General features: G+C 47.1%; 2 protein-coding genes across 2 annotated transcripts; both read left to right on the forward strand.

The window, feature by feature from the left end:
* The first annotated feature begins 4,806 nt into the window (after positions 1 to 4,806).
* LOC148506357 (uncharacterized) lies at positions 4,807 to 31,213 on the forward strand. Its single transcript, XM_088446847.1, has 4 exons — positions 4,807 to 4,884; positions 29,587 to 29,728; positions 30,930 to 30,975; positions 31,138 to 31,213. Exons 1-4 carry the CDS (start codon positions 4,807 to 4,809, stop codon positions 31,205 to 31,207), a joined length of 336 nt encoding a protein of 111 aa, XP_088302973.1. The 3' UTR covers positions 31,208 to 31,213.
* A 2,936-nt stretch (positions 31,214 to 34,149) lies between these two features.
* Positions 34,150 to 44,023, forward strand: LOC148506358 (arylamine N-acetyltransferase, pineal gland isozyme NAT-10-like). The gene is made up of 2 exons (XM_088446901.1): positions 34,150 to 34,200; positions 43,155 to 44,023. Exon 2 carries the CDS (start codon positions 43,168 to 43,170, stop codon positions 43,996 to 43,998), a length of 831 nt encoding a protein of 276 aa, XP_088303027.1. The 5' UTR covers positions 34,150 to 34,200; positions 43,155 to 43,167; the 3' UTR covers positions 43,999 to 44,023.
* Positions 44,024 to 72,089: the final 28,066 nt, after the last annotated feature.

Below are 72,089 nucleotides of genomic sequence, written 5' to 3' on the forward strand. Positions count from 1 at the left end.
CACTGACATCGCTCGTGAGGGCAGTGGTGAGCTTCCGGCTCTACTAGAGCCGAAAGCTCACTGGGGCTTGCTACAGACGAGACCCTACCACAAGCATCTCGTCGCGATGGTCTCGATCCTTGCGACAATCAACCTGGCCGCTCGCTAAAGCTGTGGGTGGTCACCCACAGGTTAGCGAGCGGCCAGGACGCTGGCTCATTTTACAGACGCGGCCGCCCTCATTCAGAGCGAGCGCTCGCATTTTGCGAGCGGCGCTGAGTGAGGTCCAGAGTGTAATACTTAGAGGGGTATTCAATATGAAAGGTTAACTTCCTTGGCGAAGTTAACGTTTCATATCGGAGTTTTTTTTCTGCGTAAAGGTATGGTGCGCGCTCCCATTTATCCCCGTATTCAATATCAAATTAACGAAAACGGGAAACTCCGAAGTTGGATTTGCGTAAAGTTACGAATTTTTCCTTAAAATAATTGTAAGACCCCCCTAAAGTTGTAAAAACATGGGGGAACACTATGGGTACCCCCGTTTTAGCCTTTAATTGAAAGTCGGGGATTTAAATAGCCGCAGCAGGTGTTTTTTTCCCGACATTGAAGAAGTGATGCAGAAGAGCACTTAGGTTATTTTTTTCGTTTTTTTAAGTGGTCCCATCAAATTTGGGGTACATGAAAATGGGTACTAGCATATTTTTATGTCCCTAAAGTAAGTTTTTAAAAATTCTGCATTTGTGCACCTGCCGCTATAAATCTATTCTAGAAAACATCTGCCGCTAATAATATATTCTAGAAAACACCTGCGCTAATAATCTATTCTAGAAAACACCTGCCGCTAATAATCTATTCTAGAATACACCTGCCGCTAATAATCTATTCTAGAATACACCTGCCGCTAATAATCTATTCTAGAAAACACCTGCCGCTAATAATCTATTCTAGAATACACCTGCCGCTAATAATCTATTCTAGAATACACCTGCCGCTAATAATCTATTCTAGAATACACCTGCCGCTAATAATCTATTCTAGAATACACCTGCCGCTAATAATCTATTCTAGAATACACCTGCCGCTAATAATCTATTCTAGAATACACCTGCCGCTAATAGCCTATTCTAGAATACACCTGCCGCTAATAATCTATTCTAGAATACACCTGCCGCTAATAATCTATTCTAGAATACACCTGCCGCAAATAATCTATTCTAGAATACACCTGCCGCTAATAATCTATTCTAGAATACACCTGCCGCTAATAATCTATTCTAGAATACACCTGCCGCTAATAATCTATTCTAGAATACACCTGCCGCTAATAATCTATTCTAGAATACACCTGCCGCTAATAATCTATTCTAGAATACACCTGCCGCAAATAATCTATTCTAGAATACACCTGCTGCTAATAATCTATTCTAGAATACACCTGCCGCAAATAATCTATTCTAGAATACACCTGCTGCTAATAATCTATTCTAGAATACACCTGCTGCTAATAATCTATTCTAGAATACACCTGCTGCTAATAGCCTATTCTAGAATACACCTGCCGCTAATAATCTATTCTAGAATACACCTGCTGCTAATAATCTATTCTAGAATACACCTGCTGCTAATAGCCTATTCTAGAAAACACCTGCCGCATCCTTGCAGAATAGCCCTGAACCTATTTCCCTATTGTTATACAATTTTTTCCATTTTTTTTTTTGCACCCCAATTTTTTAATTAATTTGTTGGGGTGTCCCTATATTTTTTTAAAACTTTTTTTTGACACAGTTCTTTTTTAAATGTCAATCTCAGGGGTGCAGGCTATTTTTTTTAAGCCTGCACCCCTAAACCCCAATTCTGCACTTTTTTTCGACACCTATTCAATGGTAAAGAAATAAATGTACCACCGCGCTCTGATGTTGTCAGCAGCTCAATTAAAAATAGCAAGAGAAATAAAATAAATACTGAGCGCTATGTATGTTATAACTTATAGTAATGTGAAAATAAAAATTGGTTAAAACAATTTTGTTTATAGCTCCTTTTGGAGATTTTTGGTGGATTCCTTCGTGGAGTGGACTGGCACTTCCGCCCGCAAAAGTAGATGTAAGCTGTCTCTCCCTACCTTACCCTTCCTGAGACCAACCGCTCCGTCTGGAATGTAGATTGTTGTCTTTTACATAGATTTCTAGGTCTAAGAATATTGGGCCTGATTCAGAGCCGTTCGCTATTTGCGGTCGTTCGTTCAAAAACAAGGGGTGGCTATTCAAATGATCCGTTCGCACATTGCAGTCTGTTCCCACCTCTAAGTCTGAACGAGTGAGCAAAACATACGCTCGTTTATTTGATAAAAACGCCCCCTGGCCGCACGCACCATACGTCATGTCCGCTATTTATTAGATTAATCGAGTACATCGTACAGCGTATGAACTGCTCGCTATTCTTGTGGTTGGTGTTTTCAACCGCTATTTTGCGAGCAGTTCTGAGTTAAAAAAAACCAAGTGACGTGGTCAATGACGCTGCTGTATTAATTATGCACTCCCTTAAAACGCCCGTTTTGACCTTTAAGCACGCCTGCGTTCGGATCTCCACTCCCCGTTTTCAAGCACCTTCCCCTGTTACCACCCACATACGCCTCATTCTGTCACTCAAACTAGCAGGCCCTCGCTATATTGCGTACCAACGATTTTCGGCCGCACTGACTGGTTCGCGCATGCGTACTAAAAACCGTACGCATGCGCAGATGTGCGAACATCGCTCGGAACGAGCGTACTGCCGCTAGCGAGTGGCTCTGAATGAGGGCCATTATCTTCTCTTTACTTATTGTAGTCGTAAACTCCAAATTGATGCTGTTTTCATTAATATAGTTGATAAAACCATCTAGGTCTTCTTCTGAACCCTCCCATATGAAGAAAACGTCATCTATGAATCGTTTCCAGCAAACTAAGTTGTTTCTGTATTGATTGTTGTCCCAGATGCATTCATTTTCCCATTTGGATACGAACAAATTCGCATATATTTATCCTTAATTTTACACATCACCTTTATAAATTTTATACACTTTTATATGTGGCACCTTAATTACTTTTCCATCCTGAAATATGGAGGAGAAGCACATGGCTACCGCCTTTTTCCTGGAGGAAGTTCCGGTTTTTAAATAAAGTTTTTTTGCTATTTAAACCACCACTGGTGGATTACACACCATCCTTGAAAAAGTGCGCACAAAACGCGTTGGAGGTAACTGGTGGCGATCGTGGACTTTCCTTGGACTATCTCATTTACAGTCAGCTGCACACGCCGCCCGTCCCGTCCCGAGTGACGTCATCTCCAGCGGCCGATCGCGGCCAGACGCCACGGAACTACAGAGAGCTACAGCCAAGGCCAGGCTTCAACTCTCTGACCCCCTAACCATCACCATATCCGGAACCACTGCAATTGGAGGAGACGGAGCGGTTGGTCTCAGGAAGGGTAAGGTAGGGAGAGACAGCTTACATCTACTTTTGCGGGCGGAAGTGCCAGTCTACTCCACGAAGGAATCCACCAAAAATCTCCAAAAGGAGCTATAAACAAAATTGTTTTAACCAATTTTTATTTTCACAGGTGCCACATTACTATAAGTTATAACATACATAGCGCTCAGTATTTAACCTATTCAATGGTGAAAAGTTATCACTGTTTTTTATCAAAGACTTTTCAAAACTGCGATAAGTCTTTGAAATTGAATAGGGTGTAAAAGTAAAACAAGTGATATTAACGCAAAAAACGATGTTATCGCACCCATATTGAATACCCCTATATGTATCTGTCCTTATCATGTATGTATGTACAGCTGCACAGTATGACTTCTCCTGCTATGTGTACAGGGTGTAGTGCTTGGTATCTGTTCTTATCTTGTACAGCTGCACAGTATCACTTCTGCTGTGTATAAGGTGTAATGCTCAGTTTATACCTTTATCCTGTCTGTATGTACAGCTGCACATTATCACTTCTCCTGCTCTGTATACAGGGTGTAATTCTCAGTATCTGTCCTTATCCCATGTATGTATGTACAGCTGCACAGTATCCCTTCCCCTGCTCTGTATACAGGGTGTATCTTGTATCGAATCTTGTACAGCTGCACAGTATCACTTCTGCTGTGTATAAGGTGTAATGCTCAGTTTATATCTTTATTCTGTCTGTATTTGCAGCTGCACAGTATCACTTCTCCTGCTCTGTATACAGGGTGTAATACTCAGTATTTGTTCTTATCCCGTGTATGTATGTATGTACAGCTGCGCCTGTACAGTATCAGTTATCCTGCTCTGAATACAGGGTGTAATGCTAAGCGTCTTCCTTTATGTATGTACAGTACAGCTGCACAGTATCAGTACTCCCTTTCTGTGTGATAGATGTGTGTGTGGTCTGTACCACTTCTCCTTGTCTCCTGACGTCTGTCCGGGGGGTGTGGTTGGAGCTGCACAATTTGGAAATGTCCCCAGTCTCACATGTAGGGGGTGTTGGGTACCTGTGTGATTGCAGTTGGAGCAGAGGATGGAAGGATGTGTGTAGGGGGTGTTAGGTACCTGTGTGATTCCATGTGGAGCAGAGGATGGAAGGATGTGTGTAGGGGGTGTTAGGTACCTGTGTGATTGCAGTTGGAGCAGAGGATGGAAGGATGTGTGTGCTCCGCAGATAGCAGTAATCAGGGACATGCAGGTCCTCTTATCTCCCTCTGACCAGGCACAGGACAATGCGGCTAGTGATTGACCGCAGGGATAACATCAACTACAACAGGACGTCAGGGGGCAGAGGGGCTATAAATATGGGGGGTCCATGTGGGAGAGATGAGACAAGATGAGGAGACGGAGGGGACAGGCTGGGACCAGGACAGAGGCAGCGAGGAGCGGACACAAGGGGTGGTCTCGGTGGGAGGTGAGGCGATGTTTATATGTCTCCCTGTTACTATTGTAGTCAACATTTCCGTATGATGACAGACGTGGCAGCGTCCTCACAGCTTCTAAAGATGGTTATTCTGATATATATATATATATATATATATATCTCTGTCTGTCTGTAATTAGCCCGTCTTGCTCTATTACTGTTTGTTCCCTGTACAGTGCTACGGAATACACTGGTCCTATATAAGTAACTGGTAATAATAATATACCTCAGGGGAGGCGGCCGGCACTCTCTGGTCTTTATTTATATCTAAAGTTCCTTACTACACATTGCCTTATTTTTGTGGAGGTTCAGCTCATGTAAAGTCACTGACTAGGATCAATGGACACAGGGCCTGATTCAGAGCCGCTCGTAAGCGGCAGTACGCTCGTTCCGAGCGATGTTCGCACATCTGCGCATGCGTACGGTTTATAATACGCATGCGCGAACCAGTCAGTGCGGCCGAAAATCGTTTGTTCGCTAAATAGCGAGTGCCTGCTACTTTGAGTGACAGAATGAGGCGTATGTGGGTGGTAACAGGGGAAGGTGCTTGAAAACGGAGTGGAATTCAGAACGCAGGCGTGCTTAAAGGTCAAAACGGGCGTTTTATGGGTGTGCATAATTAATACAGCAGCGTCATTGACCACGTCACCTGGTTGTTTTATAGTCAGAACTGCTCGCAAGATAGCGGTAGGAAAAACCAACCACAAGAATAGCGAGCAGTTCATACGCTGTTCGATGTACTTGATTAATCTAATAAATAGCGGACATGACGTACGATGCGAGCGGCCGCAAGTTTTGTTCGCTGGTTCAGTCTGTTCAGGCGTGAACAGACCACAATGAGCGAACGGTTCATTTGAATAGCCACCTTTTTTTTTAGAACGAACGACCGCAAATAGCGTCCGGCTCTGAATCAGGGCTACAATGCTCTTTAGAGTTTTTCTAATTTCACTCCCTCTGACATGATACGGTGCATACATTACTCAGAGTGTGCTCACAATGGCGCTGTTACGATTGAGGCGCACGGTATGAGAAATGTAGTGGAAATGTTCCTGGGCGTTCCCGGGAGGTGGCTATACAGAGATGGTCCGCCGTACGTGTATTACAGTGTGCGCGGACGCTGACAGCGGATGCCTCAGTCCTGGCACAAACACCACGGATTTACCCCTAATGCTTTGTAGCGGCATTAGCAGACAGTCGCAGACGGGTAACCGACAAAAGGCGCTGCGTCTGCAGCCATCTCTGCGTCAGTCCCAGTAGCTTTATTTTACATGCTGAGAACGCCTGATTGCTGTCTTTATAGTGGTGGTCACCTATATATTGTGTTCTTGTGTATATAGAAGCTTGGTTAGCTGAGGCGCAGCGCAGATCCCTATGTCCTGGCTCCGTGCCTTTATCGCAGCAGACGAGCCTAAATTCTGTAATCGGTTCCTGAAGGGCAGGAGGAGCAGGATTTGGTGTTTATCTCTGTGGCAGCTCCTGTGCACCTACCATTGCTGATGTCAGTGCATACAGTGCTAGGCTTTCATAGATTGCCAGCTCTGATGAACAAGCCCTCTTTGCCTTGTGTTCTGTGTGTACATGAATGTATAGTCACAGGGCTGGGAGCCACCCTCTCACACCGGAGGGTCTCATTAAACCTTCTATCGGATGAGGTGTTGTCATGTGTGCAAACCACTTATCATACTAACATAAAATAAAGACACTGAGACGTGGATTTGGCAGATAACTTGATGGCGATTTATTGGAGCAATAATAATTATTATTTATTTAAGGATGTATGGTGGCAAAGAAAGGACGGCCAGAAATCAGCCAGATCTGCTATGCCCACACACAAACAACAAAAGGCATAGCAGGCGTAGATCGCCCAGAGTGCATACACATAACCATGTAACTCATATCATCAACAAAAGGTAACGCTCACCCCCATCTTGACTTCCCACCCGTTTAGGTGGTGATACTGCCCCCCGTTAGGTTGGTACAGCCAACTACCAGTCAACGAAGGGAGCGCCCTTAAATCATAATTGCACCCGGACTGGCGACCTGCCGTTCTTTCCCGCCACCCAAAACCAAACCCACAACATACCAAAATTTATAGGGGAGGGAGGGTGGGGAATCTGGAACAAAGAGGCTTTGGCCCACACTTTTATCCCACTATATAATGTTCCTGTTACAAACCCGCCCCTGCTTGCCATAGGCTAACTCCCACAAGTAATTTGCATACATGCCTGCCCCCATCCTAGAGGTTTAAAACACCTCTTTTCTTATGCAATCTTTCGGTTTCTCTAAACCTTCTATCGGATGAGGTGTTGTCATGTGTGCAAACCACTTATCATACTAACATAAAATAAAGACACTGAGACGTGGATTTGGCAGATAACTTGATGGCGATTTATTGGAGCAATAATAATTATTATTTATTTAAGGATGTATGGTGGCAAAGAAAGGACGGCCAGAAATCAGCCAGATCTGCTATGCCCACACACAAACAACAAAAGGCATAGCAGGCGTAGATCGCCCAGAGTGCATACACATAACCATGTAACTCATATCATCAACAAAAGGTAACGCTCACCCCCATCTTGACTTCCCACCCGTTTAGGTGGTGATACTGCCCCCCGTTAGGTTGGTACAGCCAACTACCAGTCAACGAAGGGAGCGCCCTTAAATCATAATTGCACCCGGACTGGCGACCTGCCGTTCTTTCCCGCCACAGCAAGGTTCAGCTTATAGAACCGCCGCACCGCCACCATACCAAGTACTACCCCAATAACGCCAACTCCTCAAAAAGATCCCCAATAAACAATGACACACCCTCCTCTGTTAAATGAACTCCATCAGGTCTATACATATAACTAAATCGAAATTGAATGTTATTATGGTAAATGAAACGGCCATAATTGGCCATCACAAATTTGGCAACTGCGAAATTAAGTTTCTTCCTAGCTTCGTCATTAGCAGGAAAACTCCTAACCCCATGCCAGACCTGTCGAGGTACAATGCAAGACCAAATTAATTTACACAAGGGCCAGGCCGATAGCACCCTCGCCAAATCGTTGACAATATCAACTCGTAATTCTACAGTGGACCTCTGCCCTAAGTCGTTGCCTCCTAAATAAGCCACCAAAATACGTGGCCTACCAAAAAGCCTTGCATACTCTAACAGTTTAGGACAAAAGGAATGCCATCTCATACCTCTGGAACCTATCCAACGGACCCTAGCTGAATATTCAAAAATTGGAGCTTGATCTGAACTCAAACCTAGCAGCCCAGAAAATATATGAGTGGCCTATAACCCAAATGTCCTGCGTGTCAAAGAGCAATCCTAAAGGTGGAGGAAAGCAGTAAATAAAAAATTAGTAATTGTCATAAAACAATAAAATTTTATGGTGTATTAGTGGGATCTGATAGAACATAAGTGAGTATCTGCCAAAAAGAAAAATTTTCTATTGGTCGCCGACTTTACTATTTGAAGTGGCTGAGACAAACAGAAGACACAAAGGGGAAGAATGGGTGGGGGGGAATTGGGAAAAAACAGGTGAACTCGGCAAGAGGTAAAATAAAAACCTGCTGAGGGATGGACTATGGCCTAATTAAATGATTGAGAATAGCCGAATTGAATCCGTCAGTTCAGGTAAAAATTGTAAAATCCCTCAAGACTCCCATTGCCAGCAATGGCGAGTAGCTAATCCCGAGTAGGACGGACAGGGGTAACAGACAAGACAGGACAGTACATGAGACAAGACAAAAACCAGGCAAGCATAAAATATAAACGTAACCGGAACAGACTGTGAAATGACTTTAAACAAAGGGCCTTCATGCCTAGGTCGAATGTAACCTTTATAACTATCCGATTTCCAATGTCCTAGGGCCTTAATTTCTGATGCCAAGAAACCCGCAGCTGCCGCCGAAGTTGCGGCTCCGATCAGAAACGAGTGTGTACCAAAATCTTGAGGCGGGAGGCCTAAAACTGATACACACCTCTTCAAAAACCAACCAAACTGGTATTTGGTAAGCGGAGTCCTGTCCATATGCATGAGTCATGAACCAGGAACATCCGGCTGCAATAACTCATACCGCATAGCTAGTGCCACGGGGCAGATCTGTTCGTCCCTAGATGGACCCAACGAGATCCACCTACCCCTACCAGTCTGGTCGGTCTTCGACTGCCGAATCCTACAGAGAACAGACCTCTCACTGACCAGGATATCCGAGAGGAGCATGGCGGCATCAACCCATTTGGATGATGCCACCAGCTCCGATACCCTCAAGGTGCCGTGAAAAGCCTCCGAAAACACCACTTGAATCAGGACCGCCTCATACGCAGTAAGAGCCACTCCGAGAACCGCCCCTAATACTGCCGGAAGCAGATGAGCGTCCACAGGTCTCCTACGGTCAGCTACTGGCCGGGAGACCCGTGCCAAACCCTTTAAAGCCTTCACTATCAGAAAACTTTTAGTAAAGTCAGGTTGGCCCTTCAATTTACAATAAAATGCAATGCCCCCCAAAGAGCGCGCAACAGAAGCCCTGGATCTGCCAGCCAAACGGAGACTCCAAATAAAAGAAAGCATCGAACGATGCTGACTCTTACCTGCCTGTTTGCTGCTACGGGAATAATCTTCCCATTCATTCCATGCCTGCCGATATGCTCGCAACGTGGAGGGGGCTAAAGACTGTTCTGCTTAGCCCTCCATGCCGGCTCGATCACCTGCCAAACATAAGAGGGGCAAAGCACAACGTCAGCACCAGGGGCCACAGATCGGGACCTAGCCCACTGGAAACGTGATAACGCATCGTCTATCTCATTCTCCACCCCAGGAATGTGTCTTGCCTTAAACATGATGTTACAGCGCAAACATGTGAGCACAGCTGCGCTAGCAAGCGCAAAACCAGCAGGGAAGCCGCATGTTGCTGATTGTATCGCATGGACCATGCCCAGGTTGTCACACCTGATAATGATGCTGCGATTGCGTAACCATTCCCCCCAGATTTCCAAGGAAACCATTATGGGAAAGAGTTTGAGAAGGAGTAAGTCCTTAGTCAAACCCTTTCCCACCCATTCTTCCAGCCAACGGCCAACGCACCAGGAGCCATCAAGGTAACATCCGAACCCCGTGGTGCCTGCTGCGTCGGTGAACAGCTGCAGCTGCAAATTGTCAGCGGCTGGAGACATCCACAACCGAACGCCATTAAAATCCCGAAGAAACGAGACCCAGACAGAGAGGTCCTGCTTAATCTCTGAGGATAAACGTAGCAAATGTCTCGGTTAGTGACACCAGCCGTGGCCCTTTCCAATTTACGTGAAAAAGCTCTGCCCATTGGAATTACTTTACAGGCCCAGGAGGGATTGCGCCTGCCGCAGGGTAATTCTACTGGAAGCCGTGCATTCCGCTATGGCATTACTTGACAGGCTTATCGAGAGGAATGCGACAAGAACCCACCGAGGTACAGATCTCGATACCCAGGAATGACAAGGGGAAGGGCCCTCCGTTTTGTCCACAGCAACGGGAACTCCAAATGAAAAAACAGCGCTCGTAAAGAAAACAAAAGATAACTGCATCTGCCTGAACCGGAAGGGCCGACACACAGAAAGTCATCGAGATAGTGGGCTATTCCATGACTACCGCAAGAATTAAATAAATAAATTCCGCGCACCAGTGTAGGAAGGTGCTAAAATGCTCGAAAAACGCACAGGACACAGAACACCCCATAGGCAAGCATTTGTCTATGCAATATCCGTTGTCCAAGCTAAAAACCCATAAACTGGAATGACTCTGGGTGCAAAGGAAGTAGACGAAAAGCTGACTCAACATCTATCTTAGCCATCAGTGCGCCCGGACCATAACACCTAATGACGTCCAAAGCATCGTCAAAAGACTGGTACACCACCGAGGAAACCTCAACTGGTATGGCATAATTTACTGACGAGCCTGGCGGATAAGACAGATGTTGCATGAGCCCTTATTTTCCTGGAATTTTCTTGGGAACCACTCCCACCGGGGAATTCACAAGATCCCTAATGGGGGTTCTGCAAAAGGCCCAGCAATGCGCCTGCGCTAACCTCGCCAGCCACTTTTTCCCTAAGAATGTGAGGCAATTCAAAGGCAGACTTCAAATTTCTAGGCGGATATGTGTCGACATCCCTGCAAATAGGTAAACGAAAACCAAAACTGAAGCCTTTTAACGAAAATTCTGCGTCCTGCAGAACCGGGTACCAACTCAACCATTTTGCTATCGCTGTGACACGGACAGGGGATGGAACTTTACTTAGCACTTGTGCCTTTTACTGGCTGTGCAGGCTGCTGCTGGGCACCCCCCTTGAAACACTTGGCAACTGGGTGATTGCCACCACATCGCAAGCAGAGGTGACGAAAACGACATTTTAATGTGGAATTATTAAAGGCGAAGCATTTTCCCCAGACGCCTGCTGTTAGCCCTGACGAACTGAACTAGCTGCTTTGCACGCGTTGTACCCCTCATAGGCAGGACGCGAAGGCTGCGTGACCTCCAGCAATGTATATTTGTCGAAGTAGGAGCATAGCTGAGAATGGAGCTTCCCGGTGATAGCTGCTTGGGGCAGTGATTGCAATAATAAGCTGTGCACCCTGTAGAAATTCACTGTAGCACATGTATTCTGTCTATTTTGTAAGTTAAATGCTCAGAATACAGTATATAATACAATCTCCTCTATTGGCTGATAATAATGATTCAAAGGAGATAAAAGCTAGATCTTAGGTGCTATAGATAAATAAAGCAGTGTCAAAGCCATTACCCCTTACTGTCATATAACGCATCACTAAAGCATTCTATTCCCCCAATGATACCTCAATGCCCAGCATAATACTGACACTGTTTGCTGCAACTGTTTTCTACCATTAAGAGGCATAATCAGCACTTAGACCATCTATAAAATACATCATACGAATGTACTGAATGATATAATTCTGGCATATACAGGACCAGCAAACACAGTAAGTAATTATATGTAGAAGTAGAGCCATCCTGTCTGAGCTGAATCTTTTTATTTCATGTGCCGGCTCCTTTACAGATCATATGAGCAAGTTGGGGAATCTGGGAGAGGGCAGAAAAAGAAACCATGCACTGTCCTGGACACAGATGCACAGATTGGTCCCGTTATGTACTGGATGGTGTATTATCCAGTATTAATAATTGATCCAATAGGTGATCCATATCAGTGCACCCCGTACAGTGCATGTTTTCCAGATCTAGTTGGTGCACAACAATATTCATTACTGGCTTTTTAACTTTTTCTACTGGCTGACACATTTAAAAGATCAACAGGGACTGTAGTGCTAGTTATTTCATTTGTGACACTGAGGGGATCCTAAAAAACATGCAACTTTAGTATTATATGCTATTTCTATTGTAGTCATCATGGTGTGGGCTGAGGGGGGGTTCAGGCAAGGCACTCATAAACCCCTCCTGCATTTGCCTATGGTGCTGGCCATTGCAGCCACAAAGATAATATTGACCAGGGGCATTAAGGACTAAAGGGAAGCACCCCTCCCCCGCACTGGCACACCTTCCACAAAGCTGCTGCAGCCTGAGGGGGGATTGAACTATCAATAGGGGAACCACCCCTGCAGCCCCTAATAACATGGGGACACTGTGGAGCCAGGGACCAGGGTCTGGGGAGGCTCATTACTAGGCAGGACATAGCTACACCCACCCCCAGCAGAACAAGAAATCAGAAAAGACAGTGATTGAGGACAGAAAGGAAAAGTAAAAGCAATGATATGAAGTAAATGAAAAGAGACTAAATACAATAAGGAAAAGGAGGAGAGAAGAAGAGAAGAAGGAGAAGCACTAAGAGAGTTTTATTAAGGAAAATGACAACTGACAAAATGCACTTCCCTGTCCTGGAGGAATCTGAAACAAAGAGGCTTTGGCCCACACTTTTATCCCACTATATAATGTTCCTGTTACAAACCCGCCCCTGCTTGCCATAGGCTAACTCCCACAAGTAATTTGCATACATGCCGGCCCCCATCCTAGAGGTTTAAAACACCTCTTTTCTTATGCAATCTTTCGGTTTCTCTTCTCTGAATGGGAAGTATGGTTTAGGAGCCACACGTTCATCTTCAGAGTGTTCCCGACAAGAGAATGAGATTCTAAACCGTAAATTAACACCAATTAATCTGAACTATCATTTAGTCATTTTCACCCCCCTTTGGGTAATACTGACAGCTAGTAGGTGTGCTGCACGGATGGCGTAGTGGTTAGCATAACTGCCTCTGAGGATATCATAAGTTAAATTCCCAGTCATGGCTCATATGTTTGTATGCACTTCATACAATTGTGTGGGTTTCTTCTAGGTCCTCTGGTTTCTTCCCACACTCCAAAATCATACTGGTATGTTACTCGCCTCCTGACACAAAATGAAACCTAGGGGTACGTTTATTAAGAATCGTGTCTGACTTCTAAACAAAATCGCTGGACATCGACGGAATGTTTTATGATCAAAAACCCAAATTTACTAATCAGTGTATTTTACTATTTACATCTGATGAGATTCTGGGCCTGATTCAGAGCCGGACGCTATTTGCGCTCGCTCGTTCAGAAAAAGGGGCCGCATATATTTAAATTGAGCGCTCGCTCTTTGCGGTCTGTTGACGCCTCTATGTCTGAACGAGCGAACGAAACATGCGCTCGCTTTTTTGAAAAAAAAAAACCCCCCTGGCCGCTCGCATCACACGTCATCTCCACTATTTATTAGATTAATCGAGTACATCGAAAGGCGTATGAACTGCTCGCTATTCTTGTGGTAGCATTTTCCTACAGCAATCATGCGAGCAGTTCAGGCTAAAAGACAACCAAGTGACGTGGTCGATGATGCTGCTTTGTTAATTATGCACACCCTTAAAACGCCCGTTTTGACCGTTTGGCATGCCTGCGTTCTGATCTCCACTCCCCGTTTTCAAGCACCTTCCCCTGTTACCACCCACATACGCCTCATTCTGTCACTCAAATTAGCAGGCATTCCCTATTTTGCGAGCACACGATTTCCGACCGCACTGACTGGTTGGCGCATGCGTATTACAACCCATACACATGCGCAGTTGTGCGAACATAGCTCGGAGCGAACGAGCGGCCGCTTACGAGCGGCTCTGAATCAGGCCCACTGTCTCAATGATTTCTGGGCCTCATTCAGCTTAGGATGGAATTGCAAAGCTGCATAGAAGTACACTAGCACACTGTACACTAGCACACAGTACACTAGCACACAGTACACTAGCACAGAAGTACACTAGCACAGAAGTACACTAGCACACAGTACACTAGCACACAGTACACTAGCACAGAAGTACACTAGCACACAGTACACTAGCACAGAAGTACACTAGCACACAGTACACTAGCACACAGTACACTAGCACAGAAGTACACTAGCACGCAAGTACACTAGCACACAGTACACTAGCACAGAAGTACACTAGCACACAGTACACTAGCACACAGTACACTAGCACAGAAGTACACTAGAACGCAAGCACACTAGAACACTAGCACACTAGAACACTAGCATGCAAGCACACTAGAACACTAGCACACAAGCACACAAGTACACTAGCACACAAGTACACTAGCACGCAAGCACACTAGAACACTAGCACACAAGTACACTAGCACACAAGTACACTAGCACGCAAGCACACTAGCACACAGTACACTAGCACAGAAGTACACTAGCACAGAAGTACACTAGCACACAGTACACTAGCACACAGTACACTAGCACAGAAGTACACTAGCACGCAAGCACACTAGAACGCAAGCACACTAGAACACTAGCACACTAGAACACTAGCATGCAAGCACACTAGAACACTAGCACACAAGCACACAAGTACACTAGCACACAAGTACACTAGCACGCAAGCACACTAGAACACTAGCACACAAGTACACTAGCACACAAGTACACTAGCACGCAAGCACACTAGCACACAAGCACACAAGTACACTAGCACACAGTACACTAGCACACAAGTACACTAGCACACAGTACCCTAGCACACAGTACACTAGCACAGAAGTACACTAGCACACAGTACACTAGCACACAGTACACTAGCACAGAAGTACACTAGCACACAGTACACTAGCACGCAAGCACAGAAGTACACTAGCACACTAGAACACTAGCACACAAGTACACTAGCACACAAGTACACTAGCACGCAAGCACACTAGAACACTAGCACACAAGTACACTAGCACACAAGTACACTAGCACGCAAGCACACTAGAACACTAGCACACAAGTACACTAGCACAGAAGTACACTAGCACACAGTACCCTAGCACACAGTACCCTAGCACAGAAGTACACTAGCACACAGTACACTAGCACAGAAGTACACTAGCACACAGTACACTAGCACAGAAGTACACTAGCACAGAAGTACACTAGCACACAGTACACTAGCACACAGTACACTAGCACAGAAGTACACTAGCACACAGTACACTAGCACAGAAGTACACTAGCACACAGTACACTAGCACACAGTACACTAGCACACAGTACACTAGCACAGAAGTACACTAGCACACAGTACACTAGCACAGAAGTACACTAGCACACAGTACACTAGCACACAGTACACTAGCACAGAAGTACACTAGCACACAGTACCCTAGCACACAGTACACTACCACAGAAGTACACTAGCACACAGTACACTAGCACACAGTACACTAGCACACAGTACACTAGCACAGAAGTACACTAGCACGCAAGTACACTAGCACACAAGTACACTAGCACACAGTACACTAGCACAGAAGTACACTAGCACACAGTACACTAGCACACAGTACACTAGCACAGAAGTACACTAGCACACAGTACACTAGCACGCAAGCACACTAGAACACTAGCACACTAGCACACTAGAACACTAGCACACTAGAACACTAGCACACAAGCACACAAGTACACTAGCACACAAGTACACTAGCACACAAGTACACTAGCACGCAAGCACACTAGAACACTAGCACGCAAGTACACTAGCACACAGTACACTAGCATGCAAGCAGCTTTGCAGTTCCGTCCTTGCAATTATTGTAATGCAGCAGGTTGCATCACGCCCCCTGAATGCATTACTTATCCGAGCTGCGTTGTACATCGCAGTATCAGATAATCTGCGAGAACATCGGACGGCTAAATGACCCATGAGGTCACGCAAGCCGGCCGCGGCAGATGAGAGAAAGAGGCCAGGAAATCTCCGTCAGCCGGCGGAGATCCTGGCCTCTTCCCTCCCCCCCAACGGCGGCGATACACCTCCTTTTTGGGAAACAAAGACTGTCGTCGCCCCCTCCTGTCCACAAACAGCAGACTGTCAATCAATGACAGTCTACTGCCGATCTGTGCACAATCACAGAGGACCCGTGCTGCACATGCGCAGAACGGGTCAGGTGTCTGCGCAGATTCCCGACCATCATGTCCTCTGTCGTGTGCGAGATCAATCGATTTGCCCCATTTACAATAGGCTGACAAATGAAAGCATGTCAGTCTGCGGCGGATTCAAACACTGCACAGATCAGTATGATTTCTACTAGTATGATCTGTGCAGGCTTTGGTGTATAAAGGATTAAATAAAAAATAAAGTGTGTGGTGTCCCTAACCCCAAAAAGCATAACCAGCCGCAGACCTCTGAGCCTGATCTGGTACTGGAAAATCGTGGGTAAAACCGGCATGATGACTAGCCGCCAATCAGCGGATGGTGCCATAGTTGTCCAACTCTTGGTCGATCAGCGTCCACCATTGTCTAGTGCAGTGACCCACGTGGGAACTGTTAGATGTCAGGTAGTACTGTACAGGTGGATCCTCAGGGGTGACCCCATTTTATTTTTGGGGTCCCCACTTCCCATGAAATTCTAGCCCTGGCTGACCAGTTTGGAGCTGGGTTTCTGCCATGTGTCTCCCTGCTATAGTGTAAGCCCCCCGGTTGTTTCAGCCCGGTGCTGGTTACTGGAAAATGGTGGGGCCCCATGCCAGGTTTCCAGTACCAAAAAGGGCACTGAGGTCCGGGGCTGGTTATGCTTTTGGGGAAGGGGGACCTTTATTTAATCCTTTAACCACCAAAGCCTGCACATACAAACACGCCGCTCACAGTCTATTGCTTTTGTGCATTGTGCTGTGACTTTGATCGATTTGACAAACAGGAGTCTTAGTAAATCCGTGATTTGTATTTGTGTCCATGTAAATGATACAATGTTTGATCCGATGGTGTAAGTGCCGAATTGGGGTGTAAAGTTACGTTTCACCTGCAATTTGCCGTCAAACTGCCCTTTAGTAAATCTCCGGTGATCTGCAGGAACCTTAGGGAGTGGCTCAGCCAGAGCTTACAAATTGCAATTCGCATTGACTCGCCTCAATTCATCATGGCACCTCCCCCCCTGCGTGCGGTACAGTGACAGGAATTACTGGGCCGTGCCTCCCCGGATCTCAGACACGATGGCCCCCTTTATATGGCTTCCACATCTGTACAAGATCCTACTTTATTACATGTATGATGTACAGTGTGTGGTTCGCTGTACATGTCAGTGTGGTGACTGCAGAGTCCCTGCTATTAGTTCATTATTAATACTTATTGTACATGCAGTAACGCTTCACTAGGCATCTGCCTATCATACCAGGTATTGTTCATCATTTATGCAGCTACTGTTTGATATGTTCTTGTACAGCCTCCATTATTTTTTGTACGGTATGGCACCTTGGGCCTGATTTTGTGCACACTTCAGGTCACCACTCAGGACCGCCCATGGTTTTGCCTTGCCATTACTAATGCCAGTGATCCTGTACCAAACAGCGTACACTCAGTGGAATGCAAGCTCTGCAGGGTATACTTCCCGACCTTTTGGCTGCCTCCTCCGGGAGGCAGCATTTCTGTAATATTGTGTAATGTTATGTTTCTGTTGAACTGTATAATGTTTTGAATTTGTAATACTGTGTAATGTACTGTTTCTGTAATACTGTATAATGGGGTTGGGTTCGGGATGCCAGAGCTCGGATCCCAGCAGTCAGAATCCCAACCAGGTTAGAACGCCGATGACCCCCAGGTAAGTACTCCTAACCCTTCCTCCCCGCACCCTAAACCTAACCTCTCCCCCGCACCCTAACCCTCCCGCTAGTGCCTAACCCTAACCCTCCCGCTAGTGCCTAACCCTAACCCTCCCCCTAGTGTCTAACCCTCCCCCTAGTGCCTAACCCTATCCTTCCCCCTTGTGCCTAACCCTACCGCTACTGCCTAACCCTAGCCCTCCCCCTAGTGCCTAACCCTTCGCCTAGTGCCTAACCCTCCCGATATTGCCTAACCCTAAAGCTCCCGCCACTGCCTAAACCAAACCCTCCCCCTAGTGCCTAACGCTAACCTCCCCCTAGTGCCTAGCCCTAACTCTCCCGCTAGTGCCTAACCCTAACCGTCCCCCTAGTGTCTAACCCTCCCGCTGGTGCCTAACCCTCCCACTAGTGCCTAACCCTATCCTTCCCCCTTGTGCCTAACCCTAACTCTCCCGCTAGTGCCTAACCCTAACCCTCCCCCTAGTGTCTAACCCTCCCCCTAGTGTCTAACCCTCCCACTAGTGCCTAACCCTAACCCTCCTGCTAGTGCCTAACCCTAGCCCTCCCCCTAGTACCTAACCCTGCCCCCCTAGTGCCTAACCATAACCCTCCCGCTAGTGCCTAACCCTAACCCTCCCCCCTAGTGCCTAACCCTCCCCTTAGTGCCTAATCCTCCCCCTAGTGTCTAACCCTCCACCTAGTGCCTAACCCCTAACCCTCCCCCTAGTGCCTAACCCTAAAGCTCCCGCTACTGCCTGACCCAAACCCTCCCCCTAGTGCCTAACCCTCCCGCTAGTGCCTAACCCTAACTCTCCCCCTTAGTGCCTAACCCTCCCCCTTAGTGCCTAACCCTCCCCTTAGTGCCTAACCCTCCCCTTAGTGCTTAACCCTCCCGCTAGTGCCTAACCCTAACTCTCCCCCTAGTACCAAACTCTCCCCCTAGAACCTAACCCTCCCCCCTAGTGCCTAACCCTCCCCTTAGTGCCTAATCCTCCCCCTAGTGTCTAACCCTCCACCTAGTGCCTAACCCCTAACCCTCCCCCTAGTGCCTAGCTCTAACTCTCCCGCTAGTGCCTAACCCTCCCTCTAGTGTCTAACCCTCCCGCTAGTGCCTAACCCTATCCTTCCCCCTTGTGCCTAACCCTCCTGCTAGTGCCTAACCCTAGCCCTCCCCCCCCTAGTGCCTAATCCTAGCCCTCCCCCTAGTGCCTAACCCCTAACCCTCCCCCTAGTGCCTAACCCTCCCGATATTGCCTAACCCTAAAGCTCCCACCACTGCGTAAACCAAACCCTCCCCCTAGTGCCTAACCCTAGCCTCCCCCTAGTGCCTAGTAGGGGTGAGCGGGTTCGGATTTCTGAAATCCGAACCCCCCCGAGCCCCCCCGATCCGAGTCCGATCCGAGTCAGGCTCGACTTTTCCCGCCTGACTCGGATCTGACATCGAGGCAAAACGTCATCATCCCGCCTTCCGAGTCTCGCGGGTTTTGGATCCTATATAAGGTACCCGCGTCGGCGCCATTTTCTCACTCGGCTGTGGACAGTGAAGAGGGAGGGTGGGAGTTAGTGCTGTGTAGTGTAGTGTAGTGTAGTGCTGCTGTTGTCCACTACTTCAAAGTCCATAGGGGCTGGCTGTGTTGTGCTGTGCTGCTGTTGTTAATAGGGGCTGTGTCCACTACTTCAAAGTCCATAGGGGCTGGCTGGACTGTGTTGTGCAGTCAGTTCCAAAGTCCTGTGCAGTGTCCCAGTCCTAAAGGGGTGCTGTAGTGTTGTCCAGGGGGTGCTCTGTCCATCAGGGGTGCTCCCCCCAAGTGCTAAAAAAATAATATATTTTCTGTGTTTGTGAATTGTGTGCGCAGTAGCCGCACATGCATCAACAAAGTAGTGCCAAGCGTGCGCCTGTGTCATAAGTAAAGGGCCGGCTGGCTTGACCGTTAAGGGTGCTGTAACCCCCGAAAGTACACTCCAGTCCAAACCAAAAAAAAAATTATTTTCTGTGTTTGTGAATTGTGTGCGCAGTAGCCGCACGTGCATCAACAAAGTAGTGCCAAGCGTGCGCCTGTGTCATAAGTAAAGGGCCGGCTGGCTTGACCGTTAAGGGTGCTGTAACCCCCGAAAGTACACTCCAGTCCAAACCTAAAAAAAAATTATTTTCTGTGTTTGTGAATTGTGTGCGCAGTAGCCGCACGTGCATCAACAAAGTAGTGCCAAGCGTGCGCCTGTGTCATAAGTAAAGGGCCGGCTGGCTTGACCGTTAAAGGGTGCTGTAACCCCCGAAAGTACACTCCAGTCCAAACCAAAAAAAAATTATTTTCTGTGTTTGTGAATTGTGTGCGCAGTAGCCGCACGTGCATCAACAAAGTAGTGCCAAGCGTGCGCCTGTGTCATAAGTAAAGGGCCGGCTGGCTTGACCGTTAAGGGTGCTGTAACCCCCGAAAGTACACTCCAGTCCAAACCTAAAAAAAAATTATTTTCTGTGTTTGTGAATTGTGTGCGCAGTAGCCGCACGTGCATCAACAAAGTAGTGCCAAGAGTGCCCCTGTGTCATAAGTAAAGGGCCGGCTGGCTTGACCGTTAAAGGGTGCTGTAACCCCCGAAAGTACACTCCAGTCCAAACCAAAAAAAAATTATTTTCTGTGTTTGTGAATTGTGTGCGCAGTAGCCGCACGTGCATCAACAAAGTAGTGCCAAGCGTGCGCCTGTGTCATAAGTAAAGGGCCGGCTGGCTTGACCGTTAAGGGTGCTGTAACCCCCGAAAGTACACTCCAGTCCAAACCAAAAAAAAAATTATTTTCTGTGTTTGTGAATTGTGTGCGCAGTAGCCGCACGTGCATCAACAAAGTAGTGTCAAGCGTTCGCCTGTGTCATAAGTAAAGGGCCGGCTGGCTTGACCGTTAAGGGTGCTGTAACCCCCGAAAGTACACTCCAGTCCAAACCAAAAAAAAAATTATTTTCTGTGTTTGTGAATTGTGTGCGCAGTAGCCGCACGTGCATCAACAAAGTAGTGCCAAGCGTGCGCCTGTGTCATAAGTAAAGGGCCGGCTGGCTTGACCGTTAAGGGTGCTGTAACCCCCGAAAGTACACTCCAGTCCAAACCAAAAAAAAAATTATTTTCTGTGTTTGTGAATTGTGTGCGCAGTAGCCGCACGTGCATCAACAAAGTAGTGCCAAGCGTGCGCCTGTGTCATAAGTAAAGGGCCGGCTGGCTTGACCGTTAAGGGTGCTGTAACCCCCGAAAGTACACTCCAGTCCAAACCTAAAAAAAAATTATTTTCTGTGTTTGTGAATTGTGTGCGCAGTAGCCGCACGTGCATCAACAAAGTAGTGCCAAGCGTGCGCCTGTGTCATAAGTAAAGGGCCGGCTGGCTTGACCGTTAAAGGGTGCTGTAACCCCCGAAAGTACACTCCAGTCCAAACCAAAAAAAAATTATTTTCTGTGGTTGTGAATTGTGTGCGCAGTAGCCGCACGTGCATCAACAAAGTAGTGCCAAGCGTGCGCCTGTGTCATAAGTAAAGGGCCGGCTGGCTTGACCGTTAAGGGTGCTGTAACCCCCGAAAGTACACTCCAGTCCAAACCTAAAAAAAAATTATTTTCTGTGTTTGTGAATTGTGTGCGCAGTAGCCGCACGTGCATCAACAAAGTAGTGCCAAGAGTGCGCCTGTGTCATAAGTAAAGGGCCGGCTGGCTTGACCGTTAAAGGGTGCTGTAACCCCCGAAAGTACACTCCAGTCCAAACCAAAAAAAAATTATTTTCTTTGTTTGTGAATTGTGTGCGCAGTAGCCGCACGTGCATCAACAAAGTAGTGCCAAGCGTGCGCCTGTGTCATAAGTAAAGGGCCGGCTGGCTTGACCGTTAAAGGGTGCTGTAACCCCTGAAAGTACACTCCAGTCCAAACCAAAAAAAAATTATTTTCTGTGTTTGTGAATTGTGTGCGCAGTAGCCGCACGTGCATCAACAAAGTAGTGGCAAGCGTGCGCCTGTGTCATAAGTAAAGGGCCGGCTGGCTTGACCGTTAAGGGTGCTGTAACTCCCGAAAGTACACTCCAGTCCAAACCAAAAAAAAAATTATTTTCTGTGTTTGTGAATTGTGTGCGCAGTAGCCGCACGTGCATCAACAAAGTAGTGCCAAGCGTGCGCCTGTGTCATAAGTAAAGGGCCGGCTGGCTTGACCGTTAAGGGTGCTGTAACCCCCGAAAGTACACTCCAGTCCAAACCAAAAAAAAAATTATTTTCTGTGTTTGTGAATTGTGTGCGCAGTAGCCGCACGTGCATCAACAAAGTAGTGCCAAGCGTGCGCCTGTGTCATAAGTAAAGGGCCGGCTGGCTTGACCGTTAAGGGTGCTGTAACCCCCGAAAGTACACTCCAGTCCAAACCTAAAAAAAAATTATTTTCTGTGTTTGTGAATTGTGTGCGCAGTAGCCGCACGTGCATCAACAAAGTAGTGCCAAGCGTGCGCCTGTGTCATAAGTAAAGGGCCGGCTGGCTTGACCGTTAAAGGGTGCTGTAACCCCCGAAAGTACACTCCAGTCCAAACCAAAAAAAAATTATTTTCTGTGTTTGTGAATTGTGTGCGCAGTAGCCGCACGTGCATCAACAAAGTAGTGCCAAGCGTGCGCCTGTGTCATAAGTAAAGGGCCGGCTGGCTTGACCGTTAAAGGGTGCTGTAACCCCCAAAGTACACTCCAGTCCAAACCAAAAAAAAATTATTTTCTGTGTTTGTGAATTGTGTGCGCAGTAGCCGCACGTGCATCAACAAAGTAGTGCCAAGAGTGCGCCTGTGTCATAAGTAAAGGGCCGGCTGGCTTGACCGTTAAAGGGTGCTGTAACCCACAAAGTACACTCCAGTCCGAACCAAAAAAAAATTTATTTTCTGTGTTTAGCCGCACGTATATATCAAATCGATATAACATAAATGGAGGACCAAACTTTCTCCGATAAAAATAAAATAGAGAAAGATCAAGAACCACTTCCTCCTAGTGCTGAAGCTGCTGCCACTAGTCATGACATAGACGATAACATGCCATCAACGTCGTCTGCCAAGGCCGATGCCCAATGTCATAGTAGAGGGCACATACAATCCCAAATGGCAAAGTTCAGGAAAATGACCTTGAAAAAGACATTTAAATCAGCTGAAGAGAAACGTAAACTTGCCAATATGCCATTTACGACACGGAGTGGCAAGGAACGGCTAAGGTCGATCCCTAGTATGTTCATGACTAGTGGTTCAGCTTCACATGACGATGGAAGCACTCCTCCCACTAAAAAAATCAAAAGAGTTAAGCTGGCAAAAGCACAGCGAAGAACTGTGCTTTCTAAGAAGATATCACAAATCCCCAAAGAGAGTCCAAGTGTGGTGGTGGTTGCGATGCCTGACCTTCCCAGCACTGGACGGGAAGAGGTGGCTCTTTCCACCATTTGCACGCCCCCTGCAAGTGCTGAAAGGAGCACCCACAGTCCACTTGCTGATATGCAAATTGAAGATGTCACTGTTGAAGTACAACAGGATGAGGATACTGGTGTAGCTGGCGCTGAGGAGGAAGTTGGCGAGGAGGATTCTGATGGTGATGTGGTTTGTTTAAATCAGGCTCCGGGGGAGACAGTTGTTGTCCGTGGGATGAAAAAGCCCATCACGGTCATGCCTGGGCAGAAGACCAAACATTCCACCTCTTTGGTCTGGCAATATTTCTATCCAAATCCGGACAACAACTGTCTTGCCATATGTACCATATGTAAAGGTGAAATAAGTAGGGGTAGGGACGTCAACCACCTAGGAACATCCTCCCTTATACGGCACCTGCAGCGCGTTCATAAAAAGTTACTGTCAAGTTCAGAAACTTTGGCTCAGACCGTAAGCAGTCCAGGGACACCTAAATCCCGTTGTCCTGTTGTATCCAAGCGCCTGCAAACCACACCGTCAACTCCCTCCTCGTCAATTTCCTCCTTAGTCAGGATCGGAAGTAGTCCTGCAGGCCATATCACTGGCATGACTGACTCTCTTATCCGGGATTCCTCCGGAGGATCCTGCATTGCTACGCCTACTGCTGCCGCTGCTGCTGTTGCTGCTGCTGCTGGGAGTCGTTCATCATCCCAGAGAGGAAGTAGGAACACCACTACTTTTACTAAACAATTGACCCTCCAACAGTCCTTAGCGAGGAGGATGAAGTACGACAGCAGTCATCCTGAAGCAAAACGTATAACTGAGGCCTTGACTGCTATGTTGGTGTTAGACGTGCGTCCGGTATCCGCCATTAGTGCAGTGGGATTTAGATAATTGATGGAGGTAGTGTGTCCCCGGTTCCAAATCCCGTCTAGATTCCACTTCACTAGGCAGGCGATACCGAGACTGTACAGAAACGTCAGAAAAAGTGTCCTCAGTGTCCTGAAAAATGCCGTTGTACACAATGTCCACTTAACCACGGACATGTGGACAAGTGGAACAGGGCAGACTAAGGACTATATGACTGTGACAGCCCACTGGGTAGATGTATCACCTTACGCAGCAACAGCAGCAGCGTCACCAGTAGCAGCATCTCAGAAACGCCAGCTCGTTACAAGGCAGGCTACGCTGTGTATCACCGGTTTCAGTAAGAGGCACACCGCCGACAACCTCTTAGAGAAACTGAGGGAAATCATCGCCCAGTGGCTTACCCCACTTAGACTCTCCTGGGGATTTGTGATATCTGACAACGCCACCAATATTGTGCGGGCATTACATCTGGGCAAATTCCAGCACGTCCCATGTTTTGCTCACACAATAAACTTGGTGGTGCAGAATTTTCTGAAAAGCGACAGGGGCGTGCAGGAGACGCTTTGGGTGGCCCGAAAAATTTCTGGCCACTTTCGCCATTCAGCGACTGCGTGCCGAAGACTGGAGCGCCAGCAAACACTCTTGAACCTGCCCCGCCATCACCTGAAGCAAGAGGTTGTGACGCGGTGGAACTCAACCCTCTATATGCTTCAGAGGATGGAGGAGCAGCAAAAGGCCATACAAGCCTATACATCCACCTATGACATAGGCAAAGGAGGGGGTATGCACCTGACTCAAGCGCAGTGGAGAATGATTTCCGTGTTGTGCAAGGTTCTTCAGCCCTTCGAACTTGCCACACGTGAAGTCAGTTCAGACACTGCCAGCTTGAGTCAGGTCATTCCCCTCATCAGGCTTTTGCAGAAGCAGCTGGAGAAAGTGAAGGAGGAGCTAAGACGGAGCGATTCCGCTCGGCATGTGGGACTTGTGGATGAAGCCCTTCATTCGCTTTGCCAGGATTCCAGGGTGGTCAATCTGTTGAAATCAGACCACTACATTTTGGCCACCGTGCTCGATCCTAGGTTTAAAGCCTATGTGGTGTCTCTCTTTCCGGCCGACACAAGCCTGCAGAGGTGCAAAGACCTGCTGGTGAACACACTGTCAGCTGAAGCGGAACGTGACACGTCAACGGCTCCTTCTTCATTTTCTCCCGCAACTGGGGCTGCCAGGAAAAAACTTAGGTATCCTAAGCAACCCGCTGGCGGTGATGCAGGGCAGGCAGGACCAAGTTTGGACATCTGGTCCGGACTGAAGGACCTGGCAACAATTTCTGACATGTCTACTGTCACTGCATATGATACTGTCACCATTGACAGAATGGTGGAGGATTACATCGGTGACAGCATCCAAGTAGGCATGTCAGACAGTCCATACCTGTACTGGCAGGAAAAAGAGGCAATTTGGAGGCCCCTGTACAAACTGGCTCTATTTTACCTGAGTTGCCCCCCCTCCAGTGTGTACTCCGAAAGAGTGTTTAGTGCAGCCGGGAACCTTGTCAGCGAAAGGCGTAGGAGGTTGCTTCCACAGAATGTGGAGAAGATGATGTTCATCAAAATGAATTATCAGCTCTTCCAGGGAGACCAGCCTCCAGAAGGTACAGAGGGACCTGTGGTGGTCGATTCAAGTGGGGACGAGTTAATACTTTGTGAGGATGAGGATGTACACACTGAAGAGGGTGAGGAATCGGTGGATGAGGAGGATGAGGATGACATCTTGCCTCCGTAGAGCCAGTTTGTGCAGGGACACATTAATTGCCAGCTTGTTTTGTGGGGGCCCAAACGAACCAATCATTTCAGCCACAGTTGTGTGGCAGACCCTGGCGCTGAAATGATTGATTTGTTAAAGTGTGCATGTCCTGTTTATACAACATAAGGGTGGGTGGGAGGGCCCAAGGACAATTCCATCTTGCACCTCTTTTTTTCTTTGCATTATGTACAGTTTGGGGCCTAGTTTTTCAAACTGCCATCCTGCCTGCCACTGCAGTGTCACTCCTAGATGGGTCACGTGTTTGTGCCGCCCACTCGTGTCGCTTAGCATAGTCATCCAGCTACCTCGGTGCAACCTTTTGGACATAAAAACACTATTGTGAGGTGTGAGGTGTTCAGAATAGACTGGAAATGAGTGGAAATTAAGGTTATTGAGGTTAATAATAGCATAGGAGCAGAAAAACCTACAAATTCTGTGATTTTAGCTGTTTTTATGCTTTTTTTCAAAAAAATACAGATCCAAAACACAAAACCCAGAACCCAAAACACGGAAGGGTGGTTTTGGCAAAACCAATCCAGATCCAAAACACGAAGAAAGATCCAGATCCAAAACCAAAACACAAAACACGAAAAGTGGCCGGTGCACACCCCTAGTGCCTAGCCCTAACTCTCCCACTAGTGCCTAACCCTGCCCCTAGTGCCTAACCCTAACTCTTCCGCTAGTGCCTAACCCTAACTCCCCTGCTAGTGCCTAACCCTCCCCCTAGTGCCTAACCCTCCCCCTAGTGCCTAACCCTAACTCTCCCGCTAGTGCCTAACCCTCCCCCTAGTGCCTAACCCTAACTCTCCCACTAGTGCCTAACCCTAACTCTGCCACTAGTGCCTAACCCTAACTCTGCTGCTAGTGCCTAACCCTAACTCTCCCCCTAGTGCCTAACCCTGCCCCAAGTACCTAACCCTAACTCTCCCGCTAGTGCCTAACCCTAACTCTGCCTCTAGTGCCTAACCCTAACTCTCCCACTAGTGCCTAACGCTCCCCCTAGTGCCTAACCCTGCCCCTAGTGCCTAACCCTAACTCTCCCACTGGTGCCTAACTCTGCCGCTAGTGCCTAACCCTAACTCTGCCGCTAGTGCCTAACCCTCCCCCTAGTGCCTAACCCTCCCCCTAGTGCCTAACCCTAGTGCCTAACCCTCCCCCTAGTGCCTAACCTTGCCCCTAGTGCCTAACCCTAACTCTTCCGCTAGTGCCTAACCCTAACTCTCCCACTAGTGCCTAACCCTCCCCCTAGTGCCTAACCCTAACTCTCCCCCTAGTGCCTAACCCTAACTCTCCTGCTAGTGCCTAACCCTAACTTTTCCGCTAGTGCCTAACCCTAACTCCCCTGCTAGTGCCTAACCCTCCCCCTAGTGCCTAACCCTCCCGCTAGTGCCTAACCCTAACTCTAGTGCCTAACCCTAACTCTCCCCCTAGTGTCTAACCCTCCCCCTAGTGCCTAACCCTAACTCTCCCAATAGTGCCTAACCCTGCCCCTAGTGCCTAATCCTAACTCTTCCGCTAGTGCCTAACCCTAACTCCCCTGCTAGTGCCTAACCCTCCCCCTAGTGCCTAACCCTAACTCTCCCCCTAGTGCCTAACCCTAACTCTCCCCCTAGTGCCTAACCCTCCCGCTAGTGCCTAACCCTAACTCTCCCGCTAGTGCCTAACCCTAACTCTCCCGCTAGTGCCTAACCCTAACTCTCCCGCTAGTGCCTAACCCTAACTCTGCCGCTAGTGCCTAACCCTAACTCTCCCGCTAGTGCCTAACCCTCCCCCTAGTGCCTAACCCCTACTTTTCCGCTAGTGCCTAACCCTAACTCTCCCACTAGTGCCTAACCCTAACTCTCCCGCTAGTGCCTAACCCTAACTCTCCCGCTAGTGCCTAACCCTATCTCTCCCGCTAGTGCCTAACCCTATCTCTCCCACTAGTGCCTAACTCTCCCGCTAGTGCCTAACCCTAACTCTCCCGCTAGTGCCTAACCCTATCTCTCCCGCTAGTGCCTAACCCTAACTCTCCCGCTAGTGCCTAACCCTCCCCCTAGTGCCTAACCCTGCCCCTAGTGCCTAACCCTAACTCTCCCACTAGTGCCTAACTCTCCCGCTAGTGCCTAACCCTAACTCTCCCGCTAGTGCCTAACCCTAACTCTGCCGCTAGTGCCTAACCCTAACTCTCCCACTAGTGCCTAACCCTCCCCCTAGTGCCTAACCCTAACTTTTCCGCTAGTGCCTAACCCTAACTCCCCTGCTAGTGCCTTACCTTCCCCCTAGTGCCTAACCCTCCCCCTAGTGCCTAACCCTAACTCCCCTGCTAGTGCCTAACCCTCCCCCTAGTGCCTAACCCTAACTCTCCCACTAGTGCCTAACCCTAACTCTCCCGCTAGTGCCTAACCCTAACTCTCCCACTAGTGCCTAACCCTCCCCCTAGTGGCTAACCCTATCTCTCCCGCTAGTGGCTAACCCTATCTCTCCCGCTAGTGCCTAACCCTATCTCTCCCGCTAGTGCCTAACCCTATCTCTCCCGCTAGTGCCTAACCCTATCTCTCCCACTAGTGCCTAACCCTAACTCTCCCACTAGTGCCTAACCCTCTCCCTAGTGCCTAACCCTATCTCTCCCGCTAGTGCCTAACCCTATCTCTCCCGCTAGTGCCTAACCCTAACTCTCCCGCTAGTGCCTCACCCTCCCCCTAGTGCCTAACCCTGCCCCTAGTGCCTAACCCTAACTTTCCCACTAGTGCCTAACTCTCCCGCTAGTGCCTAACTCTAACTCTGCCGCTAGTGCCTAACCCTAACTCTCCCACTAGTGCCTAACCCTCCCCCTAGTGCCTAACCCTAACTTTTCCGCTAGTGCCTAACCCTAACTCCCCTGCTAGTGCCTTACCCTCCCCCTAGTGCCTAACCCTAACTCCCCTGCTAGTGCCTTACCCTCCCCCTAGTGCCTAACCCTAACCCTCCCCCTAGTGCCTAACCCTAACTCTCCCACTAGTGCCTAACCCTAACTCTCCCGCTAGTGCCTAACCCTAACTCTCCCACTAGTGCCTAACCCTAACTCTCCCGCTAGTGTCTAACCCTAACTCTCCCGCTAGTGCCTAACCCTAATTCTCCCGCTAGTGCCTAACCCTCCCCCTAGTGGCTAACCCTAACTCTCCCGCTAGTGGCTAACCCTAACTCTCCCGCTAGTGCCTAACCCTAATTCTCCCACTAGTGCCTAACCCTAACTCTCCCGCTAGTGCCTAACCCTAACTCTCCCGCTAGTGCCTAACCCTAACTCTCCCGCTAGTGCCTAACCCTAACTCCCGTTCTAGTGCCTAACTCTAACGCTAGTGCCTAACCCCGCTACTTACATTCGCGATTCTGGTGGTCGGAATGCCAGCGCCGGTATTCTGACAAGTGTCGGGATTCCGGTATCAGCCTTCTGACCGCCGGAATCCCCATCGCTCTGCATTTTTACAACATCCAGTATAATGTACTGTTTCTGTAACTCTGTATCTTGCTGTAATACTGAATAAGGTGCTGTATCTGTAATACTATATAATAATCTAATCTACCCCTCCCCCAGATCCTGGCTGTACTTGGCTCACTGCTACTGTTGCTCTATATGTGGATCTGTTATGAGAATTTTCACTTCCACGTCACCCACTTCTACGCCCAACTGGGCTACCCGAGTGCCCAGCACCTAGTGGGGCAGAGATACCTGAGAGGTAAGACAGAGGTTTTGTGCATTGAGCCAATGCTCCTGGCCAACCATTTTCCCAATTCACTAGAAACCATGAGGTGCAGAATTCCCAGGGTAGGATTAGGTTGCATTTGTGTCTCTGTGATGTCATTATTCCCAGGTTAGGGATAGGTTGCGGCCGCGGATGATGACGTCACCAGAGTGATTGCGGACAGAGTGAACGTCTAAAAAAGCCGGAGTTTCCCATGTTCAGGGATAACCACCTCTTGCCTCCAACGCGTTTCGTGCGTTTCACGCACTTTATGAAGGATGACATGAGCTACACCAGACTGTCTCTAAATACATAACAAACTTTATTGAATTCAATTAAAAAAACTGAACTTCCTGACGGAAATGGGTCAATTTTGAGAAGGATAGAGACCAAATGGATCTATGAATTAAAAACCTTACAACCTTGTGCATTAAATATAGATATTGACTTAAATGCATTTTTATAAATCTATATTATACAGTTTTATTTTATATAGACTTCACAAGTTTTACACATATTCTGTAGTATTTTATACAATATAGACATGACGTGGCACCTGTATGTATTTATTTTATTTAATTATTATCTATTTTTATATAAAAGAAAATATAAATTTGTTATTTATTTATTTATCAAAAAAACAACACCAGTCATATAAATGGAAGTCAAGCACATGGATACCGCCATTTTTCTGACCCATTTCCGGCAGGAAGTTCCGTTTTTTTTAAATTGAATTCAATAAAGTTTTTTATGGATTCAAAGACAGTGTGGTGTAGCTCGTGCCCTCACCCACGTTCACGGTGCGACATAGCGGTCACCGATCATGCTGTAAATAATACATCTGCAGTGTTATCGTATCAGAAACAATAACATTAGCGCTCTAGGAATAAAGGCCCCAGTTCATGTTCTCCTAAGGTCCTGGATTTTGTTGGCTGGCCCTGTGTTGGTTCACCCCACAAAATGGCTGCCTCCACACCCGTATATTACATATCCACCCTGCAGATAAAAAAAAAAAAACACCTCAGTCAGGCCAGCTTATATTTCCTCACACTTATCATGGACAATTCATGTTTTTGAAGTTTCATATTGGACTTGTGAGACACAAGTTTTATCACCCTCAGGCCAAGCAGACGCCCATATAAATGTAATAATCCTGATCGCCTACACAATGAGCCTGTGTGTGTTTTGTGTACAGGAGCCGGTGTCCGCAGAGATCCAGCAATGGCTTCCCACTGGTTCAGGTAAGCCCTGGGTCTGCAGGGGGCACTGTAATACTGTATATAGCTACATAGCAGCGTGAGCAGGGCGCAGTATAAGTGTGGTATAGAAAACAGCAATTAGTGATTCATTTTTTTATTGATTTATGTATTTCTTTGCTGACACCAATTTCTCTGTTCCTACAGCCGGGCAGCGAATACTCCATGGTCCATGGCCAGAGGCGAGAACCAGACTCTTCTCAACTCTTATCATTAAATCTGTAGCCCTCACAAATGGTCAAAGGATTAAACGACAAGAAATTAATATGGTGCATACACACGCTCAGATTTTCCTTCAGATCTGAACGATAACGATTTTAAAAATCGTTCAATCGTACATATCTGAAGACAAATCTGACATGTTTGAGCCTTCAACGATGAACGATGCGCGTTCCCGATTGTCAGATAACGATATCTGACATCTGATGTGTTTGCAGTCAGATTTGGTCAATTTCAGTCATTTTGATGCAGTCAAAAATCGTTCAGTTGTTCAAATCGTTCTAAAAATCGTTCATATCGTTGCGAGCAGGGCCTTCCTACCTATATATCTGTCTGTTATTACCCAGTTTTGTTCTATTAATGTTCCAATTGTAAAGTGCAACAGAATATGCTGCGCTATATAAGAAACTGTTAATAAATAAATAAATTGTTCCTAAAATCGTTCACATCTGACCGTGTGTATGCACCATTACTGGTAACTACAGAGGATGATTTCAAAAGCCTGTAGCAGCACTGCCACCTAGTGGTTATGGGAGTGAATGGCGCCCAGAAAGTCAACGTTTCACAAAACACTGTCTCGCTCACTTCCTGTCTTATAAATGATTGCTTTCTGATTTTATTTTCACTAATACAAATGTTACACCTAATATGTCGATTTAATATTAAAGTGCATTTTTGCCCTCAAAATAACCCTTTAGTAAAACTAGATGTGCTCAACAGAATCAGCGTTAGGAAACCTCTGACGTGTCCAGCTGTTGTGGAAGTATGGCGATGTACCAGCTGTATATTGGGCTAATTGCTTCGGGGTTGGGAGCAAAGCAAATAAAAAAAACAGCAAGGTGCTCTGAACATCGAAGAAACCATGCTAGAATGCATAGGGGGCAAATACTTATTATTATGGCCCAGGTAATGCTTGTGTTCTGTGCACGTGTATGGATCGCAGTACGTGTGTGCAAACCGGCCGCTGCGATCGGCAAGTAGACGGACAGCAGTGATTGACATGAAGTGACTGTTTAGGGGTGGAGAGAGGGAGTGGTCGGCGGAACGCAGGCATGTCTGCGCGTTTGAACGCCGGTTCAGGGGCGTGTATAATTAATCCCCTGCGATTGTATACGCTGGCAGAGGTCTAGATGGCGACAGAAAGTTTAGCAGCATGTGAGGTAGGGTAAGGTCCGCCACAACTGTGCGAATGGTTCCGATGTTCCCGAAGTTTTCGCTGACTTGCGGATGCATGTCATGGGAAGTCTGCAGGAAAAACACAAAATCGGGTTCGCGCGCAGTGTTTTTATGTGCATGAATCCCAATTTTTTTCCACGCAGGAAAAAGACTATTGCATTGAATAGCCTCTTCTCACACCGCAGGGATTTTTTCCTGCAATTAGTCGCAGGGTAAACCCAGCCGCTAATTTAATACCGCTCTAGGAGTAAGTGCAGGGGTGTTTCTACCCCTTGGCCAGGATAGAACTCGGCAGGGGCGCCGGCCGAGGGGGAAGGGCGCTGCCCTGTGGTGATGAGGAGCGTCAGGCAGGATTGGTAGCTAAATTCCTCGTGACGCTGAGGAAGGGGCGGCACTTGCAGGTCATGTGAGGCTGGTGGTTGCCAGGGAACACTTTACAGCCCCAAAAAAGACCGGAGATTACACCTCTTTCTCCGTGCAGTGCAGGGGCTGTGCAGGCTATTGCTATCATGCACAGCACCTGCCTCCTGCTGCTTCCCTATGGTGCCGCCTACTCCTCCCTGGTGGTCCCGCCCTCCCCTTCTGTGGTGCCGGCCGCCTCTTCCCTGTGCTATAAACCCACCTCGACCCAGCAACAGGTAAGCTGGAGGGAGGTAAGGGGGTTCCAAAATTAAATTATATCTTACCCCCCCCCCCCGACCAAAAACTTGTTCTGATGCCCACTTTCCTTGGACAGGATGACACTCACCAGAGCCTCGGCTGTGGCCATGGAAGTCATTTCTTCCCCACCTGGCCGATTTACTGGCCCCCATCAGGGACAGGCCGTGTGACTCTATCCTCTGTTTTTTTTTGTTATTGTGGCACAGCGTGCATGGCGACATGCCGCACATTCCCTGCAGAGAAGCAGAAGAGCCGTGGCCTGGCACGAAGGGGGGCAGCAGCCTGAAGACAATAGGGTAAGTGACTGGGCTAGAGCTGGAATGATGTACAGGGCTAAAGTGACACAGGGGGCCCCGGAGAAACACCTGGTGGGCCTGGAGAGACACGGGTGCCTGGAGAAACAGATGGGTGACATGGGGGGAGCAGGAGAGACACAGAGGGGACTAGGAGTAACACAACGTGGTCCTAAACTGACACGGGGAGCCTGGAGTGACACAGGGATACAAGGGAGCCTGGAGAGACACGGGTGCCTGGAGAAACAGACGGGTGACATGGTGGGGAGCAGGAGAGACACAGGGGATTTGGAGTGACACAGTGTGGTCCTAAACTGACACAGGGGGAGCCTGGAGTGACACAGGTAGGCCCCTGTACCTTTTTCTTGCCAGGGGCGCTCTGACCCCTACATCCACCCCTGAGTTAGTGCATGCATTGGCTGATAGGGTATGCTGGGACATGTAGTACAGCTGGAGAATTAAAGATTGCCTATATGTTTGTTATACTTGGGAGGGAATATTTCAACTGGGTGTGTTATGTGTACAAGTTAGTTTTGCATGTCATCTTCAGTTTATCATTGAATCTTTATAGTGCCCTTGTGGATTAGGGGTAATAATAATTATAAATATCTGGGGGTAACTCTTCCCTCTAATCCTGGCTATACACTCTGGGATTACACCTGTCACTCTGTCCTTGTGTGTGTCCATCTTCCACTCATTAAGCAGCCAGAGGTTATTCTGACACTGGCTCAGACACTCAGGGCTCAGCCTATGTGTGACCTGGAAGTGAATGAGTTAAGCACAGGGTTAAGCATGAAAACTACCGGGTGGAATTTGCTCCCAGCGCCCAGTGACTGCAGCACACAGCCCGGAGCTCAGGAAGGTGAGCTTAGATCATTGTCTGCAAACAGGGCTTCCTCAACCTCTCATTAACTATGACGTAATGTCCTGTGCCAAAATGTATTTTCCATGAGATATGCTTTATTTTAAGTCCCTTTTGAGTGCCTTCTTTTTTAAATACTACATACCTCCCAACCGTTTTTCTGGGACGGTCCCGCTGTCCCACCCGTGGGGAGGGAAATTGGCGGAGAGCACAAACCTCTGCTCTCTATGCAGAGCAGCGATTTTGCAGGAGGAGAACAGATGCCGTGTGCATGCGCACGGATCTGTTCTCTTGTGTACGGACTGCCTGGGGGCTGCCCAGCATCTTGGAGAGTGCTGGGCATGCCCCCAAAGTGACAAAAAACGGGGGAAGCCATGAGGCTCCGCCTTGTTTCCCATAGACAACGCCTCCTTTTCCACAAGCCACACCCCCTTTTCGGTCACGCGTGCCTCTGTCGCACGGCCTGTCCCTCCTTGCTTAGTTATAATGTTGGGAGGTATGATACTATATATATATATATATATATATATATATATATGTATGTGTATACAGTCAGGTGCATAAATATTGGGACATTGACATAATTTTCATATTTTGGCCTCTATTCACCACCACAATGGCTTTGAAATTAAACAAACAAGATGTGCTTTAACTGCAGACTTTCAGATTTAATTTGAGTGTAATTACAAACAAATCAGGTGAACGGTGTAGGATTTACAGCGGTTTCTATATGTGCCTCCCACTTTTTAAGGGGCCAAAAGTAATGGGACTATCAACTCAAAAGCTATTTCATGGACAGGTGTGGGCTATTCCCTCGTTATTTCATTATCAATTAAGCAGGTAAAACGCCTGGAGTTGATTGTAGGTGTGACATTTGCATTTGGAATCAGTTTCTGTTGACTCTCAATATGAGATCCAAAGAGCTGTCACTATCAGTGAAGCAAGTCATCATTAGGCTGAAAAATCAAAACAAACCCATCAGAGAGATAGCAAAAACATTAGGTGTGGCCAAATCAACTGTTTGGAACATTCTTAAAAAGAAAGAACGCACCGGAGAGCTCAGCAACACCAAAAGACCCGGAAGACCACGGAAAACAACTGTGGTGGATGACAGAAGAATTATTTCCCTGGTGAAGAAAAACCCCTTCACAACAGTTGGCCAAAACAAGAACACTCTCCAGGAGGTAGGTGTATATGTGTCAAAGTCAACAATCAAGAGAAGACTTCACAAGAGTGAATATAGAGGGTTCACCACAAGATGTAAACCATTGGTGAGCCACAAAAACAGGAAGACCAGATTAGAGTTTGCCAAACAACATCTAAAAAAGCCATTACAGTTCTGGAACAACATCCTATGGACAGATGAGCCAAAAATCAATTTGTACCAGAGAGATGGGAAGAGAAGAGTATGGAGAAGGAAAGGAACTGCTCATGATCCAAAACATACCACCTCATCAGTGAAGCATGGTGGTGGTAGTGTCATGGCGTGGGCATGTATGGCTGCCAATGGAACTAGTTCCCTTGTATTTATTGATGATGTGACTGCTGACAAAAGCAGCAGAATGAATTCTGAAGTGTTTCGGGTAATATTATATGCTCATATTCAGTCAAATGCTTCAGAACTCATTGGATGGCGCTTCACAGTGCAGATGGACAATGACCCGAAGCATACTGCAAAAGCAACCAAAGAGTTTTTTAAGGCTAAAGAGTGGAATGTTATTCAATGGCCAAGTCAATCCCCTGACCTGAATCCGATTGAGCATGCATTTCACTTGATGAAGACAAAACTGAAGGGAAAATGCTCCAAGAACAAGAAGGAACTGAAGACATTTGCAGTAGAGGCCTGGCAGAGCATCACCAGAGATGAAACCCAGCGTCTGGTGATGTCTATGCATTCCAGACTTCAGGCTGTAATTTCCTGCAAAGGATTTGCAACAAAGTATTAAAAAGTGAAAGTTAGATTTAGGATTGTTTAATTTGTCCCATTACTTTTGGCCCCTTAAAAAGTGGGAGGCACATATAGAAACTGTTGTAATTCCTACACCGTTCACCTGATTTGGATGTAATTACCTTAAATTAAATCTGAAAGTCTGCAGATAAAGCACATCTTGTTTGTTTCATTTCAAAGCCATTGTGGTGGTGAATAGAGGACAAAATATGAAAATTCTGTCAATGTCCCAATATTTATGCACCTGACTGTAGATAATATATATAAAATTGTTTTTCTATATTCCACCCCCAGTTTCTGAACCATTTTTTTTTTTTAGAACAATAGCCCTGTCTGCAACTATAGAGACTTTTATATATCACATTTATATAGATTGCTCATAGACATGCTCCGTAGTACATGGACTAAAATTACATTATTATTATTATAAGGGCACAGTTGTGCCCTTATATTAAGGCTGAATTGAAAAAAACAGAAATCTCCATAGTGAATTCCGGAGAGGGGGGCATGGTGTTTAAGGGGCTACACCTCAAAAGCTATAGGAAGTACCAAGCTGAAATTTGGCATGGGAAGGTAGAACTGTTGCTCGGTGCTGCATGGCAAATTTCAGGGCAAAAAAATTTAAACTGAGGATTTGGGAACAATCTAACGCTGCAACTATCATTTTTTTCTCACATTCTCAGAACCACTCTTCTGCTGTTCTCTATGGGGGATTTTTGGGAAGGCATAACTCAGGGTAGGGGGAGAATTTAGACTTTGGGTTTGTTTTATTAGGTAGCTATTGTTCCAGGGTAGGGCCTTTTGGGGTTCAGGTAATTGAGAAAGTTACAGTTTTTAAACTATTACCTCACAATTGCGCCGTTACAGAGATAGGAAGATTCAATTCCTTGTGCAGACTCAGTAGGAGCCTCCAGCAGGTGTACTCACTGTGACTTCACTTGGGTGCACCCCCCAGCAAAGAGCAACCAGCACCGGGCTTTTAGTGACCCAGTGCTGGTTGTGCAAAATATGGAAGACAAACGACATAGGGGGTCCCCCGTCTTAAGCAGAACCAGCACCATGCAAATCAGAACCAGTCCTGGTTGCCAAAATATGGGAGACGAACTAAGTAGGAGTCCCCTGTATTCAGCACAACCAGCACTGGCTCTGAGCCGGTCCTGGTTCTTGAAATACAGGGGAAAAAATGAGTAGGGTTCCCCTGTATTTTCCATAACCAGCACTGGACTTTTTCTACCGGGGGGGCTGATGCCACAGCCAGGGGAGCCCTTCCACAGCCGAAGAATCAACCCTGACCACTAGTCAGCCCAGGCAGGGGATTCCGGGGGAGCTTGGAACCTTCCCCACTAATGGGGTCCCCCTCTCCAGGGCACACTAAGCTGATATCCCAGGACTATCCCCGGCACCCCTGGGGTGATGGGTGCGGGGTTGATTGTGTAATTTGGTGTAAAAAATAGAATTTGTAAAATTGTATTTAGCTGTGGTACTACACTTCCCAGCAAGCCTCCCCCGCATGCTGGAACTTGGAGAACCATAAGTACCAGCAGGCGGGGCATTACGGGCCCACTGGTACCTGTAGTTCTACAGCAAAAGTAATATTAAAATAAACACAGGACACACTTTATTAAACACATGTACACACACATGTACACACACTCACCTATGTATCCCTGAAGCCCATTGGTCCACTTCTCCAGTAGATGAATCGTAGGGTACCTGGAAAAAAAAAACATACTCACCTTCTCTTATGCGTGGATCGGTCCAAAGTAGGCAATCCCCGGGCTTGGCAAAACAAAAAAACAAGATACGCGACCCATGGACATTAGTACTGTCCTACAAGGGTAGTACTACCCGAATGTGAGCTTAGCGGTGAGTGTTCACTATGGAATCCCCACCGCTGAGTGCTCATTGGCTGAGAGAGGTGAGGCTTCCGCCTCTCAGCCAATGAGCGGTTCTCATCTTTGACTTCAAGGGTGAGAACCGCGATGCCCATTTCAAAAGTGGCACCTCAGTGCCATTTTTGAAATTTTAAGATGACCGCCGCAAGCCAATAATGGCTCGCAACATCTTCACCCTGCCCACTCGGCTGGCTTATATTAAGCCAGTACCAGGCGCCGTCAGGCCAGTCCATCTGCGGAGATGCAGCAGTGAAGAGCTGCCGAAAAGAGAAGACACCGGGGAAGTCCTGGATGGGTGGCGCCCTCCAGGTGAAGTCGCTGTGGAAGTCCTGGGGCTGACGGAAGCCATGTAAAAGAGCTTAAAAGCTGTCGCCCCCCAGGTGAAGGTGCAGAACAATAAAATAATAAAACAAGCAGTGTCTGTTTTTTATTTTTTTTAATATTTCTTTTACAGGGGTACTATAGGTATGAGCGAGCCATTAATGCGCCGCTTGCTGGTACTTGTGGTTCTCCAAGTACCAGCATGCGGGGGAGGCTTGCTGGGACCTGTAGTTCTACTGCAAAAGACAATATTATACTTCCATTTTTTACATCACATTACACTATCAACCCGGCACCCACCGCTCCAGGGCTGCCGGGGATAGCCCCGGGCTATTAGCCTGGGGTGGGGGACTATTTTATTGGGCTGACTAGCAGTCAGGGTTGATTCTTCGGCTGGGGGGCCCGGTGAAAGGGCTCCCCTGGCTGTGGCATCAGCCCCCCACTTGAAAAAGTATGGTGCTGGTTCTGGAAAATAAAGGGGAACCCTACTCATTTTTTCCCCTGTATTTCCAGGACCGGCTCAGAGCCCAGTGCTGGTTGCGCTGAATATGGGGGACACCTATGTCGCTTGTTCTCCGTATTTTTACAACCAGGACCGGCGGTGCTGGTTGTGTTTGGGGGGGATATCTCTTTTATTAATTTTTATTTTACCCAAATTCAAATTTTAACACAGATGCATAGATGTATCGGCACTGATTCATCCATGCATATGTGTCTTATTATCTCAGATGCAGGCCCAACGCCAGTGAGCACCTCTGTTGCCTGCTGATGCCCCTGTGCACTGGTCCGCATCCCGCCGCTGCCCCGCACTCCTGCAGCCTGCCCCTGCACTTTATCCTGTATATGGCCTGTGTATACCTGCACTGCTATATTCATACATAACCATCTAGTTTTCTGTATGTTCCAATCAAGATCCGCTTCATCCAGATTAATCAGTTTGAGTATGGCGGAACCAGTAACTACTAATACACCTCAGTAAACCTGACAGCTGGTTAAGCGTCTGGACTGTTTAGTGTATCTGGAATTATGATGGTAATGTTATTTAATGCTGCATACCACCACCAAATAGCACACATATCAACAGGTTATGGGTCAAGGCACACTGCTTTCTGGCATTTAGATGCCTGCTGTCTGAGTGTCAGCGCATAGCAATATTAAAGCAAATCAGTGAGACTGCATAACTGTTTTCAGTGCACAGCATGTACACAGGAGCCGCACCCATGATGGGGTTAATTAAGCTGAAAGGTTCAGAGAGTTACACACATGGAAATTTGCAATGGAAATGCAGCTAAAGCATGGAAGATTGTGGAAAGTTACAGTTGACACAGATGACAATCCAAGCCCAGAATGATATAGAAAGATCCATTGGAACAATAGGCTTAAATGTTGAACATCAGGTTTATTCTATTATACACGAGAAAATGTCAAGACATGTGGATGGAGGTCTGATAAGAATATTGTATAATACCAAGTTGAGTGAATGGTGAAGTACTGTATGAGTGACTACATTAACAAATGTCTATTTCTCAGCAGTTAACGTCTGTAGGAGTCCAAGTTGATGAGGAGGAGATTGCCATGGCAATGCTACAGAACTCCTGAATTTGATTTCCCGGTAGTAGCATTAGAAGCTAACATAGCCTAGCTAACTACATAAATTGCCAGGACAAAACTGCTAATTCCAAGAACATGTGCCAGTTGAGTTAAATACTGAGAATACTTCATTAGACATATGGGCCATATGTAATAGGGTGAGAGTGTAGAAAATGTTTAGCAGTAAACTCTCACATTGGTTTAGTTTTAGTTCCAAAATGGGAAAACATCTGGATGGGAGTTTAAATCGTGAAAGATTTTTGAGTCTAAAAACATGAGAGTTTGCATGTTCTCGGACTCTATTACATTGGCAGAGTTTAAAACTGCTATACTCACATTTTCTAAACTCTCACCCTATTATATGTAGCCCTAAAAGTGATAATCCCTTAAAATTGTGTTGTGTATGTCTCAGAATAGGACAATAAGCAACTGAAAGTAAACTGAAAAATGTGAATGCTATCAAAAGCAACAAGTGCAGCAGAAAAGATGAGTCAGCCTTGAGCTACACAGACAATCACAGAAAGGGTTTCTGGTATATTGACTCAAAACATTTCAGTTGTAATCGGGCAGAACTATGGGAGACAATGGTGGCACCTGACGCCGGGCGCTAGCACTGAAGGGGCACCTCCTCCATCACCCACAATATATTCACCCCACTTAGGTCTGTATCGGTTGCCGATTCCATCTATATAGCCTGTCCCTGCTCATTGATGTCACTGCTCCTCAGCAGCTTCTTATGCCAGTGAGACACATCCAAAAAAGGGTGTTTTGGGGGGATATCCTGCAAAGTTACTTTAGTAAATATGCCTAATAGAAACATAGTCACCTATTCAGGGTGGCAGGGGCACCAAATGACAACTTGCCTCCGGGCATATGGGATGAACTCACGCCATTGGTTGTAATAAGTAGTGGTTCACTACATTGAACACATGTGATCCTATAATAATCAAAGGAATTGGTAATTACAGTAAGTGCTTATAGCTACAAAAGTTGGGACAGTCACTACCCACTTTAAAAAAGGAACTAGAACCAAAGTCACAGAAATCAAAGATGTGCTTCATGGACTCGATATGGGGACAAACCTCAAAGCCATAAGTATCCTACAGCAAAGAGGCCCCAGAGTTCAGTTTGCCAAGGGAAAGTGCATTAAACGGGACAAAAGAGGGACTTTGATAGCTACAGGCACCCGGTATCCTTAACACAACAGTGTTATACAGTCTATGGAATTCTGGCACAAAAGGTTGTCACCTTGATTTGTCAGTGTCCAGAAATTCCTAGATGGAGTGGTCACAGGAATATCAGTGACATACAGAAAAGCCTATTTGTAAAAGCTTTATTACAGGCAAGCAAAGCCTTTGTCAATTTCCAAAATCAGCAAGCAGAGCTGAGACATTCCTGGAACTGGTGCATACATATGTTTGTGGTCCGATGGAAGTTAAGTCAATAAGTAGATACAGATGCCTCATAACATTCATCGATGCTTTCACAAGGATGACGTGTTTACTTCATCAAAGAAAAGAGTGATGAACAAGATTGCAGACTATAAGAATTAGTAGAGACACAAACTAAGTCTTGAGGTCTGATAATGAGAGCCTTATGTATGCTGAAAGTTACAAAAGGATTAGTTACAAGTGTACAACTCCAACATTACTAATTAGATATATAATACACTTTGCAATAAAATTTTGCAAAAAATAGCATAATCATGGCCAATGTTATGGGCCTACCCACCACATCCAGGTAACCTCTTAGGGTAGGTCCTTAACATACTGGGGTTAAATTCCAAGGAGCGGGACACCCCCAAACCAGCCCAGCCAAGCCACCCCAGGACATCACTCAAGTGAGAAAGGTGAAGTGTAAACGAGTGTTAGATAGATAGGACCTGCTACTGCATATGTTAGAAGTGAGGTGAAAAATAGATGTGTGAAAATGTTACATATGTAATAAACAATGATAATGAGCTAATGAGAGCCTGTTGTATGCTGAAAGATGCCAGCCTAGACTAGTGGTTTTGGGCAGAAGTAGAGTCCAACGCAGTCCTAAATACTCGTGCTCCCACAGTTTTTCCTTGGAAGACAATACACCAATAGAAACGTGGTCTGGGAGAAGCTCAATATCAAACATTTCAGAGTTTTTGGATGTACTACATATGTACACAACCTCATTGAAAAAAAGACGTAAGCTAGATCCAAAGCCGATAAAATGCATTATGCTTGGATATTGCCAATAGAGTAGCGTAAAGGTTACAGACTCTGGGATCCAAATATCTTGACAAGTCAAAAGATGTCATATTCCAAGAGACATCACTGCTTAGAGAAAAGGTAAATTGGATTTTCAGTACAAGTATGTGTTACTGGATATGCCAGCAGCTAGAGACAGAGCCAGAGGCTACCAGCGTAGACGTCCAACCACAGAAAAGAACCTCTGCAAGATCAAATTTTGGAAAGAGATATTAAGAGGAGTTTGCAAATATTAAATTTTTTGAGCCCCAAAATCTGCAAGAGGCAAAGTCAAGAAATGAATGGTGTGAGTGGAAACACAAAATAGCCAAGAAGTTCCTCACCTCAAAGAGACTTTGAGTGATCTGAGGGCCTGATTTAGCAAGGAACGCCATTGCTAATATTACACAATCGGCCAATTGTTGCATACTGCTTATGCATCACAGTGCGCGTGCATGAACCGGCCACTGTGATCGGGACTGCAATTGCAGCGGCTATGCAGACCCATCACAGAGTGATTGACAGGAAGTGCCATTTGTGGGTGGTGACGGGGGATGGTGGTCAGGGAAATGCAAGCGTGCCAGTGCGTTTGAACACTGTTGCATGGGTGTGCATAGATCATCCACTGTGATGCCCTACGCAGAATGAGGCCTCATAATAATAATAATAATAATAGCGTGCATAGAAGTTAGCAATTCCTGAGTAAGGTCATGGCTTGTACCAAGGGGGGAAGGTGGGTTTTGAAATATGGAGTAAGCTACTGCACTGCCTCCATGAATGCTCCTTACTTGAGGCTTTGAAGCATTCTACTGTACCAAGATGGCCGCTGTTTGGTCTTCTGCACATTACATGTGTAATATGGTATAGAGATGATGATGATAATAATTATTATTATTATTCATAATGCTTTACATACAGAAATGGTTGGTAATAACTTACTTCATTCATTGAATTCATTTAACTTTAACAATTATATTTCAGGATATTCCTGGACATGGATATTAACCTCTATCTCCAGCGGATTGGAATTACAGACTTGACACCAGATCCTACCACACCGTCCCTTTCAGTGCTACGGAAATTACATCGCCATCACTTGTTGTCTGTACCATTTGAGAGCCTCAGTATACACATTGGGGAGAAAATTATCCTGGACACCTTCTGGATTTATCAAAAAATAGTTCTGAGAAAACGTGGAGGCTTTTGTTATGAGAACAACGGACTTTTCTTGTGGGTGTTACAAGAGCTGGGGTACCAGCCGTTGGTGCTGTCTGCCAGAGTTAGGAACGCAATCACTTGTGTTTTTGGACCTCTGTTTGACCACATGATACTGAGAGTGGAGTTGGAGGGCAGGCGGTGGCTTTGTGACGTTGGCTTTGGAGAAGGAATTATGGAACCATTTGCCCTGGAGGCAGGATGGGAAGAGGAGCAGGACAATGGCGTGTTTCAGCTATGGGTGGAAGGTGAAGAGTGGTACATGGAAAGGAAAGATTGTGACCACTGGAGGAGTCTGTACAAGTTCACCCTTGAAGAGAGGAGATTTGAGGACTTCCGGGAGATGTGTGAATATCACCAGACGTCACCAAGGTCTATCTTTGCCTGCAAAACTCTCTGTACCCTACAGCTACCAGGTGGCAGATTAACCTACATGGGGTACAAAATGATTAGCACTCAGTATACCAAGGGCGGTGGGAGTGTGAAGACCACTGAAGAACTCACCGAGAATGAGATTTCTGATCTGCTCAGAGTAAAGTTTGGGATTGTGCTGAGTACAAAACTGTTGCCAAAGGATGAGATGATGGCCCTTTCTCCTGATAAAGAGTGAGGCTTCAGTGGACAAACACGCTAAGTCTAGAGGGGAAACAGTCGGGAAGCCGATGGACGGAATCCCGACTGCCGGCTTCCCGACTGTATAATCCCGGCAAGGGTTAAATGACAGGCGTCGAAATCCCGACGCCTGTCATTTTACCTATGCCGGGAGCCCGACATCCGGCTTACCGATCAAAGGCAAGCTGGACGACAGGCGCGGACAGCCGCAGGTGGGGTAGGGTTAGGTTTAGGGTTCCCGGGGGGGTACTTAGGGTTAGGCACCCCCCCGGGAAGTTAGGGTTAGGAACCCCTAAGGGAGGGTTAGGGGGTAGAATAGGTTAGAGAATACTTACCTAGGAACGATCAGGATTTTCAGTGCTGCTGGGATGCCGCTGTCGGGATTTGAACCATACTGGATCCGTCTAGAATACCAGTCACAATATTGATTAAATATGTGGATACAGTATATGTAACCAAAGGGCCTATTTATCAATAATTGTGAAGGAGGCGTTACTTTTCAATCCATTATGCTACAATTTGCATTGAGAAAAATAAAATTTCGGAGCAATTTGTCACTGATTAGCTTTTTTTGCAAGCTTATTTCTGGCAAATCTAAGGTTCACTAACACTTTCTATGCTAATGGCAGCTACAAGAGTTAACACTGCTCTGCTCTGTCCCAACATTTTTACTATGCTTGGGTCATGAATGTACACTGTAGGACCTGAGGAGGCGGAGGGATATCAATAGATACCTATTCTGTTGCATCCATAACTCTTACAGTAATGCAGCAGACGATTTCTATAAAGCGGAGACACCCAAATACAGCGCTTTGCCCTGTGGAAATCTGTGCACCACCGAAATGTGCACCAGCCCTACAGCAGATGCAGTTTATGTGTCTGAGTATGGCGTCCTGGATGAGCGGCGATGCATCTTTAGACGCAGCCGCTTTCAGTGACATGCCGTTGTCTGCCTGTTCACCACCCTGTTACCAATAAAGACCACACTCACTGGGTCCAAATTCATTCTGTGTCTCGGTGCAGCAACAAGTCAGACGCATGCGCAGCGCTTAAAACATCGTCCAACTGCGCTTATATCTGCATAGCGTGCAATTCTGAATCAGGTCCTGTACATATTCTGAGCATAATAGTTATACACTGTATACGTATGGTGATATACTGTAATGTCTTTCTATAGAGGTGTCCCCTGCGGCGAAGCGCGTCATTCTGCGCATACGCAGAGCGACTTCTTGGTCATTAACACGGCAGTCCCTTTATCACAAAGAACAGCACCGATGGGAAGAACTATCCTTTGCGATATTAATCTCATTTCTATGTACATATCGGTGTTATTTATGCCTATATCTACCTGATAAGCGGCGGATGCGATGCTTAGTACATCCCGCCCTTAGTTTTCACAAATTGAGGTGTCCATACAGTAATGCTTATTTTTTTTAAGTATTATGCAATTTACATTAATGACCTGATGTAGTAATTTGAAATCAATGGTATCTAGTACCCACCAAATGACATAGAGGGGCTGATTCAGAGGTGATCGTGTCTGCGTCTATGACTTTATGCAAATGCCGCTACAAAGTTCTTCTTCCGCTTTCAGTGCCTATAGGCTTGCAGCAACCCTATGGAGGATGCAGTTTCTCCATCTGAGAGCGGAGGAGCGTCTGTCTACGCAATCAATGTCACCGTCACGCCGGTGACTCTCCCATAACACGCCCATAAGACAGACTATCTCCGTGCGTGTGCTAAGACACCTCTCTGTCACCGCCCGGGTATGCTCACTACATTTTCAATACACTTCTGCGTGCGCCTGATATCACCACTGCGAATCTGTACGGAGACGATCAGGATGACTCTGCAGTAGTAAAAACACTGCATCCGAAAAGAGCTGCGCAACCACCTCTAAACAACCGCGAAACATATAATATACTGGATATTAATATGATGATGATTTTCTTGTTTTTATATGGTGCCACCAGGTGTCCATAGTGATGTGCAGTACATGACATTGGTTTAAACAAACAAAATAAAAAAGTACTTGACAGGAGTAAAAATCAAACACTGTGATAATTATACATCTGAATGAGTGATCATCGAGAACATTAGCCCCAGGAAAGGCTGAGATAAGGGTCACTGACTGTTAGTATAAGCACACTGGAGACAAGGATAGTGAAAGGTGAGAACAGATAGGGTGGTGGACCTTGGTCATAAGAACTTACAGTCTAGGGTGTTGGGGTAAAATTAGTGGGTGAACTGGGAAGAGGTGATGAGGCAGTACCGAGGAGTGTGGACTGAGACAAGATTAGAGTTGTAGGAGGGGGTGGTAGCAATCAATAGCTTTGAAAGCGACTGTCAGGAGTGTAAACTGGATTCTGTAGGGGAAGGGGAGCCAATGAAGGAGGTGAAGAAAATGATTGAGATGTGAGCAAGCATCAAGAAAGACTTGAGTGGAGGAAGTGGGGGGTTTAGGGGACAGGTGGGGAGGAGGATGAGCTGTGGGAATGGACTTTGTCGCTAGTGACGGGGAGAAGGAAAGGTTAGGATGGTCAGCATTAAAATGTGAGGGAGGATCGGGAGAATGATTTGTGGGAGCAAATAGCAATTTTGGATTAAAAGTAGGGGTGTGCACCGGCCACTTTTCGTGTTTTGTGTTTTGGTTTTGGATCTGGATCATTCTTCGTGTTTTGGATCTGGATTGGTTTTGCCAAAACCACCCTTCCGTGTTTTGGGTTCTGGGTTTTGTGTTTTGGATCTGTATTTTTTTTTAAAAAAAGCATAAAAACAGCTAAAATCACAGAATTTGTAGGTTTTTCTGCTCCTATGCTATTATTAACCTCAATAATCTTAATTTCCACTCATTTCCAGTCTATTCTGAACACCTCACACCTCACAATAGTGTTTTTATGTCCAAAAGGTTGCACCGAGGTAGCTGGATGACTATGCTAAGCGACACGAGTGGGCGGCACAAACACGTGACCCATCTAGGCGTGATACTGCAGTGGCAGACAGGATGGCAGTTTGAAAAACTAGGCCCCAAACTGTACATAATGCAAAGAAAAAAAAGAGGTGCAAGATGGAATTGTCCTTGGGCCCTCCCACCCACCCTTATGTTGTATAAACAGGACATGCACACTTTAACAAACCAATCATTTCAGCGCCAGGGTCTGCCACACAACTGTGGCTGAAATGATTGGTTCGTTTGGGCCCCCACAAAACAAGCTGGCAATTAATCTGTCCCTGCACAAACTGGCTCTACGGAGGCAAGATGTCATCCTCATCCTCCTCATCCACCGATTCCTCACCCTCTTCAGTGTGTACGTCCTCATCCTCACAAAGTATTAACTCGTCCCCACTTGAATCCACCACCACAGGTCCCTCTGTACGTTCTGGAGGCTGGTCTCCCTGGAAGAGCTGATAATTCATTTTGATGAACATCATCTCCACATTCTGTGGAAGCAACCTCCTACGCCTTTCGCTGACAAGGTTCCCGGCTGCACTAAACACTCTTTCGGAGTACACACTGGAGGGGGGGCAACTCAGGTAAAATAGAGCCAGTTTGTGCAGGGGCCTCCAAATTGCCTCTTTTTCCTGCCAGTACAGGTATGGACTGTCTGACATGCCTACTTGGATGCTGTCACCGATGTAATCCTCCACCATTCTGTCAATGGTGACAGTATCATATGCAGTGACAGTAGACATGTCAGAAATTGTTGCCAGGTCCTTCAGTCCGGACCAGATGTCCAAACTTGGTCCTGCCTGCCCTGCATCACCGCCAGCGGGTTGCTTAGGATACCTAAGTTTTTTCCTGGCAGCCCCAGTTGCAGGAGAAAATGAAGAAGGAGCTGTTGACGTGTCACGTTCCGCTTCAGCTGACAGTGTGTTCACCAGCAGGTCTTTGCACCTCTGCAGGCTTGTGTCGGCCGGAAAGAGAGACACCACATAGGCTTTAAACCTAGGATCGAGCACGGTGGCCAAAATGTAGTGGTCTGATTTCAACAGATTGACCACCCTGGAGTCCTGGCAAAGTGAATGAAGGGCTTCATCCACAAGTCACACATGCCGAGCGGAATCGCTCCATCTTAGCTCCTCCTTCACTTTCTCCAGCTGCTTCTGCAAAAGCCTGATGAGGGGAATGACCTGACTCAAGCTGGCAGTGTCTGAACTGACTTCACGTGTGGCAAGTTCGAAGGGCTGGAGAACCTTGCACAACACAGAAATCATTCTCCACTGCACTTGAGTCAGGTGCATACCCCCTCCTTTGCCTATGTCATAGGTGGATGTATAGGCTTGAATGGCCTTTTGCTGCTCCTCCATCCTCTGAAGCATATAGAGGGTTGAGTTCCACCGTGTCACAACCTCTTGCTTCAGGTGATGGCGGGGCAGGTTCAAGAGTGTTTGCTGGCGCTCCAGTCTTCGGCACGCAGTCGCTGAATGGCGAAAGTGGGCAGAAATTTTTCGGGCCACCCAAAGCGTCTCCTGCATGCCCCTGTCGCTTTTCAGAAAATTCTGCACCACCAAGTTTATTGTGTGAGCAAAACATGGGACGTGCTGGAATTTGCCCAGATGTAATGCCCGCACAATATTGGTGGCGTTGTCAGATATCACAAATCCCCAGGAGAGTCTAAGTGGGGTAAGCCACTGGGCGATGATTTCCCTCAGTTTCTCTAAGAGGTTGTCGGCGGTGTGCCTCTTACTGAAACCGGTGATACACAGCGTAGCCTGCCTTGGAACGAGCTGGCGTTTCTGAGATGCTGCGACTGGTGACGCTGCTGCTGTTGCTGCGTAAGGTGATACATCTACCCAGTGGGCTGTCACAGTCATATAGTCCTTAGTCTGCCCTGTTCCACTTGTCCACTTATCCGTGGTTAAGTGGACATTGGGTACAACGGCATTTTTCAGGACACTGAGGACACTTTTTCTGACGTTTCTGTACAGTCTCGGTATCGCCTGCCTAGTGAAGTGGAATCTAGACGGGATTTGGAACCGGGGACACACTACCTCCATAAATTGTCTAAATCCCACTGCACTAATGGCCGATACCGGATGGACGTCTAACACCAACATAGCAGTCAAGGCCTCAGTTATACGTTTTGCTTCAGGATGACTGCTGTCGTACTTCATCCTCCTCGCTAAGGACTGTTGGAGGGTCAATTGTTTAGTAAAAGTAGTGGTGTTCCTACTTCCTCTCTGGGATGATGAACGACTCCAAGCAGCAGCAACAGCAGCAGCAGCAAGAGGCATAGCAATGCAGGATCCTCCGGAGGAATCACCGATAGGAGAGTCAGTCATGCCAGTGACATGGCCTGCAGGACTACTTCCGATCCTGACTAAGGAGGAAATTGACAAGGAGGGAGTTGACGGTGTGGTTTGCAGGCGCTTGGATACAACAGGACAATGGGATTTAGGTGTCCCTGGACTGCTTACGGTCTTAGCCAAAGTTTCTGAACTTGACAGTAACTTATTATGAACGCGCTGCAGGTGCCGTATAAGGGAGGATGTTCCTAGGTGGTTAACGTCCCTACCCCTACTTATTCCACCTTTACATAAGGTATATATGGCAAGACAGTTGTTGTCCGGATTTGGATAGAAATATTGCCAGACCAAAGATGACCGTGATGGGCTTTTTCATCCCACGGACAACAACTGTCTCCCCTGGAGCCTGATTTAAACAAACCACATCACCATCAGAATCCTCCTCGCCAACTTCCTCCTCAGCGCCAGCTACACCAGTATCCTCATCCTGTTGTACTTCAACAGTGACATCTTCAATTTGCATATCAGCAAGTGGACTGTGGGTGCTCCTTTCAGCACTTGCAGGGGGCGTGCAAATGGTGGAAAGATTGGATCTTTCTTGAGAGATTGTAGGTCCTGCGCAAGTGGTGTAGATGGTACTGCTTGCCACAGGTATGCTGCTGCACTGGGGGATGCCTGACCTCATCCAGTGGGTAAATACAGAGAAACGTGGGGACCAGATGCTGCGCACAACCTATTTCCTGAACTCTGTATATTCTAAATATATTCTAAAGTAGTAGAACCCAAAATGATGAGAGGGTACCAACTAAGAACCAAATGTTGCTTTTACTGATAAAAGTTTCACAATAATAGTCATTACAATTGTAATGCAATATAATATGGTGCCTGTAAACCATTGGTTATACACCAACAGATTAAACAAACAAATAAACACAATGGACAATGCTGCAATATGTCAAAATTGTCAGAAGGAAAAGTAAACAAATATAAACAAAAATAAACAAAATATAGACAAATGTAGACAAAATATAAATAGCAAATGTGCCGATCTATTTGTGAATAGGCACTGGTACTGGTCTCAACCTTAGATGCCGGCAACTGAATAGTCAATATGATAGAGATGGTTAAAGTATAGTGTTTAGTCAGGGAGATCTAGCGGCGTCCCGCTAGTTCCAAAGGGGTACCTCGGTGGTATGCTGTAAGTCCTGTGGATGTCTGTACGTTGCCCGGGTTATTCTCCGTGTAGTGTGGGGGAGGCTGGCTGTGGTGAGCGCCGGGGATCACTCTGCGTCACGGGCGCCCTGAGTGCCGAGATCACGGACACTGTCCCTGTTGCCAGGGGGCAGGTCCGTGCACGTGCACCCGGTGCCGGACAGGGGAGAGGGGTGCCTACGGTCCTGGCTTGCGCAAGCCGGGGGCCGCGGACAACTCTGCACCAGAGGATACTTACCCGGATGCCAAGCTGCCGGTCCCGGCGGTCTTCGTCGGTGGTGATGGCGCGCTTCTGTTGCTCGCTAGTAGATTCAAGTTCCGGTAGTGGTAAGCTGAAACAGTTGGACGGCAAATGTGGTACTGGAGACGCTGTTAGATAGGGATTGCAGTGTTCCACCAACGCGTTTCGACCTGTCAGGTCTTCTTCTGGGAGTTGAATTGTTCTAGTACTGCTGCTTGAGCCTTCAAATACAGCGACAATGTCTGTGATTGGTTCAAATTGTGATTGACAGGAGGGCGGGTCACCTTGGTGATTACATCCTCCTGAGCGTGCTATCTATAATGTGTAGCTGATAGGCTGGATAATAAGGTTCCACATACATAGATGAATAGGTATGATATTGCTTGTATAAATGTATCTACACATATATATATATGCAAAGTATACATATATATATATATATACATACACACAAATAAACGATAAAATAAAGATAAATAAAAATAATAATAAATAAAAAATTAATTAATTAAATAATTAATGAAGAAAATAAATAAATATAGAAAGAAAATAAATGAAGAAAATAAATAAATAAAGAATAACTAAACCAAAAATACTGAATAGAGATGAAATTAATAAACGAGTGGAGATATATCCCTAGGTGTCACCTAAGGTGTAATTGATACATAAAGGTGAATAAGAGTTTTCCTTATATTATTGTCTAACGGGATATAGATAGCTCAAACCTAGACCTCAATAGTATATTATCATATTGTATATTGTGTATATGAGAAAGTGAAGCAAAAAGAAGCCAATACTTCTGTAATCATATCCGAGTAGGGGGTATATGGGGTATACGGTCTGCATAATGAATGGAATGGAATAGTAATCTAATTTTTACATATTATGGATTTTACCTCATTGTCACGATTCAGACCTTTAGGATGAAAAGTTTGTAATTTATACATCCATTCTAGTTCCACTCTATTTATGAACCTCCCCCATCCCCACTAAATTTTCCAGGATGTGGCTGTTGTTATAACTACTGTAGATTCACTTAAAAAAAACACGGGGCCTGATTCAGACCCGCACGCGAGCGGCCTGGAGGCCGCAAAAAAAAAAATCCACGCCCATCTTAGTTGGAAATTTGGAGGTGAAATTGGCACTATTCGCTGATGACATGTTATTTGTGTCCATGCCAGGTATAGTATCAGTAATTTAAGCTTTTGGTTCTTTTGGGGGAGATAAAGTTAATATCACTAAATCGGAGCTACGTCCCCTTTCCGGAGAAGCATCCCAGTTTGCTGAACATCATATCTTATAGAAACTTCCCATTGTTAAAACTGCCCTTAAATATTTGGGAGTCTCAATACCTCTGCTGCTAACTATAGTCCAATCATAGCTTCCATGTCACGGTTATTGACTGTCGGGTTAAATCTCACAGTCTCATTGATGGGTAGGGCCACGGTGCTCAGGTGTATTGCTTTTCCAAAGTTATATTTATTACAAATGCTGCTGTTGGCCGGAGGCTGGCCACACGAGGCTAATGGCGGCTGCAGCACTGAAGGGGATAACCCCCTGTGCTGCGGCGCCATATTTAAAGAGACAAAAGGCGCTAGGCACCATGTCTAAATGTATTACCGGCGCTAGGCGCCGGGTGTGTGGGGGGATGTGTTTTGTGCTGCTGCTACCAGACCCACTCTGTGGCCACGGCAGCGCTATGATTTAACCCCCGATGTGCTGCACCGGGGGACTGTCTGAAGCACCGCATGCTGCCGGAGTTGAGCTCTGGCCGAGCGGCGATAGCACTGTTAACCCCCGGCGCGATGCACGGGGGAGGGGGCTGCCTGCCAGCGCCGCATCCCCGGATCATCTCCTGTGGAGCGGCAGTGAGGGCTCCACACTGGGGACTGGGCGCAGGTCTAACGTTCACACCACGGGAGACAGAGTAAGCCAGCTCCCTGTGTGGTGCTGTGCGTTGACGCTGGGGACCGGGAGCCTAGCTCCCGGCGCCCCCAGCTCCACAGTGTGAAGGGGGTCAGGGGTGCCGCCAGCCGCGGGAGCTCCGGAGGCTGGGGGCTAAGCAGTGGGGGCTGGTAGTGTTGGGGGACCAGGCAAGCAAGCTCCTGGTAACCCCCAGCGCTGAGAGAGCCCTAGCACTGAACCCAGCAGTCCAGGACTGCAAGGATAAGGGAGCCCAGCGCTGAGGGCTGGGCACAGTAAAACAATATATAAATATATTCAAAATAGTTTGTGCAGCACTGAGCCAGGACAGCAGGTCCTGGGCTACAGTGCTGCAGTGTGTAACGGCCTGATGCAGGGCACAGGCTTGGTGTATACTGTTTGTAAAAACACATAATGTATTTTAAATGTCTATATTTCATGCATGTGTCAAGTTAAGGTGTATAATTTGAAAGTAAATTGCACTTACCTTGTTTCCTGGAAGTCCCAGGGGATCCAGAGTCCTCAGTGGGCTGCTGGATCCCCCAGCCCCTTTCGGAGAGGTGGGATGTTCTCCTAAGCAGCCTCATGCCTGGAGGTGGTGTGAGGAGGTGCATGGGAGGCTGGCTGTGGCAGCCAGCTAGCTGTGGCAGGGAGCTCCAGATGAGCTTCCCTTTCCGTGGCCAGGAGTCCGTGTCCGGGGACCCTGCTTGCCCACCTCTGGAGTTCAGATTCAGACAGAGGTGGCTGGCTTGGTCCCTTAGCAGATTCCTGGAAGTAGGGTTTTGGAGGGAAACCTCCCCCGGTCCCGGACGAGCCGACTCCTGGGTGGTGACCAAAACACCAGGTAGTCTCAGGCTCAGGGGAGTGACCACTAACCCCTGTCCATAGGGGACAATGTTAAATGTGTATGTGACCAGCACATGCACAGGTCATGCACTTAAGGTGATTGGTTGAAAACCACAGGGCGGACTTACCCCCTATGGGAATGTGTATTGGAGTGGCATAAAAGACGGCTTTGTGCCTGGTAATATTGTACATCTTTGAAAATCCTTTGTGGAGAAGAACTGCTGACTGACAAGATTTCTCGTATGCTGATTACTCCCCTTCATTCAGAAGCGACGAGTCTTCTTTAAGACTGAGCAATAAACACTTTTTTGCCTTTACTTCGATTACATCTGTACCCTGCGACCAACAGAATTGCGCCAAACGCTATTCCGTTCTCCTACTGTTCTGGGTAAGAGCTCCGCATCCCCAAGTTCAAGCCCTCTGCCGAGCTACCGTGCCGACCGGGTCCTTTGAGAGGGATCAGGAGGTATCAGCCGACACCAATCAGTGGGTGTGGCCGCAGCTAATCAAACGCATACGCAGCAGAAGCGGTTCCAGGTGCCGAGTTAGGAGCCTGATTGTACGTAAAAAGCGGTTCCAAGCACCGCTGAAAGGAGCTTGGTGGTGGCAGCTTCAGTAAACGCCCACGGCGCAGTGGGCGGAGTCAGTGACAGGCTGTCACTGGCGGTGAGTGGGAGTACAAAAGCACTAACCCGTGACCAGGGCTGGCCTAGACGAAAGGCGTCTGGTCACAGCTTCCCATAGTCCTTACAAAGAAAGTAGTGACACACATAGATTCCTTATATTCAAAATTTTTGTGGGTAGGGAAGAAGCCGAAAAAATTGCATATGCAAAATTGAAACTACAAAGCTCAGAGGGCGGTCTAAGTATCCCAGATTTGAGGACTTTTAGTAGAGCGGACTTTTTTTTAGACATATCACAGACTGGCTCCGGAGACATTCGACTTTCTCTCTCTCTCTCGATATGTATGGACAAAATCGCTCCTTTCAATAAGGGATAAATACCAGCAAAGGTCCTACGCACATACCGGCTCCCAGTAACCACTAATCACCGGAAATTAGCTCCGTGAAGAGGGAGTGCCAGGCGCGGCAGTTACCTCGACGGCCTAGCACGTTGTTTCTCTGTAAAATCGTACAGTATAAGTATTAGACGAGGGTTTTGATATTCTTCGTTTATTGTCAATTTGTGTTTGTTTTGTGATATCTTTTCTATTCAAAGTCACATATAACTATTTACTAAAATCAGATTTTCAGATATTTTTGAGCTGTTTGGCATTTAAGCAATGTAAACTTCTATCCTTTTTTAATACTTTATGTCATAGTTATGCGATACCCCAAAGTTTGGGGTCTATAAATTATTATTAGGAACTCATTTGCCCCTTAGCACCAGTTTTTTTTTTTTTTTAAAGCAGTGTTAGATAGCCTTATGGATAAGAATGTAGGCTACTGAAGTTTGGCTGACCCAACTCTCCTTGGCTCCTTCTGGGCATGTGCAACCTAGGGGAAGAGTTTAACCTCCGGCCAGCAACCCCTTTATGCGGGAAAATGTCCTTTCCCGGGGCTATCAGCCTGGGGGTGGCAGCCAATTAGCTCTTTTGCATGCTGCCACCTACCCAATTTTTCTGGTGTCCTCTTCACCTAGTGGGCAGCAGCCTGTGTCAGCTCTTTTGCATGGCCGTTGCCCACTAGGACTGCTGGCATCTTCATTCTTCGGGAGCTCTTCATTGCTCCCTCCTGGCCATCGAACTGCCATGCCGCTGCCTCACACTGGCTTATATAAGCCAGCCGAGGGGGAAGGGCAATGACGTTGCGATCTGTGATTGGCTCGCGGCAGTTATCTTCGAATTTAAAAAATGTCTCTGAGGCTCCATTTTTTAAATGGGCTCCAGTGCCGAACACTGCAGAATGGCAGGCAAGGACTAGATCCTCTCGGAATCAGGCCCGTCGCCAACGCATGCACCACCGCCGGTTCCACTGCCGGCGCTGACACCCGCACCGCCACTGCTGACACCCGCATTGCTGCCGCACCGCCGCTGGGTCCCTAGCGCTGCTACCACCAGCTGCCATTGCCGACAGCCATATTGGTGCACCCAAGTGAAGCCACAGTGAGTACACCTGCTGAAGGCACTAACTTAGGCTGCGCAACAAGTTGAAACTTCCTATCTGTATAATGGCGCATTCATGAGGTAATAGTTTAAAAGTTGTAACTTTCTAATTTACCTGTACCCCAAACAAACAAACCCCAAGTCTAAATTCACCCCCTACCCTGAGTTATACGTTCCCAAATATCCCCCATAGAGAACAGAAGAACAGTGGTCCTAACTGAGAGTGTCAGAAAAAACTGACAGTTGGAGCTTTAGATTACTCCCATGTTCTCATTTTGTCCTGAAATTTGGCATGCAGCATCGAGCAACAGTTCTACCCGCCCCTGCCGAATTACAGCCCAGTTCCTCCAATAGCTTTTGAGGTGTATCCCCTTAAACACCATGCTCCCCCTCTCTATGGGAGAATTCCACTTTTACAGATTCAGCCTTAATATAAGGGCAAGACTGTGCCCTTATATACACTGTATGTATGTATATATATATATATATATATATATATATATTAGGGGTGAGCGGGTTTGGATTTCTGAAATCCGAACCCCCCGAGCCCCCCCGATCCGAGGCCGATCCGAGTCAGGCTCGACTTTTCCCGCCTGACTCAGATCTGAAATCGAGGCAAAACGTCATCATCCCACCTTCCGAGTCTCGCGGGTTGTGGATCCTATATAAGGTACCCGCGTTGGCGCCATTTTCTCACTCGGCTGTGGACAGTGAAGAGGGAGGGTGGGAGTTAGGGCTGGCTGGGCTGTGTAGTGTAGTGTAGTGTAGTGCAGAGTAGTGTTGTGCTGTGCTGTGCTGCGCTGTGCTGCTGTTGTCCACTACTTCAAAGTCCATAGGGGCTGGCTGTGTTGTGCTGTGCTGCTGTTGTTAATAGGGGCTGTGTCCACTACTTCAAAGTCCATAGGGGCTGGCTGGACTGTGTTGTGCAGTCAGTTCTCCATAGGGGCTGTGTCCACTCCAAAGTCCTGTGCAGTGTCCCAGTCCTAAAGGGGTGCTGTAGTGTTGTCCAGGGGGTGCTCTGTCCATCAGGGATGCTCCCCCCAAGTGCTAAAAAAATAATATTTTTTTGTGTGTTTGTGAATTGTGTGCGCAGTAGCCGCACGTGCATCAACAAAGTAGTGCCAAGCGTGCGCCTGTGTCATAAGTAAAGGGCCGGCTGGCTTGACCGTTAAAGGGTGCTGTAACCCCCAAAGTACACTCCAAACCGAAAAAATATATATTTTCTGTGTTTGTGAATTGTGTGCGCAGTAGCCGCACGTGCATCAACAAAGTAGTGCCAAGCGTGCGCCTGTGTCATAAGTAAAGGGCCGGCTGGCTTGACCGTTAAAGGGTGCTGTAACCCCCAAAGTACACTCCAAACCAAAAAAAAAATATTTTCTGTGTTTGTGAATTGTGTGCGCAGTAGCCGCACGTGCATCAACAAAGTAGTGCCAAGCGTGCGCCTGTGTCATAAGTAAAGGGCCGGCTGGCTTGACCGTTAAAGGGTGCTGTAACCCCCAAAGTACACTCCAAACCAAAAAAATATATATTTTCTGTGTTTGTGAATTGTGTGCGCAGTAGCCGCACGTGCATCAACAAAGTAGTGCCAAGCGTGCGCCTGTGTCATAAGTAAAGGGCCGGCTGGCTTGACCGTTAAAGGGTGCTGTAACCCCCAAAGTACACTCCAAACCAAAAAAAAATATATTTTCTGTGTTTGTGAATTGTGTGCGCAGTAGCCGCACGTGCATCAACAAAGTAGTGCCAAGCGTGCGCCTGTGTCATAAGTAAAGGGCCGGCTGGCTTGACCGTTAAAGGGTGCTGTAACCCCCAAAGTACACTCCAGTCCAAACCAAAAAAAAAATTATTTTCTGTGTTTGTGAATTGTGTGCACTGTGGCTGCACGTGCATCAACAAAGGAGCAGCGCCAAGCGTGCGCCTGTGTCCCATAAGTAAAGAGCCGGCTGGCTCATTTCTTAAAGGGTGGTGTAACCCACAAAGTGCACTACTCTCCAGAAAAAAAAAAAAAAAAATTCTCTGTGTTTGCGTGCGCTTTAGCCGCACGTATATATCAATATAACATAAATGGAGGACCAAACTTTCTCCGATAAAAATAAAATAGGGAAAGATCAAGAACCACTTCCTCCTAGTGCTGTTGCTGCTGCTGGGAGTTGTTCATCATCCCAGAGAGGAAGTAGGAACATCACTACTTTTACTAAACAATTGACCCTCCAACAGTCCCTAGCGATGAGGATGAAGTACGACAGCAGTCATCCTGAAGCAAAACGTATAACTGAGGCCTTGACTGCTATGTTGGTGTTAGACGTGCGTCCGGTATCTGCCATTAGTGCAGTGGGATTTAGACAATTGATGGAGGTAGTGTGTCCCCGGTTCCAAATCCCGTCTAGATTCCACCTGCATCCTCAAAGCAGCAGCGACAAGCGTGCGTCTGTCTGTTAAAGGATGGTGTAACCCTCAAAGTGCGCTCCACAAACAATAAAAATATTCTTCTTTTTTTTTCTGTCTTTGTGAAATGTGTGGGCTGTAGCCGCACCTGCATCCTTAAAGCAGCAGCGACAAGCGTGCGTCTGTCTGTTAAAGGGTGGTGACACCCTCAAAGTGTGCTACACAAGCAATAAAAATATTCTTCTTTTTTTTTCTGTCTTTGTGAATTGTGTGGGCTGTAGCTGCACTTGCATCCTCAAAGCAGCAGCGACAAGCGTGCGTCTGTCTGTTAAAGGGTGGTGACACCCTCAAAGTGTGCTACACAAACAATAAAAATATTGTTCTTTTTTTTTCTGTCTTTGGGAATTGTGTGGGCTGTAGCCGCACTTGCATCCTCAAAGCAGCAGCGACAAGCGTGCGTCTGTCTGTTAAAGGGTGGTGACACCCTCAAAGTGTGCTACACAAACAATAAAAATATTGTTCATTTTTTTTCTGTCTTTGGGAATTGTGTGGGCTGTAGCCGCACTTGCATCCTCAAAGCAGCAGCGACAAGCGTGTGTCTGTCTGTTAAAGGGTGGAGACACCCTCAAAGTGTGCTACACAAACAATAAAAATATTCTTCTTTTTTTTCTGTTTTTGTGAATTGTGTGGGCTGTAGCTGCACTTGCATCCTCAAAGCAGCAGCGACAAGCGTGCGTCTGTCTGTTAAAGGGTGGTGACACCCTCAAAGTGTGCTACACTAACAATAAAAATATTCTTCTTCTTTTTTCTGTCTTTGTGAATTGTGTGGGCTGTAGCCGCACTTGCATCCTCAAAGCAGCAGCGACAAGCATGCGTCTGTCTGTTAAAGGGTGGTGACACCCTCAAAGTGTGCTACACAAACAATAAAAATATTGTTCTTTTTTTTTCTGTCTTTGTGAAATGTGTGGGCTGTAGCCGCACCTGCATCCTTAAAGCAGCAGCGACAAGCGTGCATCTGTCTGTTAAAGGGTGGTGACACCCTCAAAGTGTGCTACACAAACAATAAAAATATTGTTCTTTTTTTTCTGTCTTTGTGAAATGTGTGGGCTGTAGCCGCACCTGCATCCTCAAAGCAGCAACGACAAGCGTGCATCTGTCTGTTAAAGGGTGGTGACACCCTCAAAGTGTGCTACACAAACAATAAAAATATTCTTCTTTTTTTTCTGTCTTTGTGAATTGTGTGGGCTGTAGCCGCACTTGCATCCTCAAAGCAGCAGCGACAAGCGTGCGTCTGTCTGTTAAAGGGTGGTGACACCCTCAAAGTGTGCTACACAAACAATAAAAATATTCTTCTTTTTTTTTCTGTCTTTGTGAAATGTGTGGGCTGTAGCCGCACCTGCATCCTTAAAGCAGCAGCGACAAGCGTGCGTCTGTCTGTTAAAGGGTGGTGACACCCTCAAAGTGTGCTACACAAACAATAAAAATATTCTTCTTTTTTTTTCTGTCTTTGTGAATTGTGTGGGCTGTAGCTGCACTTGCATCCTCAAAGCAGCAGTGACAAGCGTGCGTCTGTCTGTTAAAGGGTGGTGACACCCTCAAAGTGTGCTACACAAACAATAAAAATATTCTTCTTTTTTTTCTGTCTTTGTGAATTGTGTGGGCTGTAGCCGCACTTGCATCCTCAAAGCAGCAGCGACAAGCGTGCGTCTGTCTGTTAAAGGGTGGTGACACCCTCAAAGTGTGCTACACAAACAATAAAAATATTGTTCATTTTTTTTCTGTCTTTGGGAATTGTGTGGGCGGTAGCCGCACTTGCATCCTCAAAGCAGCAGCGACAAGCGTGTGTCTGTCTGTTAAAGGGTGGAGACACCCTCAAAGTGTGCTACACAAACAATAAAAATATTCTTCTTTTTTTTCTGTTTTTGTGAATTGTGTGGGCTGTAGCTGCACTTGCATCCTCAAAGCAGCAGCGACAAGCGTGCGTCTGTCTGTTAAAGGGTGGTGACACCCTCAAAGTGTGCTACACTAACAATAAAAATATTCTTCTTCTTTTTTCTGTCTTTGTGAATTGTGTGGGCTGTAGCCGCACTTGCATCCTCAAAGCAGCAGCGACAAGCATGCATCTGTCTGTTAAAGGGTGGTGACACCCTCAAAGTGTGCTACACAAACAATAAAAATATTGTTCTTTTTTTTTCTGTCTTTGTGAAATGTGTGGGCTGTAGCCGCACCTGCATCCTTAAAGCAGCAGCGACAAGCGTGCATCTGTCTGTTAAAGGGTGGTGACACCCTCAAAGTGTGCTACACAAACAATAAAAATATTGTTCTTTTTTTTCTGTCTTTGTGAAATGTGTGGGCTGTAGCCGCACCTGCATCCTCAAAGCAGCAACGACAAGCGTGCATCTGTCTGTTAAAGGGTGGTGACACCCTCAAAGTGTGCTACACAAACAATAAAAATATTCTTCTTTTTTTTCTGTCTTTGTGAATTGTGTGGGCTGTAGCCGCACTTGCATCCTCAAAGCAGCAGCGACAAGCGTGCGTCTGTCTGTTAAAGGGTGGTGACACCCTCAAAGTGTGCTACACAAACAATAAAAATATTCTTCTTTTTTTTTCTGTCTTTGTGAAATGTGTGGGCTGTAGCCGCACCTGCATCCTTAAAGCAGCAGCGACAAGCGTGCGTCTGTCTGTTAAAGGGTGGTGACACCCTCAAAGTGTGCTACACAAACAATAAAAATATTCTTCTTTTTTTTCTGTCTTTGTGAATTGTGTGGGCTGTAGCTGCACTTGCATCCTCAAAGCAGCAGTGACAAGCGTGCGTCTGTCTGTTAAAGGGTGGTGACACCCTCAAAGTGTGCTACACAAACAATAAAAATATTCTTCTTCTTTTTTCTGTCTTTGTGAATTGTGTGGGCTGTAGCCGCACTTGCATCCTCAAAGCAGCAGCGACAAGCGTGCGTCTGTCTGTTAAAGGGTGGTGACACCCTCAAAGTGTGCTACACAAACAATAAAAATATTGTTCTTTTTTTTTTCTGTCTTTGGGAATTGTGTGGGCTGTAGCCGCACTTGCATCCTCAAAGCAGCAGCGACAAGCATGCGTCTGTCTGTTAAAGGGTGGTGACACCCTCAAAGTGTGCTACACAAACAATAAAAATATTGTTCTTTTTTTTTCTGTCTTTGTGAAATGTGTGGGCTGTAGCCGCACCTGCATCCTTAAAGCAGCAGCTACAAGCGTGCGTCTGTCTGTTAAAGGGTGGTGACACCCTCAAAGTGTGCTACACAAACAATAAAAATATTCTTTTTTTTTCTGTCTTTGTGAATTGTGTGGGCTGTAGCTGCACTTGCATCCTCAAAGCAGCAGTGACAAGCGTGCGTCTGTCTGTTAAAGGGTGGTGACACCCTCAAAGTGTGCTACACAAACAATAAAAATATTCTTCTTCTTTTTTCTGTCTTTGTGAATTGTGTGGGCTGTAGCCGCACTTGCATCCTCAAAGCAGCAGCGACAAGCGTGCGTCTGTCTGTTAAAGGGTGGTGACACCCTCAAAGTGTGCTACACAAACAATAAAAATATTGTTCTTTTTTTTTTCTGTCTTTGGGAATTGTGTGGGCTGTAGCCGCACTTGCATCCTCAAAGCAGCAGCGACAAGCGTGCGTCTGTCTGTTAAATGGTGGTGTAACTCTCAAAGTGCTCCAAAAAATAAAAAACTATTTTTTTAATGTGTTTGTGACTTGTGTGCGATGTAGCCGCACTTGCATCCTCAAAGCAGCAGTGACAAGCGTGCGTCTGTCTGTTAAAGGGTGGTGACACCCTCAAAGTGTGCTACACAAACAATAAAAATATTCTTCTTTTTTTTTCTGTCTTTGTGAATTGTGTGGGCTGTAGCCGCACTTGCATCCTCAAAGCAGCAGCGACAAGCGTGCGTCTGTCTGTTAAAGGGTGGTGACACCCTCAAAGTGTGCTACACAAACAATAAAAATATTCTTCTTTTTTCTGTCTTTGTGAATTGTGTGGGCTGTAGCCGCACTTGCATCCTCAAAGCAGCAGCGACAAGCGTGCGTCTGTCTGTTAAAGGATTACATCGGTGACAGCATCCAAGTAGGCATGTCAGACAGTCCGTACCTGTACTGGCAGGAAAAAGAAGCAATTTGGAGGTCCCTGTACAAACTGGCTCTATTTTACCTGAGTTGCCCCCCCTCCAGTGTGTACTCCGAAAGAGTGTTTAGTGCAGCCGGGAACCTTGTCAGCGAAAGGCGTAGGAGGTTGCTTCCACAAAATGTGGAGATGATGTTCATAAAATGAATTATCAACTCTTCCAGGGAGACCAGCCTCCAGAACGTACAGAGGGACCTGGGGTTGTGGATTCCAGCGGGGACGAATTAATACTCTGTGAGGATGAGGATGTACACAACACTGAAGAGGGTGAGGAATCGGTGGATGAGGAGGATGAGGACGACATCTTGCCTCCGTAGAGCCAGTTTGTGCAGGGACAGATTAATTGCCAGCTTATTTTGTGGGGGCCCAAACGAACCAATCATTTCAGCCACAGTCGTGTGGCAGACCCTGGCGCTGAAATGTTTGGTTTGCATGTCCTGTTTATACAACATAAGGGTGGGTGGGAGGGCCCAAGGACAATTCCATCTTGCACCTCTTTTTTTTCTTTGCATTATGTATAGTTTGGGGCCTAGTTTTTCAAACTGCCATCCTGTCTGCCACTGCAGTGCCACTCCTAGATGGACCACGTGTTTTTGCCGCCCACTCGTATCTCTTAGCATAGTCATCCAGCTACCTCGGTGCAACCTTTTGGACATAAAAACACTATTGTGAGGTGTGAGGTGTTCAGAATAGACTGGAAATGAGTGGAAATTAAGGTTATTGAGGTTAATAATAGCATAGGAGCAGAAAAACCCACAAATTCTGTGATTTTAGCTGTTTTTATGCTTTTTTTCAAAAAAATACAGATCCAAAACACAAAACCCAGAACCCAAAACACGGAAGGGTGGTTTTGGCAAAACCAATCCAGATCCAAAACACGAAGAAAGATCCAGATCCAAAACCAAAACACAAACAGTGGCCGGTGCACACCCCTAATATATATATATATATATATATATACATAGTGTATGTATATGCAGTGCTCAAAGTAAGAATTTACAGGTGGGGTATGTAGATTTGAATCTCTCTCCCCCTTCTGCTGGCAGCCAGTGCTTTCTTTAAACTGCAGTGCAGCCGGGACCCAGTGCTTTGTCCCGGCTATGTGCCAATGCCATCACTGATCGTGATGTGTCCCCAGTGGGACACATCTCCACACAATGCCGCTGCTGTTCTAGGACATTCTCTTCTGCAGCAATAATGAAGTGCTGACTACAGAACATCCTACTAGCCACCTGATAAATCTGCCTACTCTTGAAGAAAAGGCCCTGATTCAGAGCCGGACGCTCTGACAGAGCGCTCGCTCTGTATCAGGGCCGTCCGTCTTGTTTTTCAGAGCGGATTCCTGGCCAGCTATAGCGAGCGGCCAGGAAGATGGTCACGATGGTCAAGACCATCGCGACCATCGGGCTTGCGACGAGACCCTTGTGGTAGGGTCTCGTTGCCGCAAGCCCTGGATTGCTTTTGGCTCTATCAGAGCCGAGAGCACTCCCACTGACATCACTGGTGTCAGTGGGAGTGTGTGTTCACTTGTGTGTTCACATGTGTCACTTGTGTGTTCACATGGGAACACCTCCGTCTGGGCAGCCACGCCCCTGGCCCGCCCACCAAAGGGGACGTGCTGTCACTCACCATCGACAGCACGCCCCCTTTGTAGCGAGACCCGGAGCGACGGCTTGCCCGTCGCTATCCGGGTCTCGCACATGCTCACGATGGAGCTGCCTCCGTCGTGCGCATGCGCACTGGGCCGACATCAACCCGCTTGCGAGCGCTCAGAGCTCGCGAGCGGGTCTGAATCAGGCCCTAAGTACAATGATCATACTTTAGTCTTGCTGTTTATTGCGCTTTTGCTGCTGTTTTTTTCCTGTCTCTTTCCCCACTTTCCCATAGCTCCCCCCAGTCTGTCTCTCTCTCTCTCTCTCTCTCTCTCTCTATCGATCTCTTTATCCCTCTTTCTACCCCCTTCTCCCTCTCCTCCACTCTCTGGACCTCATTCAGACCCGGTCGCAAGCGCTGAGTGCTCGCAATCGGGTCGATGTTTTGGTCCTGCGCACGTGCAGCAGCCGCACTGCGCGTGCGCAAGCACTGGAGCAAGAGAGAGACTCTCTCGCTCCGGAGCTCACTACAAAAGGGGCGGCTGTCGATGTTGGTCGACAGCTCGGCCTGTTTTGTAGGCAGGGCGGGGGGGTGGTTTTACAAACGGAAATGTTCCTTAAGGAGCGCCTACCATTTTGTGGGCGGCCACACTGACATCAGCAGTGATGTCAGTGGGGAGCTTCCTGCTCGATCAGAAGCCCCGATGGTCGCGATGGTCTTGACCATCGCGACCATCACCCTGGTCGGTCGCTAAGCTGTGGGTGGTAACCCACAGCTTAGCTAGCGACCAGGAGGCCGCACTTAAAAATAGAAGCCGCCGCCCTCATTCAGGGAGAGCGCTCGATTCTTGCAAGCGCCTCAGAATGAGGGCCTCTCTCTTTTTCCCAATCCTCTCCACTTATCTCTCACTTCTTCTTTTCTAATTTCACATCCTCTTCACCACCTTCTCCATCTCTGTGTACATGTGTGATTTTTTTATTTTGTCTGTACCTGGTATTTAGTGGTGGAAGGGTATGCTTTGATGAACAGGTGGGTTTTCAGTGCATGTTTGAAGCTCTGCAGGGTTGGGGAGAGCCTGATCAAGCGAGGGAGCTCATTCCAGTGGAGGGGGGCTACACGAGCAAAATCTTGGACACGAGCATGAGATGAGATAACCAGGGTGGAGAAGAGGTAACAGTCATTGGCAGACCGAAGTGAGCGGGAGGGAGTATGTAAGGAGATGAGGTTGGAGATGTAGGGAGCAGTAGAGTTAGAGAGGGCCGTGTATGTGAAGGTGAGGAGTTTGAAGAGGTTTCTGTAGGGGAATGGGAGCCAGTGCAGGTTTTGGCAGAGGGGAGCAGCAGAAGTGGAATGGTGGGAGAGGGAGATAACTCTAGCTGCAGCATTGAGAACAGACTGGAGGGGGTCATGATGGCAATGTGGAAGGCCAGTAAGGAGAAGGTTGCAGTAGTCAAGCCGAGAAATGGTTAATGAATGAATAATAAGATGACTTGATGTTATGTCAAACTTAAATTCTTCATACATCTACCTCTATGACAGAAAATAGATTTTGTTTATGTGTTATTTACTTGAGAGATGTAGTGCTTTAACTTCTGTGTGTTACATTTTAGCATCTACATACATTCTGCTAAAAATGCAGCTATTATGGTACTGTCTCGCCATCCTGATACAGTAGTGACTACTCTAGTCCCAGCTGCTGGGTGCTATACCATGCTCCTGTGAGTGGGTGCAGCTAGACCCACCCACAAATGGGTGCAGCCATGCCCAACATGCTGTGGTCCCAAAGGATGTTGCTGTATCTTTGTCACGGCTGGGTCTGAGTTAGGAGCCGGTGTGGAGACAGAGGACGTTAGTGGACCGGTTTGCTGGTACTGGAAGGAAGCTGGTTTCAAGGGGGTGCGAATCATGAATGATGAGACGACAAGAAGATCCGGACAGGTGCTGCAGAAGCGAAGGTTCGTCGGACCCGGGCACCGGAGTGGAGAACTAGGACCAGAGTCTCGAGGACGGCGGGCCCTCCTGGGAAGCAGGACAGAGAGCGACACACAGGAACTGGGGACAGCGGTAGACAAGCTGGAGCAGAACTGTGAATGCAGGCAGACTGTCACAACCTGCAGCGGATGGGAGCTCAGGAACTAACACAAAGCTCACGCTGTGTACGACGTTGCAGTGGCAAGGAAAGAGTGTGCAAGGCACTCTTAAGTACCATAGGTAGTGCAGGGATTGGCTGGAGCTCAGGAGCAAAGCAGGGATGGGATAGGCTACCCCCAGGTCACGTGTCTGCCGCAGCCGCCGGTGAACACAGAGGTCCGCTGCCAACAGCCCCCCAGCGCCCGGATCACCTCCAGGAGCCACCGCAGGAAGGACCCTGCCAGAGCGCCCGGACAGGTAAGGTCTGAGTGCTCCGTGGCAACGCCGCCCGGGTCGTGACAGTACCCCCTCCTTTAGGAACGGTCTCCGGACGTTTCCTGGGCTTCTTAGGGTTCTTAGAATGGAAATCGAGGATTAAACGGGGAGCCTGGACATCTTCGTCCTTTTCCCATGACCTTTCTTCGGGACCATAACCTTTCCAGGCCAACAAATATTGCAATTGACCGTAACGGAATCTTGAATCCAAAATTTGTTTCACTTCGAATTCGTCTCCCCTCACAGTCTTTACTTTGGGAGTTGAAGGAAGAACCTTGAAAAACCGATTTAGGATTAGCGGTTTCAATAAGGAGACATGGAAGGAGTTCGAAATTCTGAGATAATGAGGAAGTTTTAACTTGTAGGCTACGGGGTTGATGACCTCGATGATAGGAAAAGGACCGATAAACCGAGGAGCGAATTTCATCGAAGGAACTTGGAGTCGTAAATTTCGGGTAGATAACCACACTTGATCTCCCACCTTCATGCTAGGAATGGCCCTTCTTTTAGTATCAGCCTTTAGCTTGTATCGAAGGGACGTTTTCAGAAGGGAGGAGTGAACTTGAGTCCAAATTTTAGAGTAGTCTTGTAAAGTGGAGGTCACAGCAGGCACATCGAAGGTTGGTAAGTCTGTAAACTCGGGCACTTGAGGGTGGAGGCCATAAACAATCATAAAGGGAGTTTGTCCAGTCGAAGAGTGGTAGGAATTGTTGTGCGCAAATTCTGCCCATGGAAGAGAATCGGACCAATTATCCTGGGAAGAAGACATATAGATCCTTAGGAAGGTTTCTAAGTCTTGGTTTACTCTTTCTGTGGATCCATTGGACTGAGGATGATAGGCGGTCGAAAATTTTAACTTAACTTGGAACATAGAACATAGGGCCCTCCAGAACTTGGCCACAAATTGGGCCCCTCGATCTGATACGATCTCCGATGGAAGACCATGTGGGCGGAATATGTGAAGAACAAAGAGTCTAGCTAACTCAGAGGTGGTGGGTAGCTTGGAGAGTGGGATAAAATGTACCATCTTAGAAAAACGGTCAATCACGACCCAAATGGTGGTAAATCCGTTGGAGGTAGGTAAGTCTGTCACAAAATCCATAGATAAATGAGTCCAGGGTCGAGAAGGAATGGAGAGTGGCAAGAGGGCTCCTGCCGGAGGTAGTCTGGAGGATTTATGTTGGGCACACGCAGAGCAGGAGGCAATGAACTCGGCAATTTCAGACTTCATGGCAGGCCACCAATAGAAACGGCGCAAGAATTCCAGTGTCTTGCGAATGCCAGTATGTCCAGAAAAACGAGACGTATGTGCCCAAGTGAGGAGTTGTTTACGGAGGGCAGGAGCAACAAAAGTTTTCCCGGGAGGTGGCTGGATATGGATAGTAGCGAAAACCTTGGACTCTAGTACTGGAGTTTCCTTGGGAAGACCGGAGAGAGCTTCGGAGGAGAGCGAACGAGAGAGAGCGTCTGCTTTCTGATTCTGGGTTCCAGGACGACAGGTCAAAACAAAATTAAACCGGGAGAAAAATATTGCCCATCTAGCTAAGCGAGAACTAAGGCACTGGACGTTCTTCAGGTACAGCAGATTCCGATGGTGTAAACCGTGATGGGAAACTGGGCTCCCTCGAGGAGATAACGCCACTCAGAAAAAGCCGCTTTGACTGCCAATAGTTCCTGTTCCCCAATCGGATAATTTCTTTCTGCCGGTAAGAATTTTTTGAGAAATAACCACAGGGGTGGATTCTGTTATCTTCGAACTTCTGGGACAGTACCGCCCCCACCGCTTCAGAATAGGCGTCTACCTCCAAGAAAAAGGGTCTGGAAATGTCGGGCTGTCTCAGGATGGGTGCAGAGATGAATGCTTGTTTTAGCATTTGAAAGGCTGTCTCCGGTTCTGGAGACCACATAGAGGGGTTAGCTCCTTTGCGAGTAAGGGCGGAAATTGGCGCCGCTAAGGTAGAGAATCCTTTGATGAACTTCCTGTAATAATTTGCGAACCCCAGAAACCTCTGGACTGCTTTCAAAGAATCCGAACGGGACCAGTCCAGTATGGCCTGTACCTTCTTGGGGTCCATCTCTAACCCAGAGCCAGAGATAATATAACCTAGGAAAGGAATGGAGGGAACTTCGAACTCACACTTTTCCAGTTGCAGTACAAAAGATTTTTCCTCAGGCGTGATAGGACCTCTCTCACATGAGAGCGATGTTCAGTAAGAGAGGAGGAGAAGATCAATATGTCATCCAGGTAAATGACAACGGAAACATATAACAAATCTCTGAATATTTCATTTACAAAGTTCTGAAATACAGCGGGGGCATTGCAGAGTCCAAATGGCATCACTAGGTATTCAAAGTGACCGTCTCTGGTGTTAATGGCGGTTTTCCATTCATCACCGGCACGGATTCCAATGAGGTTATATCCCCCGCGTAGGTACAGTTTAGTGAATACTGAAGCTCCTTTGACACGGTCGAACAATTCAGTAATAAGGGGCAGAGGATATCGATTCTTAATGGTAATGTCGTTCAAACCCCGATAATCGATACAGGGTCGAAGACCTCCATCCTTCTTGGATGCAAAGAAGAACCCAGCACCAGCGGGAGAAGTAGATGGACGAATAAAACCCTTCTGGAGATTCTCTTGTATGTAGTCAGACATAGCTTGGGTCTCTGGCAACGATAAGGGATAAATGCTGCCTCGGGGCGGATTCTTGCCGGGAACCAAATCAATCGAGCAATCCCAATCCCGATGCGGTGGAAGTTTGTAAGCCCTGGTCTTGCAGAAGACGTCGGAAAAGGTCCGATAATGAAGAGGCACGGACGAATCTCTTGGTATTTTAATCTCTTTAATAGGCTTTATACATGGGAGGCAAGAGGCAAAGCAGGAGTTTCCCCAAGCCGTAACTTGCATGGAACTCCAGTCGATATGCGGATTATGTTTACATAGCCACGGATATCCCAGAATTATCCCGTGGGAGGCCTTGGGAATCACCAGGAAGCGAATGAGTTCTGTATGAAGGGCCCCCACACGAACTTGTAAGGAGACATTCCCGTTGAATATTCGGCTACCATCCACGGCTGATAGGGAGATGGCTTGGGAGAGAGGAGTGACCGGGATCTGGAGATCTTGAACCAATTCGGCAGAAATGAAATTTTCAGCGGCTCCTGAATCAAGAAGAGAAAAAATTGTTTGAGGTCCTTGTTTTAAATCTAATACAAGAGACATGACGGATTCGTTTAAAGTAGGAGACGGGGACAAGACTCCTAACCTGGTGTCTCCAGTGCCAGTTAGGAGCGAGGGTTTCCCGGACGTCGAGAACAGGAGGCGACCAGATGTCCGGGCTCACCACAATATAAGCACAAGTTGTCACGGCGGCGCTTTTGCCGTTCTTCAATGGAGAGCTGGGTCCGGTTAATTTGCATGGGTTCGTCAGCCGGGGTTTCAGACGACGGTGCCACAGGTGGACTAGAAACTCGGGACCTAAAACGATCTCCCTTGAATCTCTCTGCCTGTCTCTCGCGATAACGTAGGTCTACTTTATTGCAGAAGGAAATCATGTCGTTTAGTTTGGCAGGAACCTCCCGGGTGGCAAGGTCGTCTTTTAACCTCTCCGAGAGGCCATTCCAGAAGGCGGCGACTAAGGCTTCCTCATTCCACTTTAACTCGGATGCTAAGGTTTGGAATTGTATAATATATTGGCTGATTGGTCGGGATCCTTGGCGGAGACGCATAATCTCAGTGGACGCGGAAGTAGTTCTCCCCGGTTCGTCGAATATTCTACGGAAAGAGGTCAGGAAATCGGTGTAGTTGTCCAGTAAGGGATCAGATCTTTCCCAAAGCGGGGATACCCAGTCAAGGGCTGAACCTGATAACAGAGAGACGATGTAGGCTACCTTAGACTTGGCAGTAGGAAAATTCGATGGTTGGAGCGTAAAATGAACGTCACACTGGTTTAAAAATCCGCGGCACAGTTTAGGCGTCCCATCGAACTTGCTCGGAGTGGGTAGGTGCAAATGCAATGAGGTGGTAGCAGAAGTAACGACTGGAAGTGACGGTGGGTTGGTAGCAGCAGGCATGTTCACCGTAACTAGGGAGGCTTGTAAGGAGTCCTGCCTGAGAGACATATCCTGCAGGAATTGGGCTAACTGCTGATGCGAAGCTTCCAGGCATTCTAGCCAGTTGGCAATACCCTGTAAAAGGTCCACACTAGGACTCTGCCCACTAGCCGTATCCATAGGGCCAGTGCAAACTGTCATGGCTGGGTCTGAGTTAGGAGCCGGTGTGGAGACAGAGGACGTTAGTGGACCGGTTTGCTGGTACTGGAAGGAAGCTGGTTTCAAGGGTGTGCGAATCATGAATGATGAGACGACAAGAAGATCCGGACAGGTGCTGCAGAAGCGAAGGTTCGTCGGACCCGGGCACCGGAGTGGAGAACTAGGACCAGAGTCTCAGGGATGGCGGGCCCTCCTGGGAAGCAGGACAGAGAGCATCACACAGGAACTGGGGACAGCGGTAGACAAGCTGGAGCAGAACTGTGAATGCAGGCAGACTGTGACAACCTGCAGCGGATGGGAGCTCAGGAACTAACACACAGCTCACGCTGTGTACGACGTTGCACTGGCAAGGAAAGAGTGTGCAAGGCACTCTTAAGTACCATAGGTAGTGCAGGGATTGGCTGGAGCTCAGGAGCAAAGCAGGGATGGGATAAGCTACCCCCAGGTCACGTGTCTGCCGCAAGATGGCGGCGCCCAGCAGCCGCAGGTGAACACAGAGGTCCGCTGCCATCAGCCCCCCAGCGCCCGGATCACCTCCAGGAGCCACCGCAGGAAGGACCCTGCCAGAGCGCCCGGACAGGTAAGGTCCGAGTGCTCCGTGGCAACGCCGCCCTGGTCGTGACAATCTTGGCCCAGATGGATAAAGTAGAGGATTATGTGGACACTGAATAAGGGGGGGTGTTTGAAGTAAGGGTGTTCATGCTGTGGACGAGGTAATAAGCAAGACGAAAACTTGAGTGGAGGCTGTGTGATATGGAGGCTATGTGATGTAGGGACAGTGTGGATAAAAGTTGTTAAATGTTCAAAAATCCATGTAAAATAACAGTGCTGATAATATATGAGGGCAGCTCCAAAAGTGAAATATAAAGAGAGGTTTGTGAGTAGTGGGTGCAGGAATTAGTTATTAAAATAGAGAATGTTTAAAGTGGATAGATGTGATGCAATGGAAAAAGGCAATATAGTACAAACAGGATGTTCAGTAGTATGAAGGCAAAAATGACAATGTACAGAGCCGATCCAGTCAGAGGTGTTTTGAACAACAAAGATCCATCAACAAGAGCAGCAGCAGATAGGGGAGTACTTGCTATGCCTAAGCAGCGAGTGCAGTAAGGAGTTTCCTGGATATGCATACAGCAGCTAATGGTGAATTTGGTAATTGACATAAGTATGTTGCTTGTTGTCGTTCAAAAAGTGTACCGGTTTGAGGATGTTTTCCCTCAGTTTTCCTCCAGTTTAACTCTGGCGTAACTCCGTCTTAGTTATCAAAGTGTAATTACACTTATAATCTAACACTTTTCATCTAACACAGACTAATGCAGCCACAGGCTCTGCAGCCTTACTGATCACTAATAACTGAGGTTACCAACATGTCTCTGTGTGCTCACTGATGTCAGAAAACATATTAGGCATATTAGCACCAGTAAAACACACCAGCAAAATGTTACAAAATTGTTGATGTTCTATGATTCATTTGAGCCCCAAACCACTAGTTATCACAGACTGATTTTGTTTTCAGAAAATAAGTAAACCAGAATTACCATTGAACCATGCAGCGTCTATTGCAGTTTCATGAAGCAGTCAGCAAAGGAGGCCTCAGGAGTTACAAAACAAAGCGCTTGACTGACACACAAAATGTCTTTTAAGAGAGAATGTCTTCTTTTTGATGCACGTAATGCCAGACACTTTTGTTTTAAAGGTAAAGAATGCAGGAAATGT

The sequence above is a fragment of the Taudactylus pleione genome, unplaced genomic scaffold (assembly GCF_031769625.1).
Source record: "Taudactylus pleione unplaced genomic scaffold, aTauple2 ptg000407l, whole genome shotgun sequence".
In the NCBI taxonomy this organism is placed as follows: domain Eukaryota; kingdom Metazoa; phylum Chordata; class Amphibia; order Anura; family Myobatrachidae; genus Taudactylus; species Taudactylus pleione.

What these genes read in the sequence shown, in the direction of transcription:
- LOC148506358 (XM_088446901.1), top strand. Translation starts at nt 43,168, where the DNA reads ATGGATATTAACCTCTATCTCCAGCGGATTGGAATTACAGACTTGACA.
- LOC148506357 (XM_088446847.1), top strand. Translation starts at nt 4,807, where the DNA reads ATGAGGAGACGGAGGGGACAGGCTGGGACCAGGACAGAGGCAGCGAGG. An exon ending in GGGGCAGAGATACCTGAGAG is followed by an intron (nt 29,729 to 30,929) that starts GTAAGACAGAGG and finishes TTTTGTGTACAG; the next exon opens with GAGCCGGTGTCCGCAGAGAT. An exon ending in ATGGCTTCCCACTGGTTCAG is followed by an intron (nt 30,976 to 31,137) that starts GTAAGCCCTGGG and finishes CTGTTCCTACAG; the next exon opens with CCGGGCAGCGAATACTCCAT.